The 72,089-nt window shown below is 36.3% G+C and overlaps 3 protein-coding genes and 1 long non-coding RNA gene across 32 annotated transcripts in view; all 4 read left to right on the top strand.

Annotated features, from left to right (window-relative positions):
* LOC112293811 (putative histidine kinase 1) overlaps nucleotides 1-6,190 on the top strand; it is a 6,459-nt gene extending 269 nt beyond the window's left edge. The window contains exons 1-11 of the mRNA XM_024543684.3: nucleotides 1-548; nucleotides 1,061-1,275; nucleotides 1,397-1,554; nucleotides 1,700-1,938; nucleotides 2,089-2,378; nucleotides 2,497-3,560; nucleotides 3,672-3,783; nucleotides 3,905-4,232; nucleotides 4,330-4,796; nucleotides 4,947-5,096; nucleotides 5,460-6,190. The exon at nucleotides 1-548 is cut by the window's left edge and continues 269 nt beyond it. Of these exons, the coding sequence (XP_024399452.1) occupies nucleotides 1,096-1,275; nucleotides 1,397-1,554; nucleotides 1,700-1,938; nucleotides 2,089-2,378; nucleotides 2,497-3,560; nucleotides 3,672-3,783; nucleotides 3,905-4,232; nucleotides 4,330-4,796; nucleotides 4,947-5,096; nucleotides 5,460-5,678 (3,207 nt within the window). The 5' untranslated portion in view covers nucleotides 1-548; nucleotides 1,061-1,095 and the 3' untranslated portion in view covers nucleotides 5,679-6,190. The remainder of the gene's footprint in view (nucleotides 549-1,060; nucleotides 1,276-1,396; nucleotides 1,555-1,699; nucleotides 1,939-2,088; nucleotides 2,379-2,496; nucleotides 3,561-3,671; nucleotides 3,784-3,904; nucleotides 4,233-4,329; nucleotides 4,797-4,946; nucleotides 5,097-5,459) is intronic.
* Nucleotides 6,191-19,677: 13,487 nt separating this feature from the next.
* LOC149987676 (uncharacterized) lies at nucleotides 19,678-20,878 on the top strand. Its single transcript, XR_016497808.1, has 2 exons — nucleotides 19,678-20,245; nucleotides 20,412-20,878. It is a non-coding gene; the product is annotated as an uncharacterized LOC149987676 (long non-coding RNA).
* Nucleotides 20,879-28,362: 7,484 nt separating this feature from the next.
* On the top strand, nucleotides 28,363-36,272 carry LOC112293825 (uncharacterized). 13 transcript variants are annotated; one of them, XM_073539921.2, is made up of 5 exons: nucleotides 28,363-30,018; nucleotides 31,024-31,166; nucleotides 31,366-31,550; nucleotides 31,737-31,790; nucleotides 31,999-36,272. In XM_073539921.2, the coding sequence occupies exons 1-2, from the start codon at nucleotides 28,414-28,416 to the stop codon at nucleotides 31,027-31,029; spliced, it is 1,611 nt and encodes a 536-aa protein (XP_073396022.1). In that variant the 5' UTR covers nucleotides 28,363-28,413; the 3' UTR covers nucleotides 31,030-31,166; nucleotides 31,366-31,550; nucleotides 31,737-31,790; nucleotides 31,999-36,272. The 13 variants fall into 13 exon arrangements, with proteins under 13 accessions (XP_073396022.1, XP_073396020.1, XP_073396021.1 ...); XM_073539919.2 differs by having other exon boundaries at nucleotides 31,970-36,272; XM_073539920.2 differs by having other exon boundaries at nucleotides 31,730-31,790.
* Nucleotides 36,273-49,545: 13,273 nt separating this feature from the next.
* Nucleotides 49,546-58,149, top strand: LOC141046349 (uncharacterized). 17 transcript variants are annotated; one of them, XM_090257180.1, is made up of 5 exons: nucleotides 49,546-52,755; nucleotides 52,901-53,043; nucleotides 53,243-53,427; nucleotides 53,614-53,667; nucleotides 53,876-58,149. In XM_090257180.1, exon 1 carries the CDS (start codon nucleotides 50,290-50,292, stop codon nucleotides 51,952-51,954), a length of 1,665 nt encoding a protein of 554 aa, XP_090113306.1. In that variant the 5' UTR covers nucleotides 49,546-50,289; the 3' UTR covers nucleotides 51,955-52,755; nucleotides 52,901-53,043; nucleotides 53,243-53,427; nucleotides 53,614-53,667; nucleotides 53,876-58,149. The 17 variants fall into 17 exon arrangements, with proteins under 17 accessions (XP_090113306.1, XP_090113302.1, XP_090113305.1 ...); XM_090257176.1 differs by having other exon boundaries at nucleotides 53,847-58,149; XM_090257179.1 differs by having other exon boundaries at nucleotides 53,607-53,667.
* Nucleotides 58,150-72,089: the final 13,940 nt, after the last annotated feature.

Below are 72,089 nucleotides of genomic sequence, written 5' to 3'. Positions count from 1 at the left end.
CAGGGAGGATTGTAGGTTACTAGGTGCTGAGAGATGGTGTACGTGCTCTTGGAAAAGAAAGCGGCGGGTAGATTGAGTGGAACCGAGCGCTGAGACAAGTGAGCTGTGGGTGCCGATGCGAAGGGTACTGGATTGTGCTTGTAAGACTTGGGGCGCAGTGAGGGGTGTCGATAGTGTGCAGACAGCTGTTCCATTGTTCGTCTGTATTCGGGATGAAAGTTCTTCTACACAGGGAGATTCCCGCGGGAATTGGGCGAGCTAGGCCGGACCACTGTAATCCTGGTTACCTCAGGTTTTGATTTTGAGACTGGTGGGTTGAGTCAGAATTCAGGAGCACAGGTACTTTATCATACGGTGTGGGTACGCATGTTTTCCTCGGGTTGGTGACCCTGCGATGGGAGTGCGAGGAGAACGGAAGCAGGCAGATGTTTTGATCACCTGAGACGGCAGGTTTTTAAAACTGCAGATGAGGATTATGGACTTCTTTGACTCTTTTCGGAACCTTGACGTGTGCCGAAGGGACAATACTGAAAAGCTGTTCCAGTGAGGTGCGTTCAACGATCCATGAAGCTTTAAATAAATCCTCTTATCTCGGTTACATGTCTCTCTTTTATTTATAAGATGGTCCATTCTATTTTCTGCGCAGACAGACACTTTGTAGTGGGGTTTCACAGCAGTTTGTTTTTGTACATGTTGGGTATCTAGCCTTACCTTACAATGCAGCATTATATAGAATCCTGTCAATCGGAAACTATATCTGAATCTGTTGGAATTAGAAGCTGCTCGCATACACGCATTGTGGTATAGGAGGAAATTGAGTGAGTTGAATCTTAAGCTGCATTGATCACGGCATCGGTTGTCGTATATGACTAAGGAACTTTGCACACCCATGCAGGATAAAGATTTTTTTTTTTTTTTTTTTTTTTTTTTGACTTCGCCAGGGTTTGCAACGAATTCTTCACTTTGTAGCGTTTGGATTCTTGCTATGCATTTTTCAATAGCTTACATGTCATCACTGCCAGATTGATTCTGATTGCTTCCATGTGTTTTATGTTCACAGGTGGGTTTGAATTGTAGAGAGTTAGGTATCTCAAGATGAATTGTAAAGACGGCCTTGTGCCCGGCGGGCTCGGGCAAAGGGCAGTGTTTGTGTGCAACCATGAGGCGAAGAACATCTACACCAATTCTGCCTATCAGATTATGACAGGGGTGGATTCCGCGGAGGAATTGCTTGGTCTGGGATGGATATCTTTTGTTCATCCCGATGATTTGCCCGTGGGTCTCTTGTCCTCACCTCCTCCTTTGATTCTGAACCCTTTGTACAGGCAATAGACGACAGTAGGGTTTAGGGCTTTGCAGTCTCTAATTTTTCAACCTGGTTGGCCAATGTGCGCAGGCTGTGTGGGCTCTTGCATTCGGGCACTTCTCCTCCCCCGCCGATGGCAATCGTCAAATTCAATGTGAGTACCGTCTGACGCACAAGTATAAGAAGAATTCTTTCATATGGGTGAACGTACAAACTGTGGATATGTCCGGCTGCCCTGGACTTGGCAGGTATGCACGTTCGCTCTACTTCCTGTTGTGATTTACTCAACTTGTTCCATAATTAAGAGCACGGAGAGAATTCTTATATTGACTTCATTTGGATGGATGTTTCAATGTATTGTAACGTATTGTATATTGGTTCACGTGTGTGTAGTTTCGTGGGGATATTGGAGGATATTTCTTGGAAGAAAGAGGCGGAAGAGTCTCTCCGGCGCAGCGAGGAGCGGTACGTGCTCGCGGTGCGGGGCTCCAATGACGGGCTATGGGACTGGGACATGGTAGCCAACCAGGTGTTTTATTCGCAGCGATACAAGCAAATGTTGGGGCTCGGAGCTACGGATGTGGATGTCTCCTTTGGGGTTTTCGAATGTCGATTGCACCCTAAACACCGCGGTCATTGCCTGAATCTCATTACTTTGTTGTCTTTTTCGGAGATCATATCTTCTACTCATGGTTTATTGGTACCATAGTTCTTTTTTAACAGGGGTGGGCATTTTTTCAGGAGTGATCTCAAGAAAGTGTTTTTTGTGGATTGTTCTCTAGATTCTGTATTGGCGACCATGAAGGATTACCTGGAAACTAGAAGTGCTGAATCGCCGCCCTTCGACGTGGAGACTCTCCTGCAGACAGGAGACGGTAGCTACAGCTGGTTTCGTGTCCGTGGTCAGGCTCTTTGGAACAAAGAAGGAGTACCTGTCAGAATGGCAGGGTCTATCACTGATATCACGGAGAGGAGAAATTGGGAAGAGGAGCAGGCTCGACTCATTGCGAATCTCGCTATTGCCCGTGACAAAGCAGAAAAAGCTGCTAAAGCAAGATCCGAGTTTCTCGCTGTGAGTGTCAAATTGATTCTTATCTGTTGACGACGACAGCGTTACGTTTTGATTTTTAAAGGAAAGTCCATATGTGTCCTTATTTTACTGATAAGTAGCGGTGTTTATTGTGCGTTAGGTTATGAGCCACGAGATTAGAACCCCGTTGAATGGAGTTATTGGCATGGCTTCAGTTCTCCTAGATACAGCTCCTACTCCGGAGCAGCAGGAATGCCTTGAAACGATAAGAACATCCGGAGAGTGTCTCTTGTCGATTATCAACGATATTTTGGACTTTTCCAAGATCGACGCCGGGAAATTGACCATTAGTCCAGTGCGATGCAACTTGCGCAATGTGGTGGAAGACGTGGGAAGTATGCTCGCCCTCCGGGTTGAACCTAAGGGAGTGGAGATGGTGGTTCGATATCGTCCTGCCTTGTCCGCTGTCTTTGTAGACGCTGTTCGGCTTCGACAGGTTCTCATAAATCTAGTAGGAAACGCATGCAAGTTTACCCACATGGGCTATATCGTTGTTGATGTATCCCTCGTATGCGAGAAGTGTCAGCAGGGGCTAAACACGGGAGACATCAATTGCTCTCACTGCGGCGCGGCTCCTTCCGACATGAATGGTGTGCATTACCCCGTTACGAACCCGGTGGGTGAAGCAGCTTGTGCGCTGGATGCGACGTTGCAGAACGGACGCTGGGATCCTAATGACCCCGAGTCGATTTTTATTCACAACCCAGACAACGAACAGCGAAGAAACCGCGCCGTGGAAAATATTCGAGCTCACATGACCCTCTGTGAATCGTACAAAGGCCTCAGCATTGACAGGGTCAGCAGGACGGACATTTTTGCGGATGGCATTGGTATGGAAGTTAAGTCGGATCCTATCTCAAAAGACTCCCAAGTGAAGCCACCCGCCTTTGCAAGTCACAACAAGAGGAAGAGACTTTACGGGCGCATAGATGATGGGAATGACCAGTGTAGCAGTGTTGAGGCAGCCGTGTTGTGCTCCCATAATCCTTGTTCTTGCAATAGTTTTTCGGACAGGAGATCTATTGAAGTGAGTTCTTGTTCAACGGGAGGAGCCACGAGCACTCTTTGTGACTCATATTCTGATGTCGAAGAGGACTCCGCAAACGCTAACAGGCCCCGAACTGTTCGCTGGTTTAGGTTCTCGGTGATTGATACAGGCATTGGGTAAGCTGTTTGCTGGTTTGTTCGTGCGTTTGCAAATGTTGGTTTCTTGGTCATGGTCTCCAAGGACACTCGTGAGTAATATCTTATGTGGCTATTAATGTGTCGATGCAGTATTGCGGCGACCAAACTGGATATGCTTTTTGAGAAGTTCACCCAATGCAGCACTTCAACGACGAGTACATATGGCGGCACGGGTCTTGGCTTGGCCGTTTCGAAAAGACTTGTAAGGATTGAGAACCAAATGCTTATGATCCAAATTAACTGGATAATAGCGCGATTTGTTTTGTTTGGAATCTAGTGCTATCACTTCTGATCTTGCTATGCACGGTGTGTAAATAAATCAGGTTGAGCTCATGGGGGGCACTATTGGTGTCGAAAGCGAGGAAGGGAAAGGTTCGAAGTTTACCTTTACCTTACCTTTAGAGCTGGACCCCTTATCAGAGCAAGGAGACAAACCTCCCTCTGTCTCCAACATCTTGGAGGATGCTGTCGAGGACAACGAGATAGCCAAGCAAAGGAAGCGTGTTCTGGTGGTCGATCGTCATGAAATGACCAAGGAAGCACTCTGCGATCAGATACGCGCTTGGGGGTTGGATGCTATGGCTTGCAATAATGTCGGCGAGGCCATTGCAGCTCTGAAAGAGACTTACTCTTTGCGTTCGCCTTTCCAGGGTAAGTCTCCTCATCAAGTACATCACGTTTATTCTTATTCTTTGTTATCGCCATGGTCTGACATGAACTTTCGATGCTTTTCTTGGAGTCTGTGCAGTTGCTATTGTAGAGCGGTCGGTTGTGGAGCCTTTTGGACACGAGATGAGAAAAGCTGCTTCATCAGACACACCCGAAATCAAATCACTGGCAGTCGTCATGCTGGGTCGGGTAGGGCAGAGTCTTCCGTCTCAAGGAGTCTTGGCCGAACTTGGGTGTTGTGCTTGCTTCAGTCGACCTCCTCGACAAGCCTACCTAAGAGATGCCTTGTCAGTGGCTTTATCTGGGGGCGCCAAATGTATCCGAATGAAGCCTGATTTCACTCTTGACATGATGCGATCTGCGCCTCTGGGCTTGAGACAACACTCATCAATTCAATCAAGCGGGTTTCTGCACGCAGCTAGTTCGAGGAGCAAGAAAAGCATGGAGCAGCAGTTAGACGCTATCGCAGTGGGTAGCCCTCCTTCAGTTTCTTCCTCCATGTTGGATGCTCAACCGATTGCTCGGAAAACTAGTATTCTCATTGTGGTAAACATTCTTCGGAACCACCACTGACTCTAATCCGTACTTGCCGATTCTATTGTCTCTTTGTTTATATTTTAGTTCAAGCAATGTGGTTTCATTTTTTTACGATTCTATTGCTTTCTCTGATAAATTTAAAAATGTGATTTCTTGCAGGAGGACAATAAAGTGAACCAAATGGTTGCTCAGCGACTGCTCAACAATTTGGGGTGCACAGTGGATGTAGCATGCAATGGTGTCGAGGCCATTAGTTTGCTGGAGCGCTCGGATGACTACGACATAATTTTCATGGACTGTCATATGCCTGTGTGTAACTTACTCTCTCCTTCCAGCTATGATAACTCTTTGTAGTCAGATCAGTTTTCTCCCTTAGTTTCGATCTGCTTTATTCTCAGCTAAATCTTTTTAAATTTTAATAAACGCAGGTTCATGCACTAATGTTCACAGAAAATTGCTCTCATATTGCAAGTAGTCCTTGCACGTGGAAGTGTCCCTCTTTAGACTCATCTCTGCTTTAACAGTTGGTTCAGGGAAACCAAGTGTGCCTACTGAGCTATTTAGAGAATCAGTCAGTTCATCTCATCCCTGGTAGAGTTTTAATTCCTTCGGCTCTCAAGGTTTTTTGTGGATGAGCTCCATTGAAACCAAGCGTAATGAATGGTGCTGCAGATTATGGATGGGTTTGAGACTGCGCGACTCGTGCGACAGAAGGATTGTATATCTAACGCCATCCCTATAGTGGCACTTACGGCGGCCACATCCGAAGGAGAGGTGGAGAAGTGCATAGCTGCTGGAATGGACGACTATATCAGCAAACCTGTGACCAAAGGAATCCTGCAAAGATCATTAGAGAAGTGGGTTGGAAAGGAGTCCAGATGGGTGCAATAGTCCGAGTTTTGTTCACTCTATAGCCATTAATTGGTTCATCAAGGACGGAGGAGTGAAGACAATACAAGATCATCGCCCATACACGGTGTCTCGCACTGGAAGTTTGTCTCGAGCAGCAGCTCATTCCGACTCGGCAACACAACTCTCAACTCTCTCTCGTTTCTCTTCTCGTGAGCTCCTCTCTCCGCGTTCCTGCTCAAGCTCTCTGTACATACAAGTCAATTCGGAGAGTTTTGTATATTTACGTAGGATTAGCGAGTTGGAGAGATAGATTCTTTTGCACATTGGATATGAATGTGCTCTTCCGCATGGAAGTTGAGGGAAATGGAGATTGTTTAATATGCTGGTGGGGCGGTGGTGTTCTGAATATGATTTCTTGCTACTCTACCTCCACTCCCTCTCTCTACAGATTGGCAGGATCAGTTTCAGGGTGAAGAGTTTGGGCTTCATTGATTTGGCTCAAACCACTCTCAGATTACAACTATCATTTTTAAGTTACTCGTTTGGAATAATCTTGAGTAACTCCGAAAGCCTGTTTGCCAAACCAGCGACTGATTCCATGCATTGTGAACAAAGAATACACTGCATCCTCAATGTGCCTGCTTGCGAGGTATTCTGACCTGGTTGGGGGGTCCACCGCTGGAACTGTTTCTAGACTGTATGTGTGTTCTTTGTGATTTTACAAAAAACTAAAAATATATGAAGAAATCAGAAAAAAAATGATTTAAAAAAAATAAAAGACACATTTAAAGTATTTTCAATTTTGATAATAAAAACTCATCACTCACAAATTAGTCACTACAAATTGATAATCGAAATGTTTGGAAAAGAGAACCTTTACCTGAAAAATAAATTGTAGTTAAAAGTAGTGGAAAATGATTTAATGTTTGAAATACAGAAAACTCTTGTGGTGAAATAACAGAGTATTTTAATCTTGAATAAGATTAATTTATGAAATGCAGTGATGTGATCTTTTTGAAAGCAATGTAAGTTTAAGAACCAAAGAATTTCCTAATGTGCTTTAACAAACTTAATCAAAGAATGTTAAGATAAGAAAATTCATAATTTTACAACTTAAAGGTGTAATTGTAACTAGTTTTCTATTCTTAATTATTTTTTAATTCTTTTAACAAGGCAAGAGTACATTGTGTAGAATAGTCCATTAGGCATGGTTGTAATTTCATAGTTGGAATTTAAACCATCAGCTTTTTAATATTATTTTTGCATAATTGCATGCGACTTGCCATTTTTTTAGTTATTTAGAGTCACTTTGGATCAATTGTAAAAGTTTTCAAAATATTAGATTTTAGTTGGTTAAAAGTTACATTTTCTTGCTTTTCTAGAAAATAAGAATGTTCAAAGAAGCCATCTAATAAGTTATATTGTTGACTTAAACCGTATGTAATTTTAAATTATAATAAAGGCATCTTGTAATGGACATGACAAAAACTAAAAACTTATCTTGATATAAACTTTTTATGATTTGTTTGACTCATATAAATTATGATTAGACTAAAAAAATAATAGATAATGATTTAACTTCAAAATTAAATTTTAGATTTCAAAGACTTATGAATTGTAACTTCCAATAATTTTTAGTTTATAAATTTAAAAGTAAAATAAGAAAAAACAATAATAAAAGTCAATCATCTTACTTATTTTATAATAATATTGTATATATGATAATTTCTTATACTTTTATTTTTATAAGTTCAAACTTTGAAGAATATAAATATTATATTATATGTATATATATATATATATATATATACTTGGAATAGATAAGAATATTATCCACATAAAAAATAACAAACCATCTATTTTTTTTGAAAACACATCACGTTTTAGATGTTAAAAAATAAGTATATTATTTGTAAATTTTTAAGTTACAATATAATAAAAATGGCTCAAGCTACACACATATCCCAAGTTGCTATATGCACATCTATTATGTCTATATGCACATTCAATGTCTCTAATTGATTGCTTTTCTAATCTCCTACAGATGGATTCAAAGATAACTTCCTTCCCCTCTTTCTTGACTTGATGCATGTCTTAGACTTTGTTCTCTTCTTTCTTATCTTGATATGGGTCCTGGACTCTCCCTCACCCCCTCCCCCCTCCTTCCTTTATAAATGCCAATCAAATAAGTAAACAACACAAATTAAAGGTTTCTATATTAGGTATGCATATAGCAATTTGAAGTATGTATATAATAATTTGAGGTATGCATGTAGCCTGAGCCATTTAAAATACTTATGCCTAATATAAAAAGTGGTTTTTAAAATTTATTTCTTTCTTTGATGTATATTAATTTTAATAGTCCCTATAGATCTATTTTATTATAGGTTTAGATTTTTTTAATTAGAAAATATATTTGTATATCAAAAGTATATAATTATGGTTCTTGATGGTTATTTTTTAATGTTCACAATAATATATTAATTTACATAATACCTCATTATTTTACTGCAAAAATTAATATACTAATGGCTTTCAGTCTCAAATCAAGTTTTTATATATATTTTTGTGAATATTTTCTATTAAATCATGAATCGTAGAATCAAATAAATTAATTATTAAACTATCTATTTAAAGATATAAACCTCTAAACATATTCTTTTAAACAAAATAAGTGTTGATTTGAGTTATAGAAAAAAAAATTGTTGACATTTTAGACTATAGATTATCAAATTATCTTTAGTCAATTTGTATGTGCTTTAATTTACTATATCTACTATGTTTATAAAAAAAATACTTTTTAATTTGTATTATTTTATGCAACTAGATATTTTAAAAGAAGCAACTATAATAAGAAAAAAATCTATTAATAAATCTATCCAAAATAAAATATAAAAAATTATGAAAAAAATATTAATATAATTAAGAAGTTGTTAAAGCCACTCCTTAATGTTTTTAAAGCCACACCCATTATTACCATCTCATGATCAATTCCATCTATCCCTATCTATGTTCCTTATTCCATGTCTTCCATCTCTTATTTCCAACCTCTATGCCTTATTTCCTATCTCCATCCTATCTACTATCCTTGTCCCTTATTCCGTGACTTTTGCTCCTTGTCTTTGTTCCTTATTCTCTATTCCCTAAAATTAATCATCACATGGATTGGAGGATGTGGCTTTCACAAAATTAAGGTGTAGCTTTAACAACTTCCTATAATTATAGATACAAATGCAAAAAGATTCAAATTTTTAATTGATATGAAGACAATGTGAGCAATTTCAAAGAAAGTTAGGTTGTCCATACATAGAATTAGTTAAATTAAAAATAAAAATAGTAATTAGTGGCTTTCAAATAATTAACAAATAAAAATTTATAATTACATTTATTATAGATGAATTTTTTTTGACAAAAAATATATGTATATATATATATATATATATATATATTTAGAGTTTATAGTTTGGTGATATATTTTGTCCATTTACCAATATTTTTAAAAGAATATTACTTATTGCTTGATATATCCATTCTCTTTGTTTGATTATTGTTGTCTTCTTTATCTAAGCAATACTATTCATCAAATATTGGTTAAAAATTGGATTTTTATATATAATATTTTAAATATTTATAATATGCTTGAGTAAAAAATTAATTTATATTTTAGAATAAAAACAATAAAATTCAAATATATATATATATATATATATGTATATGTGTGTGTGTCTAATATATTTAACTTTCTGAAATATATGATTAATACATTGTATAATAATTTTGAAACCACATAATTTGAAATATAATTGTAAATAGTTGGTTAGAATTTTATATCTCTATCATATAACACATGAAAAATATATTTATATTATAAAAGAATTTTAATATATATATTTTTTGGATTACACATTATTTATTTAAGCATTTTTTTTGTGAAGATCAAATTATCATGATACATATTTTATTATTGATTTGAAAAAAGAAGTTTTGGAAAAAGACATTATTTTATTTTTTATAAAAACTATTTTATATATTATTTTGGATTATGATTTTATTTTTAGAAGAAAAAAATTCAATCAATATCAAATCTATAATCATATATATATATATATATATATATATTTGTTCAAGTAAATATAAAATATTTATAAATAGTAAAAATATAATATCTTAATTTTTAAATTAATATTTATAAAATTTTAAATAAAAATTAGATGATAAAATATATGAATGTAATTATTAATAAGCACATTTAGTAATCTTTTTTCTTTTGAAGGAAAAAATATTAATTAAAAAAATAATATAATTTTTTTCTAAAGCTTATAAATTGATAAATTTATATTTTAATAAAAAGAATTATTAAATCAAAATAAAATCCTAAAAAAATAATTTATTAGCTCATGTCAAGGACATGAATTCCAAAACAATCAAAATTCCAATATACTCTAGTATGAATAGAAAAGAATAGATAATTATTTAAAAGTAGTTATAATATTAAAAATAAAATGATTATTGTTAAAGATAAGAAGACTACAGAATCTTTTATCAAGGCTAAAAATAAGAAAGATGTTGATAAGAGTAAAGAAGACCTCATTCTTGTCTCTGTATATACTTTGTAACTAGGGAGTTACATGACAATATTCTATACATTATCCAATGCATGTCCAACTTGTAGAACATATATTTAACTTGCAAGGCAAGTTTCTAATATATGCACCAAATAGCCAACTTGTAGAATAAATGACCAACATGTAGGATATATGGCCAATTTGTAAAGAAAGTAGTCAACACATGTAATACATGACCAATTTATTAGCCAAGTTTTCAACTTATTAGTTAACTATCAATACTTAAAAAATCAAATTCATATATATGAAGCTTCTAAAAAGCATTTCTACAAAATCTTATCAAAATTACTCACTTCTACTCATTTCTTCTTAATTATTTTAATATAAATAATTAATAATATATATATATATATATATATATATATATATGGCAATATAACATCTAAAAAAAATTATATTTTTTTAAATAAAAAATACCTTGAAAAATTCAATATAATACCAACTTGGTGCTATAGTGAAAGTTGTCTTCAAAGCTTAAAATGTTGCTTTAGCTTCTTTGTTCTACTCAATTTTGTTTGTATAAGTCAAACATCCAAGTAGAGTTGGAATCTAAAAAATATTTTTGATATAAATAAAATAGTAATTAAGAAGTTTTAAAAATACTAGATATTTCTTATTATTATTAGAATCTTTTAATCTATAATATTTTAAATTTTCTTATAATCCATCAAAAGGCTATTATTTTAAATAATATCTCCTAAAAAATTAACTTGAGTTGTATTAAATACTCACTTTTCCATATATTCTTATATCTTTAAGTTTTTGTAATACATCACTACTAGATTTGCTACTACACCGAAATTGCCAGTCGTCAACGCGTACATTCTCCGTTCCATGAGCGTAGTGATACATGAAGGCAGAGTTGCTCTTCTACTGCCGTTTGGGTACTGATACATACATCAGTGGCAAAGTTCGAGGTGAATGCGTGGCATCGAATGAGCGGAAGTAGCTGGTTGTTCGACGTGATTTTGGTGGTAGTCGACAACGATATTGCGGTGGATTTGTAGTGGTTGCCAACAATCTTCTTCGTATTTTTTTTCAGATTCAACATCACCGTGAATTTTTTTTGTGCAGCTGATCTTTTACAAAATTGAAGCTGTACTGAGGAGCATAGCCTAAGCGGACTAGTTGACGGGATCTATATGCTACTTGATAATGTGTGCCGCATTTGTTTAATTTCCTATCGCACTTCAGATTTGATCTTCTTAGATTTCACCCTTGCGGAATATTGGGTGAGTAGGGTGGTGGACAGCCTCGATCATGCCTCGGGGAGCTTGTTCTGGATCCAATTCTTGTTGTTGGCTTCCATGCCTTTCTAGTAGATTTTATCTTCGATCATCACTGGTTGTCGACAATTTCATCTGCAAATTTTAACCTCCAAGGTACACACTTCTCTTGTGAATTCTGCCCATCGACGAGTTTTGTTCACCTCCGAGCGCCTAACACCTAATTCAGGGCCTGTGAGGGTGGCCACGGTTTTCCAAGAGGTTTCAGAAGATGCAATGAACCAGCACGGCTCATGGCATTAAATTGTTGAAGGATCATAGGGCAATGAGTCTGATATGAGATCAGCAGTTCTGATAACAGTCCCAGACAAACACAACAGAAGAATTTTGAGAGGAACACTTCGTCGCCTGCCAGTACCAACCTCCTGGAGTCAAGACCTCCGACTTGGATTGGCATCTCCAAGAATCCCGTGAACAGGAATAACCTTGTATTTGGGGCTAATTTAGGGCTGAGTTAGGTTAAGATGCTATTTAGGGTTTTGGATGAATAATAGATGGATGAAGTTAAACCAAGAATGAATTAAGTGGATGAGAAGTTATTCAAGGATGACTATTTGTTTTTTAAGGATGAACTTTGATTAAGATATTAAGAATTATTGTTAAGTTAAAATCAAAATTTAATAACAATCTAATTAAAAAAATTCAAAAACTAAATTATCTAACTATAAATAAAAGAAAGAATTTTTTGGCATGAAGCTTTTGAGTAAATTATTATTATAAGTGTGAGTAGTGGAAGAGGATTTGATTAATAATTTGGATGTTTTATGACGAGTAAAGAGTGGTTTGAGTAGGATTTAAGAATATTAGCTACTTCTTAATTTACATAGTAATTCACTTGTTGTGAACTAGAATAAACTTCAAATTAGTAGAAGTTTATTTGGATATGAAGTTCTTGGCTAAGTTTTAATCAATGTAATTCCTAACTGAAATCAACTCATATTGTGATAAGCTATAAGTTGGTCAAAATGATAGTTGAGTTCATTCTTAAAGAAACAATTTTATAGATAACATTTCCAAAAGACCAAAAACAACCATCTATAATTTCTACATGTATAGACTTATTTTTTTTTAATTAAAATTAATCTATATATTTTTTTTTATTAAAATGGTCATCTAAAAGAATAAATTAAGATTCTTAAATCTAACAAGGCAAAGATTTTGTTATTCTTAAGTCTTAAACATACATCTACTATAAAACAAGCTAAGGGTTTAAAAAAAATAGAACCTTTACTAGTTGTTGAAGTAGATTCTAAATGCATAATTCTTATTATAGCTAAAAAAACGTGTATTCTAATACATTGTCTTCTTTGATATCTATTTTCTTCATTTTATGGTTGTGTTTCTTCTTTAGAAAATATTAAGAAATATACTTAAATTCTCTATGATATAAACATAATTTTTCTTGAGTACATCAAGTTGTTTCTTGTTCAATGAGAAATTTTAAATGTATTGTATTAATTTGCATAGGTTTTGATCATGATGAATATTTTTTTGAAGATATTAGAGGTTGTAGTGACAACTTGATTTGTTTCTCTTCAATCCATTCTTTATTTCTAAAAAGTCAATTGATTCATGTAATGGCTTAAGCAATAAATTATTCCAATGAATCTATTTTTGATATTATTAACAATAAATATTTGACGTTATCACAATTAATAGATAAGAATTTTATCATTCTAATTCATGTTGAAAGTAAGGCTTTGAAATTTGATAATATAGATGTTAGTTAATTTTGACCTCTATCTTTATCATATTACATGAAATCTTGCTTGAGAATACATTGGGCACTTGGTTGTAAAAGATAAAGTGAAAATTGTAATAATAAGGTTTTAACAATTCTATTAGAATCCTAAATAAATCTCAATTAAATCTTAACAATCATAATCAAAACCTTAATCAAATCCAAAAGAAGTCTTAAACAAATTATAAAAATACATAAAAAACATAAATGAATTTAAAAGAAATAAAATAATTCAAAAATACGAAATAAATATTTTAAAAATATTTAAAATAAAAATCCTAAAAAAATAAAAATAGAAGTTTTAGATAAATTTTAAATAAATCCTAAATAAAATCTAACCAAATATTAATGTAGCCTTAAAAAAATCTTAAAAAAATCCTAAGTAAATTCTAATCAAGCATTAATATAGCCTTAAAAAAATATTAAATAAATTCTAAATAAATCCTAATAAAATCCTAATAAAGGTCTAATTAAATCTTAATGAAATTCTAAAAAATCCTAAACAAATTTTAAATCCAAAAAAACTCTTAATCAATCCTAAAAAAATTAAAAAATTTATAATTAATAATTCAATTATATATTTTGATTCAAGAATTTACACATTTCTCAATTAATTAGTTGAAAACAAGCACAAATAATTTGAAGAAGATCAAAATTACAAAATAGAAGATAAATATTATAATCTATTTAAATATCAATTGGCCTCTTTCTCTAATCCTAATGCCAATATTCTAACACAAATATTTCTTCATTTCACTATCCAAAAGCTTTCAAATTTTATACAATAGTTAAAAATAAAGTATAATATCAGTACATAAAATATTAACTTAATCCAATTAGCAAATTTTTACAAATATTAAAAACCATCACTAGTCTAAACTCCAATTTTTAAGATTCAAATAGTTTTGAATATTAATAACCTTCAAATGAATTATTTGATTAAGTTTAAAATTATGACACACATTTAATATAACTATGATCACACAATCACAAAATTTCACCTATTGTCATGGACATACATATTTACCCTAATAATTATCTAAATAATAAGAATAGGTAGAGGTAAGTCAAAGTAGATAAATATGATAATATCTTGTAGAAAGCTTCTTAGAAGCTTCATAGACGTTACTTTGCCTTTATACATGTCTATAGGTGATTGGTAAGTTAAAAACTTGGCTAATAAGGAGGCCATGTGTTGACATGTTGACCACTTGTGGTACAAGTTGGACATATGGCACACACCTAGGAAACTTGCGTTACAAATTAGACATGTGTCTTGCAAGTTGGATATGTATTAGAGGTCATATAACATGTTGCCACATAGTTTTTAATTAAGTAGTATATATAGAGGCAAGAGTGAGGCATTTCTCACTCTTGTCAACTCTTTTCTTGCTTTTACTTTAGTTTCAAGAATCTTATGTTTTCTAGTCTTTGGCAATAGCCATTCCAATTCTTCCTTGAATATACATACTTCTATTTTGTCACTTCCCTTTTGACATAGATTCCATGAATTTATGTATCTTCTTCTAGTTTATATCCTTGATACATATAGATTATTTATAAATTTTTTAAAATTTTCCAAAGTATAAACTCTTTACATTTTTCAAAAATCCAAAGTCACACCAAAACATCCTTGACTTTCTAAAGTATTTACAAAGTTATTACAAATTCAAATCACTCCAAATTATCTTCCAAAGATCTTTGTTCTAGTCTTTTTTTGAAACTCTTTGTCTTTAATTTCTAAAAGAATTCCTAAATTGCTACAAAAGTGTGATTTTGTACTTTGGATTCTGATTTCAACTTTGATATACATCTTGTTTTCTTTAGGTATCAATTCTTGATTTTTTAAGATAATTTTTGCTACAAACTATCTTAATTCTTTCTTATAGATGCTAATATTGCTTATTTTTTTTAATCTACTTTGTTTTGCCTTACATATGGTTGTATAAAGTAAGTAAAAGTCTTTTTTATAAAAAGACAATATTAACGATCTTTTCATCTTTTATCTATCTTTTGCTATTGTATTTTTTAATTATACTCTTTCATAATAGAATCCATTATTTTTAATCTTTTATCATATAGTTGTATTACAACATGATATTATAAAAGTAAAAATTTTATTTTTGTTACACTTTCTACTCACTTTCTTTAATTGTAGTCATAAAAAATTCTAAGAATGATTTCAGATCACATATGAGTTGTGAATCTTTTTCCATCAAATAGTGTAAAAAAAAAGACAATATTCTCAAATTTCATAAATCCAACTTAAGTAAATTTGTTAGGATATTGAGGAAGATATAATCATAAATAAAGCTTAAATTATAGTAAAAAATCACAAATTTTTCATTCTTTTCTATCAAACTTCTCTAGCATACTAATCTTTGCCTCTTTTATATTTGTAATAGCAAGAGACTTGTACAATAAATAAGCAATATGTACAATACACAAATATTTTTTTGGAAATTTTTCAACTTATCAATTACCTAAAAATACTTTAAAAATAAAATTTACATTTATTTTGTATTATTATAAATATAAAAGAAATATTTATATAAAAAATTATTTTTATTTTTTATCTTTTATTTTTTTATTTATAGACTATTAAGACATATATTTTCATAGATATTAATATTGATATTGATCTTTAAAAAGATAAGAAGAAATATGAACATAATTTAATAATATCTTGGTGAAATACTTTTTAGAAGCTCTATAGATCCGGATTTGATTTTACAAGCGTATGTAGGTGATTAGTGGGTTAAAATCTTGGCCATTTGTTGCACATGTTATCTATTTGTTTTAGAAGTTGACCACTTGTTATAATTTTTTTTTTATGTGGCTCAAATATTAAAAACTAGTAAGTTAGATATTTTTTCTATAAATTAAATATGTATTGGATAACATATAAAATGATGACAAGTAGCTCCCTAATTAGATAGTATAAATAAAAAAAATAATGAATCTTTTATCACTCTAATCATTACTTTTTTTTTCTTCTAGTCTAATATCAAGTCTTCTTATCTTTGGCAATAGCCATTCTATTTCTTTCTTGAATAGAAATCTTTTTTATTTCTTCTTTTTCATCTCTATTTGATATACATCTTATTTATATTTTTCAAGTTTTTGTCTTTGGCATAAATTATAAGTGAATATTTATTATTATTATTTTTTTATTTTTTTTTATTTTTTTTTCTTGTTTCATTTCACATCATCAATTATAAGCAACTATTAATTAAAGCCACCTTATAATTTGCATCAAAGAATAAGTTTTAATCTTATAAATGCACAAGAAGTAAGTTGATTAGAACCTTGATAGATAATTGTAGATGATATTTTAGTATTAAATTTCATCTATAATAAAGAATAAAAGTTTTTTTTTTTCTAAAACAATAGTATGCTAAGAAATATAGTTCTCTTTATTATCTCTCTTAGATTTTTAATACAATTATTAGTTGATGCAATAAATATTATGATTCACTTGCAAATAATACATAAATATAAAAAATTATAACGATGTAATTTGTGTACTTATAATAATAGTAATTAACTAGAATGTGTGTTAAAATAAAGATATAAATATGTAAATTATAAAATATTCATTATAATGATTGAATATCAAATGTAGTAGCATTATTTTATGATATTTTTTTAAAGAATTGTACAATTAAGTAAAATACAATAAGTACTAAGATAATAACATCAATTATATTAAAAATGAACTTAAGTATAGTAGGTATTTTTAATATTCTTAAGATATATTTATATTATTTTTAATATATATATATATATATATATATATATATAGATAATATTAAATAAATCCAAAATTTTACTAAATTGACTTTTCTATTATAACCATTATGAAAAGAAAATGACATCTAGATTCATTTATCCACTACTAGATTCAAAAACAATAAAAACCAACTACATTCATCATGATTATCTTATTTTTTACTATAGCAAGATGATTTAGTAAAACTTGGATCTATTTAATATTCTCTTATATATAAATTTTATTTTTTATAAGTGTTAAAATTTAAAGTTCTTATTTTAAAAACTTGTTTATGTCATGTGGTACAAGCTAACAATATGGCGCATATATGAAAAACTTTTCTTGCAAGTTAAGAAATGTATCTCACAAATTAGACAAGTGTTGGAAGTCTTTTAGAATGTCACCACAAAGCTCTTAGGTAGAAAGTATAGATGTAGGCAAGAATGAAGTCTTCTTCACTCTTATCAATTCTTTTCTTGCTTCTAGTCTAGTTTCAAGGATCTTTAATTTTTTTGTCTTTTGGCAATAGCCATTTTAATTTCTTTTGCATATACATACTTTCTTATTTCTATTTTTTCATCATTCTTTGAAAAAAGTCTCACTTGTTTATTTGCCTTCATCAAATTCTTATTTTTGATAGATTATCTTTAAAGTTTATTTATGATATTAAAAAATAAACACAACATCAAATATTTAGAAAAAAAAATATGTACTTAAATTAATTAATAAAAATATTATAAGAATAAAATTTTGATTTAAGAAAAATTATATAATGTCAAAAAATAATAAGCATTAATAATTAAAAATAAAAAAAAGAAAAAAAGTATTTTTAATATTTTTAAATTAATAAGATATAGTTAAGTATCTAATTTGTAACCTATATACATACTTTGAAAAAATAATCATCTACTTCCTATATAGTATATTCATTCATCTTGATTAATTATATAGAAGTTATTAAAAATTATATCTATTAAATATTTGATTGTAAAAAATTTATATTATTAGTTTTAAAGTTAAACTAGATTTTGAGTTACTAAATTATAAATTTATATGTATAAGTATAGAAAATCTATAATTATATATAGATTTATAAGTACCTTTTAGAAACACCAAAATTACTTAAATTAAAATTAATACAAAAGATATAAACTTATAGATAATAGAGTAAGAATAAAAAAATTAAAGTTTATTTTAAATCATAAATTTTAATTCGTTACAATCATTTAAGTCAAAAAGATGTAAAAATAAGAATATATCTGAGTAGAATTAAGAGCTTATTTTTTTAAAAAAACGTGTATATTGAAACTTCTCCATTCCATATAAAACAATTTCATTTAGTTTCCTAATTGACATTAATAATGCTAATTACTTTCAAAAGTCGATTTTTTAAATTCAATTTTCACTTAAGTATAATATACAAAAACACTAAAATACTTTTCAAATCTTCTAAGACTCCCTATTTTTTTCTTAAATTTCTAGAATAACTTTCAAAACTTAATGAAGATTTACTTAAATCTTTTTTAGAACTAAGCTCTAAATAAGTTTACCTATTGAAGTTTTTCCTAATGAAAGTTTCAATTTCAGTTTCATCTAATAAGAATACAAATACTATCTCCCTTATTATATTCAAGACGTTGTACCTTTATTCAAAATTATGAACATTTTAAATTTGTTTACAATGTATACCACCTCATAGGACACTAATGCTTAACCACCCTAACACAGTCAAAGAATCCAACCTAAATTATTTTTTATTCAAACCTAAAAAAAATCTAATAATTGCTATGTAGACTTCGGGATCATTAACCTTTGTTTCAAATACATCATTCATGGTGGAGAGAACTTTATCGATGCAATGAGAATCATTGCAACAGGTTAGCCCATCATCAACAAAAATGAGAATGACGAGCTTTGTATCAGCATCGGAATAGTAGCGCAGACATCGGCACTGTTTTGTTTGAGCTGATGAGTAATTAAATTTTTTGTAATTCTCTCGTTCCACGCACGACTCGTTGCCTCAACCCATACAAGGCTTTGTTTAGACGATAAACCTTAGTGGGGTGCTGTGGATCCTCGAAGCCCTATACTTGTTTCATGTATGTTTCATAGTGCAATTGGTCGTGAAGAAAAGCTGTTTTAATGTCAAATTGGCGTATATGCATATCTTCTCTTTCAGCTGTGGCAAGGACCAGGCCGATAGAATCAAATTTAACAGTGGGTAAGTAAGTCTAATGGAAATCAGTGCCGAACTTCTTCGAACACCCTTTTGCCACTACTCCCGCCTTAAAGCGATCAACAGTGCCGTCTGGTTTTGCTTTCAAAGCAAATACCCACTTGCAATTGATGGCTTCACGGCCGAATGGAAGATCAAATATAATCCAGGTATTATTTTGAAGCTATGAATCGAATTTTTCTTGCATGGCACGTTGCCACTGTGATCAGTGCGGAGAGGTTAATGCTTCAGAGTATGATTGCGGTACTGCTGGAGTTGTTAAACAGTGGAGTATGCGAAAAGTGGTACAGTTGAGGCAGAAGACAATGTATGGGCGGAATTCACCAATGAATATCTCCAAACTGTTTGCGAGTAACCAAACCGATCAGGAGGTCGACGTTGACGCTGCGAAGAAGATGGTAAAAATTGATTTTCAGAATGCGACGAGGTGGATTTTCTAAAACTTGCTTATGAGAAGTCGATGAAGGCCAGGAATCAGAAGGAATATTATCAGAATGAACATGATCTAGCTGTTGAATCAAAGAAATCGAAGGAGTGATTTGGTCTTACTGTCGGATTGTAAAATTCGTAGGATTAATGTGATCTCGCTGATGGAGTGAAGAATTCATGTCACGTGTGTTGGAAACATCTTATATATTAATATGATCACTTCTTACACAATACATTATGTGTACAAGTGTGATACCAATAGTCACAACTCTTGGTGTAAGGTCACAATTAAGCAGATAGTATTCTATATTAGAAACTAATGTACTATATTGAATATTTCTCCCAATACTCCCATTAGAATAGTCTTCATTCGTGAATTAAATTTCATTCATTGTAGAAGTTCATCCATTTTAGAACAAATATTTATGAGAAATTTAGGGTTTCAATCTCTTTTTTGGAGTGACAATGTTGGGGAATTTTCTTGTAGTTCTTCCACTATTTCTTCAAGTTTGAAAAGGTATGTGATGTCTTCTCTTGATTTGGGTATGTTTGTTGTTTCGATCTTGTTTGTTTTCTTTGTTTGATAATGCAATTTTGTTTGTTTTCTTCATTTGATATATTGATTTTGTTTGTTTTCTTTGTTTGATGTATTGATTTTGTTTTGTTTTGTTTGTTTGATGTAGGATTGTGGAGGTGTAGCCCCGTTGTGGTCAGCTATCCATACATGCACTGATGCGGGCTAGAGCGGAGGCACAAAGGTGTTCGTCACTCCAGAGGTTGGCCATCAATACAAGCGCTACGGTTTTGCTGCAAGCTCTGCAGCAAGCATGGCTGCAAGCTCCGTCATAGGTGCTGTGGTGGGCTTCTCAGCTAGCCCAGTGGCAGAATACAATTTACTACAGCAAGCTTGACTACAATAGCCTAGACTACACCAAGCTTGGTTGTAGCAGGTTGGATAGATAGGATTTGTATTTTGAAATGTCATGGATTTGGAGTAAGTTTGCTTATTAGATTTTCTACTCCATGATGTATTAAAAAATGAAGGTTGTGGAATTTCTTGTTGTTTTGAATAGACCAACAAGGCTTGAATGGTAGTAGAATAGTTAGCTTGTTTTGGAATTAAAGAAATTGGATACATGCTGAGTTGAAATAGGCATTGGAAATGTTTCTCTTTGAAAAGAGATTTTGTGAATATATCTATTGTCATATGTATAGTTGGCACATATTGTAGTTTGTTTTCCTTAGCAAGGATCTTTTCTCTGATAAAATGGTATTGTGTGTCTACATGTTTACTTTTAGAGTGATATTTTGGATTTTTACTAAGAGCAATGGTACTTTGTTTATCTAAATATATGGTGGTTGGTGCATGTTGAGGAAATCCAAGTTCATGTAATAACTTTCTTAACCATATGGCTTTAGCTATGGCTTTTCTTAAAGCCTTGTATTATGATTTTGTAGATGATAAAGCTACAGATTGTTGTTTCTTGTTGCCTCAAGGGATAATTCCTTCAACTACTAAGAAACAAAATTTTAAAATAGAATAACATATGTCCTTGTCACCTATCCAATCAACATCAAAATAATAATGTAGAATATTTTTTTGAGATAAGTATTGATATTTGGTTCCAAAATTTAATGTATCTTTTATATATCTCATAGTTCTTTTTAAAGTTTGAATGTATATAGAACTTAGTTTAGAAAGATATTGGGCAAAACTGCTGATAGCATAAGCACAATCTAATCTAGAATAAATAATGGCATGCATTAAAGTGCAAATAATTTGTGAATAGGTATAATCTTGAGAAGTAATGTGGTCTTAATTACTCAAATAAATTCCTGGTTGAATTGGAATACTTAATGGATTGGAATTCAATATATTAAATTCATGAAGTTTGTTTATTAAATATTTGGCTTGATGAAAGATTATCCATCTTTTGTCTCACTTTCTTAGAATGACATTGCTTAGAGTGTAATGGATTTTTTCTTCATCTGACATATCAAATTCTTATTGTAAAATATCTTTTATTTGGTAAATTAAAAAAATATTATTGCTGATAATGATACAATCATCAACATAGATTGTAATTATGGTAAAATCTTTTTCATTATTTCTTTTGATGTAAATGTTTGCATTTGGTTCTAAATGTTGATATTTATAACAAAGTAAGTATTGATCTAATCTTTGATACTAAGCTCTAAAAAATTATTTAAGACCATAAAAGAATTTATTTACCTTCCATACCTTGTTAGTATATATAAAAGATAATCCTTCTAGAATAGTCATATAGATATCTTCTTCTACAAAATTATTTAAAAATACTATTTTAACATCTAGTTGGTGTATTTCTAGATTGTGTTGAGCGACTAAGGCAAGAACTTTAATGGAGTTAAGTTTGACTATAAGAGAGAATATTTCTATATAATCAATGCCTTGAACTTGAATGAAACCTCTTCCAACTAATATTACTTTATATTAGTAAATACTTCCATTAGCTTTAGTTTTGATTTTAAAAATCCATTTTGAACTAATTGATTTTCTATTAGGTGGTAAATTTGTCATTTGTCATGTATTATTTTTGTTTAAGGATGTAATTTCAGCATTACTTTTTTGTTACCATTTTTGAGCATCATCCCTCTTCATTACTTCTTGAATGGAGTTTGGAGCTTTTATGATAGTAGAAATAAGGTGGACTTGGTGATGTCTATGACAATAGCATTTATAATCTTTTCTTCTTTGTATAGACTCTAACAACCATGTGGTTGGTTTAATAATTCTTGTTGGTCAAGAATTAAAAGAAAAATTTGGATCTTACAATGTAGAATGGACTTTATCATGTTTAAGAGTTAATATCTTATCATCATTAAAAAATAATAATTAAAAGAAGTCATTGATGACATCAATATAAAAAGGAGGTTGTTCTCATACATTTTGAGAAGTATTATGTAGTAGATATTGATCAAATACATAGGTGTCTTAGAAGTATAGCATTGGTGGTAAAAATATTCCATGAACAAGAAGGATGTTTTGCTCATTGATCCTTATAGTTGTTGTAGGGTGCTTAAATAATTCTAGGCCTAATAAGAGCTCTTCATTGTCCTTTGGCAAGTATTTTTCTTTTGGATCATGTAAATTCTCATTAAAGAGAATATCTCTGGAAATAAAAATTTGTTGATTTTGTATATTTATAAGTCTACAGGTTTTAGATTCTTTACTATAGCCTAAAAAGATAGCTTCTTGTGAATGAAAGTCTAACTTCTATCTTGTTTCTTTAAGAATGAATATATCATCTTTGCAACCAAATATTCTAACGTAAGATAAATTTAGTTGGCATTTGTACCATAATTCAAATCGTATTTTGGTACCCTGTACAAATTTGGTAGGGCTTCTATTTTGGAGATAATTGGTTGTTTAGAATGCTTCATCCAAAAACAATTTAGATAAGTTTGAATAAGATAGCATTGCAAGAATTGCTCCTATTAATGTTATATTTTTTTTTTTTTCAAAAATACCATTTTATTTTGATGTATAAGCTATAGTATATTTTTCTTTGATTTTTTCTTTGTTATATAAATCTTTAAATTTATTTGATTTATATTATCTTCCACAATTAAATCTTAAGGTTTTGATTTTAAAACTTGTTTGTTTTTCTACAAATTTTTTGTATAAGATGAATTTTTCAAATACTTCAGATTTGTATTTCATCAAATATACTTGGCAATATCTTGTTAGATTATCAATAAATGTAATAAAGTAAGCACATTGTGAATATGTACCTTCTTACATATGACCGCAAATGCCAGAATGTATAAGTTCTAATAATTGGATAGCTCTTTGTACACCTTGTATAGGAAACTTTTCCTTATGTTGTTTACTTTCTATGCAAGGTTGACATAAGGTAATTTTCTTTTCATGAAAGAAGCCAATTCTTATTGCCATTATTTGTATTTGTTTAAGTCTTTGTTGATTTATGTGTCCTAATCTTAGGTGCCACAAATTAACTTTATTGAATTGTATTGTTACTAGAATTGTAATTTGAATCTTGTTTAAAAGTATTTTTGTATCTAATTCATATAAATCTAAGTTCAATTTGTAGATTGCAATGGTATTACCAAATTTACTGATTAGTATAGTTGTTCTAGCTCTTATGCAAATTTCTTCTCCTACTATATCCAATTGTTTGGTAGAAAATAAATTCTTAGCAAGTACTAGTATATGTAATACATTAAGTATGATCTTCTCATCACCATTTATGAGTTTGGTATTTACATCACTATATCCTTCTATAATGTGTGTTGCAGTATTGTATGCTAAATAGACAACAAGATTGTCTTCATTTTTGATGTATTTAACAAATCCTTCCAACTCATGACACATATATTGAATTGTTCTTGAGTCTACATACCATATTGAATTTGAATTTTCTTTAACTATAAGAGCGGCTACATGTAATTTATTTGATTTTATAACAACATTTTTTTCTTTTCTATTATTAAAATTTTTAGTTGCTATTTTTGTTCTGCAATCTTTGATCAAGTAACCAAGTTTCTTACAAAAAAGCACTTCTTGTCAATAGCAAAATTGTTCTTTTCATGTGGCTTAGAGGTACTACTCTCTTCTTATGGACTCTTTTTGAAATTCTTATTAAAACAAGATTTCTTATTGTTATTCTGAAATTTCTTGTTATAGGGCTAAATTATTATCAAATATTAAACTCATATTTTTCATGAGTGTTTCTTCTTGGATCAAATTTGTTATCAAAGATGCTAATGTGATCTCATGCTGTCTTTTCAAAGAGCTAATAAATGATCTATAACTTAAAAGCAAACTTCTCATTAAGGTGAAAATTGCTTCATCATCTGGAACTATTGAACTTGCTACCAACAATTCTTTCATATAAACTCTAAAGATATGTATGTGTTTAATAACACTATTACCTTCTCTCATTTTTAAGGTATATAATTTATCTTTTAAATACATCTTAGTTACTTTATCATATGATTCAAATAATTTTACTAGTTCTTGTCATGCTAAATTTGCTGATGTGCAAGATTACATATGTAAAACAATGTTGTTTTCTATACAATTGTTGATTATACTTAAAGACAAGGTATCCTTGTCTACCCATGAGCTTATACTCCCTACTCCTATGGTAGATAAAACTAAGGTTCCGGCAGCAACTTCAGCTACCGGTAGTTCCATTGATAAGCATTCTTCACTACTTACTACAGACCATAGCTTTTCAGCCTTAAAAACTAGTATTAATCTATATTTCTATATATTAAAATATGAACCATCAAATTTTGGAACATGATTGATGTCCACTTTTTGTATCATCTTCAATACTCTTAATTTGAAGTTGAATTAAAATTATTCATTAATTTATTCTTGATCAATTCAATTTTACCTTTCTTATGTTTAAATTTAGAATTGCTTCTCATGGTTTAAAGAACTTCAAGTTCTTCATCAACCTTTCCTATTACAATAGATTGTATTACTGTTGTCATTTACAATCTAGTTTGTATTTTCAGCAATTCTTTTCTAAGTAAAGGATTTTTTAAAACTTTCTAAGGATCAAAAATCACTATCGCTCTAATACCATGTTGGAAAAATCTTATATATATATATATATATGATCAATTTTCACACAATATATTATGTGTACAAGTGTGACACCAAGAGTTGGTGTAAGGTCACAATTAAGTAGATAGTATTATAAACTGGAAACTAGTGCACTATACTGATTATTTCTCCAAATAAAGTGGTTCTGTATGTAGTACTGAATACTTGTGTAAATTGTCTAAAGATGATAGACGTCCAGTGCAGTGTGTCGGCATTGGATCAAGATTAATATCAACTCCAGAAGTAGTCGAAGGAGAGGATGACGTTGGATGAGAAAAATCAGAGGAATCAGAATGTGTACTTTGTAAAACATTATTTTTTTGTGCAGAAGATGATTGCTTTGGAGAGGTAAAAGGAACTTCCGTCGAAATAGTTCTGGATAAATCAGGAGCAGTACTGGTTGTTGAAATATATTTATTTTCAGCAAAGAGAATATCACGACAAATTATAACTTGTTTTCTTTTTGGATCCCCAAAACAATAACCTTTGTATGCATCAAAATAACCAAGGAATAAACCAATTTGACTTTTGGCATCAAGCTTTTTGTGTAATTGATGTGGAATATGAATAAAAACTTTAAAACCAAAAGGTTGCATGTGGGCAAGAGAAGGTTTTTTACCCGTATAAGCTTGGAAAGGTGTAATGGTAGGAAGAAGTTGAGAATAAGTTCTGTTTAATGAGTAAACAATATTAACAATTGCTTCAACCTAGAAAGTAGGATCTATATGTGAGTGATAAATAGAATTTTGAACTGCTTCCATAATAGGATATTATCTCTCTCTAATACTGCATTTTGTTCTGGCATATACAGAATTGTAAGTTCATGTTTGATGTCTTTTTGTGTAAATATCCAATAAAAAATTTACTACAATATTTGCCTCCATTATCAGTTCGTAATGTAAGAACTTTGTGACCTGTGTCACACAATATTGTTTTGCATGCCCTTAGAAAATAAATAAGAGCATTTGATTTTTGAAGAAAAAAAAATACAAAACGATAACGGGTACAATCGTCCTGAAATAGAATGTAATACAATGAACCACCATAAGATGGCACACTCATGGGGCTACAAATATCACTATAAAGAAATATTCCAAGAAATATTCCAAATAAGGAAGCTCGAGTTCTTGTAATATTTTGTAGAAATAGATTTCTGTGAGATTTACCAAATGCACATCCAGAACAAATACTTGGAGGATCAATATTTTTTAATTTAATACCTATAACAGAACCATTTGAAGCCATTCGTTTGATCATATCATAATGTAAATGGCTAAGTCGTAAATGCCATGAATATAAATCTTGTAATTCTTCTGATGATGGAGTATTGCCGTATGAGGCTGCATATGAAACAATGGCTGGAGAAAATATAATAGTAAAATCAAGTATGAAAGATCCCTGACACATATGCCTGATCATAATAAGCTGACTGTCTTGAATTGATTCAAATGTATGGTCTTTACAAAGAGTAAAATTTTTATGTAGGCATGCTACCTTTGTAAGACTGAATAAGTCTCTCCCAAAATTAGGAATGTATAGAATTTGTTGTAGAAGATGAACTTCATTCCCAGTGGATAATTGTACTAAATTTTTTATATTACCTGTACCTGTTACATAACATGTGTGTCCTACTGGAGTCTCAACTGGCCATATAGAATGAACTGGCAATGGTTTATAATTTATGAACCATTGTAGTTGATCTGTAATATGTTCTGTTGTCCCACTGTCTGCAATCCAGTCATAAATAGCACCAGAAGTTGATGCAGAAGCAGTAAACGCTCAAGTTATATCATTTGAAAAATCATAATATCGAATTTCTGGATTATAAAGATTATACTGATCGGAATGAGTATGTGAAAAATCTGGAAGAAAATTCTGATAACATTCCTCCTCTCCGAAATATTGAGTTTCATTGCGTTGATATACTGCTGTTGAATAAATAATCTCAGCAGAAAGAAGCCTGAGAAGTAGAGCCCGATTGCATTTTTGGTGGCCAAAACGATGTTGAGTAATGGGGACACTCCTGCCACCAATGGCCTAATAATCCGCAGGTATTGCATCTTGTTCGCCGCGTAATTTCAGAAATATCACAAGCCCGCTAATTTTTGGGACGAATAGGATGATGAAATTGCCTTCTTCCTTGCGATATATATGGGCGAGATGAAGACACAGTTACGTGGAGGAGTAAACCTCGGAGCAGACATACCAAAATTAGATTGGTGAGAAGTTGACGTGCCTGGATTGAAAGCCCAGGACAGAAACACTCTCAGTATACGCTAATTCTCTATTATATGGATTTGATGTGGAACGTCCACGTGCAGCATACAAAGCTCTTGTCTCCAGAGTGGTCTCTTGATGAATGCGTTTGAATAGTTTTGTCTCCTCCTTTCGTAATTAGATTCTCTAAATTTCCATCCTTGAGAGAAGTTCCCTGCCATGCTGAAGTGAACCCGTCAAAGTCGGAAGGTAAATTTGCAGTCAACTTCGAGATCATAAAATTGTCAGTGAATGAATTTTCTCCTAGCTCACGTAACTCGCTGAAAATAAATTCCAGGTGCGATGAAGTCGGATATCGTTTGTCAACTTCCAAATTTATGCATAAAAAAACAGTGGCTGCAGTTCGAAAATGTCGTTGCTACTTTCATGCTCCTGCTTCTCAAGAAAACGATCCAGAATTTCGTATCCCGTCATGGAAAAGTCAATGGCGCTAAAAAACTTCGTTCGATCGAGGAGATAAGTAATGTATACGCGTTATACTCGTGTTCATCTACTTTCTCCATCATCATAATCGTATTCTGCACCAATTCTGACAATATGCGAGATATGCCCAACACTCCCGGTGCACACTCTACCTGAAACATGGCCACTGCGTTCTCGCGCCCCACAGCGCGAATGGCATGGAAAACCACAGCTCCACCGAATCAACGAGTGCCACAAAACATAACAACATCCACTGCAGCGCCACACATCCCACGCACATGTGTTCGACGCTGCGCCCCCGACCGCTAAAACACGACCAGCTTTGACATGTGTTGACGATCTCCAGAAACGCAACAGAGAACGCAATGGACAAAGCTTGGCCACCACGAGCCCACTTGTGTTGTCAATCATTCAGTATCTCTTCATGTTATTGTAGGGAATCCCAGTTGCCACAAGCTCCTGAGTTCAATTTACACATCTACATCGGTCAGCCCAATGGTACAGAGCCCGGACCGCGGCGCTCCAGCGGCCACTCTCTACGCTCGTCATCAGCGGCTGTGTCTGTGCATCGAGATGATGCACTGCGGCCTCTTATTCTTCCAACTCGACTACCGACTACCGACTACCAACACTGTGACCTCTGGAACACGCTGCCCGCGCCGTCGTCGGTCCGGCCACGGCAGGGAGAAAGCAGCATTGTCCAGCGCACCGCATCGGCGCACAAGTGGAACGAAGCGGGATCCACTGCTCCCGACCTCGGTCCGTCGTCAGTACCTGCGGACGCAGCACTTCTTGTGGGCGTCGAACTTCATCCCCTTCTTGCACTGGTCGCGACACTTGCCGTTCTTGCAGGTGGCCTCCCCGCCAAAGTACTTGGGCTGGGGGCACTTGTTGCCGCAGCCGCCGCAGTTGTTCACGTCGCTGCCCACGTCCTTCTCGCACCCGTCCTTCCAGTCGCCGTTGCAGTTGGCCCAGCCCCACTTGCACGTGTACTGGCACTTGCCGCCGCTGCACTTGGCGCTGGCGTACGGGCCGCACTCGCACTTCTTGCCGCACGCGCCGCAGTTGTACAGGTCCTTGCTCACGTCCTTCTCGCACCCGTCCTTCCAGTCGCCGTTGCAGTTGGCCCATCCCGCCTTGCAGCTGTATTGGCACCTGCCGCCGTTGCACTTGGCGATGGCATTGGGGCCGCACTCGCACTTCTTGCCGCAGCCGCCGCAGTTGAACACGTCCTTGCCGACGTCCTTCTCACACCCATCCTTCCAGTCGTTGTTGCAGTTAGCCCAGCCGGCCTTGCACGAGAACTCACACCTGCCTTTGTTGCACTTGGGGACGGCGTACGGGCCGCACGCACACTTGTTGCCGCAGTCGCCGCAGTTCTTCACATCGTACAGGACGTTGGTCTCGCACCCGTTCTTGTGGTTGTAGTCGCAGTCCTTGGTGCCTTCTTTGCACCACGCGTCGGCAGAGCCTGCATGGACATGGCGGAACAAATCCAACACGTTATCGCTTCAGCGTGCCATGAACGAGTCCAAACGACACAAGCATGTGGAATGGTTTTTGGATCGGATCGGTACAGCACTTGCAATGCCGGGATGCATCCACTGAGACGCACCCTGAGATCGCTGGGTCCGAACGGATGGGCCCTGGTGCCAACACAGAAGAATCATGCAGTGAGCTCGTGCAGTGCGGGTCAGTGTTGGGCTAGGGGAGTGGGTGCGTCACCTATGAAGATCATTGCCAGAGTGGCGGCCACCAAGAGGCCGGCATGTCTCGATTGCCGGGAGATCGCCATCTTCGTGACAAGCTGGATCGTCTGCAGCTCCGCACCGATGCTTGCTTCGACTCACTGGCTCAGAACGCAATGGCGGCAGGATCGTACCGGAGGAGGAGGAGGAGCACGTTTCGATGACTGCAGTGCCCGCTGCCGCTGGTTATGTAGTGAACCGGGCTTGGGGCATCTGCGCATGGTTGGTAATTCTGGCGTTGACAGTGAAGTGCGTGAACTGGAAGTTCTGGCTCGCGGATAGGATTATGTTGACTTTCACGTTCACCGGTGACCTGGAAGACGGACCTGAAGGGGTGGTATCGGGTAGGGGGGGGGGACGAAACAGTCCTTTCGGGCTGACTGTGTGCCCGCACGACCGAGAGGACACGACTATTCGGGCTGCTGCGAATGCTAGTATGTGGAAGCACTCTGCAGAAGCTTGGCATGGGCACGCTTTGACTTTTGCGAGGGAACGTTCCAGTCCCCGGAAACGTCGTAATGTTCACAGAAGCGTGCTTCTCGGGGAGCGAGACTTGGTAAGTTTTGGGATCGTGCGTCGATGAGCCATCGGCAGCAATCCTGGACGCCCGTGGTCAGGGGGTGGAATTTCTCTTTCCATGCAACACACAGAGCAGGCCGGGCCGTCTAGATTGGGGATTGAACCGGTGACTGGTATTTTAGCGTTGTGTACGGGTTGTGCTGTAGGCGGGCTGCGCTTTTAGTCAGTCCGTGAGCGATGGAACTGCATGATTTGGACGATGAAACCTGGTCCGAGGTTTAAACCGCAACTATGGATATTGCATTGTGATGTCGTACTTGTAAACGGGTAGACTGTGTAATACAATGAAAAGTTTTACGAACAACCCTTTAATCGCAAGCAATATTCTGGGGAGTTTGCAAAAGCCTGGGTTAGATGGAACGATTTAAGAAAATATGAAACTAGAAATAAGGTTCTTGTATGGAATAAGATTCTACACACAAAGCTTCGTCTTATCTTTTCCGAGAGGCTCGATCAATGTTCTGGACTACGTAAAAGCATATTAAACAATCGAAAGCAAAGAGGTCTTCCATCCTGTGTTTCAGATAAAAATATGCAAATAGAATCCTGTTTTTTCCGCCGTCTGAGAAAAACAAAAGCAATAATACTACAACAGTGAAGAGCCATTTATTCGTATGGATTGACTTGCTTTCCACTTTTTGCGCTCAGGCGTAGCTGAGTAGACGCCGGGACAAGACATTGTGGTGGACGAGGTGGCAGACAATTCGCAATCCAACTTTTGGGTGCGTCGAGACTCCTAGAGCTGCATCCTCAAATTTCGTGCAGAACCGACGTTGACCATGTGAAATTCAGTACGTATGCAATAACATAGAGTTATTTTATTCGCATGTTGATCACGATTTATACATTTCAGGATTTGACAAGTTTGAGGATCTTCTACATACATTCTATTTCAACATTGTGTTCGAACTAAACTTATCCTCGAGCATATCGAGTAATACCCTGACCATGGTGTTCTGCATGGATAATGGGTTCATCCATGCACATAAGGTTCTCAGGTAGATATATTAGGCGAGTAAGAGGAAGAAACTCCAGGCGCTCCTTTTTTTTCCTGCCAATACCCCCTCTCGCTTAGGGTTTCGTCTCTATAATTCCTTTTCATGTGGCAAAGCTCTGTTGCAATGTCACTCTTTCTTGTGCGCCTGCTGAGCGAACAAGTCAACCGCCTCTCTTTGGTAAGTTTTCTTCCCTTCTTGTTTTGTTGTTGATGTTTTTCTTATTGTGTTTGTATAACATGTGCTATCATTAACTCAGCCTGAGGTGCTTTTGCTAGGTGTGTGGTTTCTAGTCACTCTTGTAAGAAGATGTTGTGATTGTATAATCATATATACATACATATGGCTTGTTGTGCAAGTCCTTAGATCGACTCAAAAATCCATGTTTTGAAGTTAAGCAAAGCTCATCTTTTGATATAGGTTTTGGCCCTAACTTTTATAATAAAACTTATATACATCCTATTACTACCAATGTATAGCTTCCATCATTAAGAGTTGATATAAGTTTTATAAAGAGAGAGACATTAAGTATATTATTAAGAATCAATAATTTTTTTATTTTTTATTTTTTTTCTACTAAAATTGTAGAGTTTAAGTAGGGATTAGAAGAAAGTGATAGAATCTACAGATCATTGGAGCACCTTGATGTTTATAAAGGTGGACACACTTGGCTATTAACAATGTGTTTTGGCTAAAGGTATATGACTTGACCTTGGCATTTATTACATAGATTTAAGAATGAATATAGTTTATTTATGATAGTTTATAGAAAAAATATAAAAGAACTTATTAATTATAGTTTTTTTTATCTATAGATATAGGTTGCAATTCCAGCATGTCATTGGTGTAGATTTTAGAATGAAAGATGAGATTGTTCTATCGCTTTTGTTAGTTTAGCATATTGATTGCTTTACTCAATATATCTACTAATTGATTTTTTGTTTGAAAAAATAGAAGTACGTAAAAATAGATTAATTTCATAATATCTTTTGAAGAAACTTCTTAGAAGCTTTATAGATGTCTCTATGACTTTACACGTATTTTTAGTTAATTATTAGACTTGAAACTTGATCAACAAGTTAGCTACGTGATACACGTCTTCATAGTTTTTGGAATAAGATAATTATGTGGCACATACATAGATAACTTGTGTTACAAGTTAAGTCATGTGTCTTGCAATATCAATATATGTTAGAAGTCCTATAAAATATTATTATATAGTTCTTAGTTAGAGAGTATATATTGAGGCAAGAGTGAAGTCTTCTTCACTCTTGTCAACAACTTTATTACATCTTAGTCTTATTTCAAGATTTTTTAGTCTTCTTATCTTTGGCAATAGCCATTTTAGTTCAATATATTATCATCTTTGAGTGATTTTTTAGTCATTTTAAATGACACAAAAGTGTATTGAGGATTGATTTTTTTAAGATTCATGTCCTTGATAGTCCAAGGTCTTATAAAATATAACTATGTAGCTCTTAGTTAGATGGTACATAAGGAGATAAAAGTATAACCTTCTTCACTCTTATCAATTCTTTGTTTGCTTCTAATCTAGTTTCAAGGATCTTTAGGATTGTTGTTTTTTGGAAATAGTAATTTTAATTTCTTCTTAAAAATACATATTTTTTATATTTATTTTGTAATCTTTTTTGATACATATCTCACATGTTTATATTTTTTCTTTAAGTACTTGTCTTTGACATTTGTTCAAGTTCTTCTTCATTTTGTGACAATGTAATATGTTTATTTATATTATTATATAATATAGAAAATATATCATTAAGATCTCACATGTTTTTAATATTTTGTTATCTAATCTTTGATTCATAAAAAATAACATCCTCACAAATGATTGTCTTTTCTTTTCTTTTTTGTAGAATTGTACATTTAATAAGCTTTATTATTAGAGTCATATCTAACAAAAATTCACTTTTTTATTTTACTTTAAAGATTTGAGTATTGTTTTTAGCTATATAGAGATAAGTAATATAATCAAAAGTTTGTAGATGAATTATATTGAATATATTTGTTATTAATAATATTTTATAAATTTCTTTTTATTATTAGTATTTTTAAAAACATAAGTTTAGAAGATAGTTTAAAATATGAAAATTATACAAACTATTAAGAATGCTAAATCCATCACAACAACATATAGAAATGAAGAACCTCAACAACAATGTATTCTTCCTTTAATACATGGCAAGATACAACATGTTTACTATCACAATCTAAGAAAAAACTCTCAAAGCTTGGAGCTACTATCGGAGACAAAAACCTCTCTTGATTCTGTGTCAAATTTGCCTCTTTAGAATCTTTTTATATTTCATTTCCTTGATACCTCTCTTGCTACCTTGATTACACTAGCTATAACTTATTGTTATTCCTACTAGTAAGATATGTTATTTATTCAAATTCAAGTTGATCATGGTTATAAAAATTTATTTAAATATTATGAAAACCTTTTGGAGTTTAAAAATCTTATTCAAATTCTTCATAATGGCCTCTCCAAGTAATATAATTGTTTTTACCAAAATCTTTCAAATATATTCTAAAATTCCTAAAACACTAAATCAAAGCTTTAAATAATTTCTAAAACGTTTTTTTTTATGATTTAAGATGCTAACATCAGATTGAACCTACTTTATCCTATCTTCTTGATTATTTTATATCAATTAAATCAATCAATTTATATCGACACTAAATTACTAAAAAAACCATAAGGTTCTTTTTTCAACTTTTTTTACCTACTAATCAAAATCAATGAGATTCTAATAAACAATACATGTGGGTAGAAGATTGATTAGATATTGGATTCAATAGCTAGATACTAATTATCACAATAAATAAAAATATATTAATTAACTAGTTAATTATCTCTAAAGTTGATGATGATTCTATTTTTATGATTTTCTCTCCAACACTACTCTTGCAATTTACAAAACCTTCCAAATTCAAACAAATACTTTACTAATCAAAGTGACTTCCTAATTTGAATAATTTGTATGAAAACAACATATAAAATAAATTTTTGATATATCCACTGATTGAAATGCATGCATAAAACTCACAATATTCCCTCAAATGGTCAAATTTGACAATACTTTTTTCTCCTTACATATACTCTATAATCCTTCAAGTTCAACATTGACTAGAGATGATAATGTAGCCAATTGAAACAATCTATTTTTCCGATAACAGATTTGTGGTTTAAACCCTGACATAATCATGCACAATGTATGTTTATATGTTATTTCCCTCATCTCCTCCACCCTCCCTTCAAATTGTGTGCGTGGACAGATCAAAACAAAACCAGACTGGCCCTAGAATTCTAGACGGATGATTTTTTTTTTAAAACGATACAAATAAAATACTAATCATCTCTCATGTTCCCATGTGGGGGGAGAATAGCCTCACCTGGTGAGCTCCCATGTGCATCGAGGGCACATTAGTCAACAACCGATTTTGTACATCACCATATCGGAACGATCGCCAGGAAGTCAACCAGGGCGCCTTTGCAGGCCAGCCATTGCCCCGCTTCCTCTGCACATGGGGCTCCACACGTGGCTGGATCAGATGCAGCAGCCACGAATCTCGACGTAAGTGCGACCAGTCGGCGCAAGCAGTTCACCATTCGCGTGCCTTCGAAATGCAATGACAAAAGCACGCAGCTTACAGATTTTCACACATTCGCTTATTGCTGCACCATCATGCTTCGAATTCCTGGTCTCTGTGACTTGTTCAAGTCATGATTGCAACTGGAAACCACCTGAAATGCTTCGAGGGTTATCAGATCAGGCCCACCATCCGAGCCTTGGCCTTCCAAATCCTCACGCTGCAACAGGTAGATGCCTGAAAAGGCTCAACTGGGTGTCAACTTGCACGCGCGACACTGCTCATGCTCTCAATTTAGAAAGTTCAGGTCCGGGCTGTGGCACTGCTTTCATTGATCTCTCAATCCAAGGCAAACGATGTCGAACTGTAATACGCCGCGGAAAACGAGGTTACCGTGCACTAGCGAAGAGCTCGATTTCGTCCGACGAGTGGGATTAAGCCACGCAGAGCGGGCTGAGGTTGGAGTTCATTGTCGAAGTGCTCAGATAATCCGGGACCGACCGGCTCAGGATTGTGGTAAAGAATCACGCTCACTTGAAGATTGAACTCAGCGATTGAACCAGTGCAGGCACTGAACTGGGCGATTTATCCAGTGCCGAGGCTAAACCCAGCGGTTTGCAAGAATCGGACAAGCTCCAGTTACTACCTACCGTCAAATTTGGGCTTTCCAATGCGATCGTTGCTCATTACGTCCAAGCTGAAATGAGAGTATGATCCACAACAGCCATGTGAGAAAACCCGAGTGCTGGCCGGAGGGTGCTCTCACCCACAACGAGACGACGCTGGAAGTGTCGCCGACCCTGCCACTACAATGAGCATGAGCGCAGGTGAACCCGCGCATGTGGAAGAGGTTGGACTAATTCAAGTTACGCTGGAGGAAAAACAACGCATTGACACGAACGTCCCCGACGATGCGAGTAATTGTAGATGGCTAGTAGCATTGTAAGATTGTAAAGAAGAGGCAACGGTGGAAATCCGAAGTTCAATACAGTGGACTGATCATTTAAGCGCAGCCCGACGGCTAATAATCTAGCTGGTGATCGATTTTATGTGGGTCGGGTTGTTGGATGAATACATCCAAACATAGTCTACTCCTCATTCATTCGTAGCACCAAATGGATTTCAGTCTGTGAGTTAGGTAATTGTGTTCGATAGTTTTAGTTCGAGAGAGAGAGATACAGGTGCAGAGTGTTATCGAACGAGAGAAAGAATACTTTCAGTATTAGATTCTTGGGACACTAAAGAATTGTGTATGATTGAATAAAGAGATATTTGTGTTATAAACGAGTGTACATTTGCAGAGAGAGTATAGAATTTTAACAGGTTATGGGCCCACACCCGCGTGTACGCTGCGCTGAATACACATATATAGTTTTTCGCTGCTCTGAATCTCATGAAACGTCCACTACAATAGGGATTCGATAAAAGTTTCTCCACTACCTTGTTTCTTGATTATTGATTCTTGATTATTTTTCTTTACACAAGATTATCGTGATATTTACTATTATACATGGAGTATCATATTATTTCAAGACCAGATTCTATTATTCTTATTACAGTACTCAATATCAACAGCGTTATATCACACTAGGTTCTACATTCTAATTTCACACTCCTAATTGCTTCTTGTTTATTTTCTTCATTGTGTTTTTCAATCCTTTTTCTGATTCTGTTTTACTTGATTCCACTCTATTTCTATTCATTGTTTATATCTCAATGTATCATGGACAAGCATGATAAAATACCGATTAAGATGTTCTACAAAACCAATTTCTCTATATGGAAATACCACATGGAACTAATCTCCAAAGCAAAGAAGATTTTACATGTTGTCAATGGACTTGAGAAGTGTGAGCTAAAATAAGCCTCCACTAGTTGGAAGTTTATTCTAGTTCAGAATAAGTGAATTAACTATTTATTTCTTAGAAATGTTAGCTCTTATTAAAATCTTAATATTTTCACTCTTAACCTCTTTAAATCACCAAGTGTGATATAAACAATTCTCCACTATTTGCAAGGTTGTCTTAGTTCACAACAAGTGAATTAACTATTTTTTTTTTTTAATAAGTTGTAGTTCTTATCTAATTTTTAATTAAATCACTCCTTAATCTTAATTAAAGAAAACTAAGTCATTAAGCAAAACCTCTCCCTTGAATTGGCATACAATAGCAAATTATCCACAAAATGCATGCCAAAGGATTTCCTTCATTTAACTCTTCATTTAATTGTTTGATTGTTATTTTTATTTTTTTATTTTTTTCTTATATTAATTTTTATTTATTAACAAACAATCATCTTAATATAATTTATCATCCATAAATAATTTATCATCTACTTTTAAGATTCATCCATACTTTAAAAATTCATCCAAATTGTTTGCTTTAGAACCTAATCTAACTTCATTCTAATATAATCTAAATCACCTAGTGTGAATTCGTTTGCCTCAAATCTCACTAAGTAGGAAGACTTGATATTATCTATTGCGATTGAACTTAGATTTGATTTTGTTATTGAAGTGACTGGACTTTGCTTCCTTGTTGCCGATGAATTCAATACAATTTAAAATCATTTTTTTTTTACATATGAATATGGAACTTCTAGCAACAAGAAGTGTGCTTCAAAGGGAGACTTTGATCCTTTTCAATCAACAATGTTGAACAAAGAGGCCATCTTTTGGTCTTAGCTTCACTCTTATGTTGGTCAATGCAGCCAACCTTTTTGTTGTGAGCTATCTTCACCACTACATTCCATTTGGATTTCAAAGTCCAAATTTGTACTCAACTCCGTTGATGGAAGATGTAGATTGTTGTTGCAGGCCACCTTTGACTCTAGCTCTTCTTCACATTGCTTGTTGTCAAGAATTATGAGTAAGGAAAATCAAGGTTGTTGTCCAATTAATCCTACCACTACTACTTTGTCCATGCCTATTTTATATACATTAAGTGCCTAATGAAGTCTTCTCATTATGATGTTATATGAACTTCATGAGGGTGGTTTAAATTATTAATGAAGGATTGTATTGCATTTATTGATATAATTGCTACTTCTACTATCTAACTATATTACATGTTATTACACCAATATTTAGAAGCAACTAACATGATCTTATGTAGATTGTATATCAGAGATGAATGGTTTGCTATCTTAATCAATGTCACAACCTCATCTATGCTAGTTAACAATGTAAAGACTTTAGACCACTCCAATGGATGTTAGATGAATAATCCAAAGAGCTTTCCATGCGACTATAATATCAACCACCTAAGTAACATTTCATGCTTTGACCGTAACACTTCCATAATAAATCCACTGCATTAAATAATAATTACAGCTTCAACATAAGCTCTGCAATTGGCTGCATCCATTAAACTTAGATCTTTGAAAAAGGTAATATTACCATCAACTCTATTCCAAAACAATGAGTCGCCATTAATATAACTACTTACATACTCTCTCTTCTATTGTAGAATATATGAAGATCAAGTGACAATAGGATAAAAGGAAGAAAATTCAACATTGCTTCAACTCCCTTGGTTGCCACTAATGAATAATAATTGTTGCTTTGTATGCAAATTATTTTAATGCAAAGACTTTGCCATCCAATACAAGTTGCTTGAGCCTTGGTATTTAATAACAAAACACAGTCATTGCTGTTGTTATGTCGCTATTGAATGTGGAGATAAGCTGAACAGCCACTTGGCTGCCTTAAAGTCACAAATAGTGCTTGAAGAAGAAAGAAACAAAAGGGCAAACAAAATTGTAGCACTGTTGCATTTTAATAGATAGAAATACCACAACATGGAGTAGGCTTTGGAACTCATAGAATTCATAAGCGTAAGAAAAAAATAATCAAGAAAAAAAAAAGGCACAAAATTAATGAGAATGTAACAACAACATTGATAATGCCTTCGATGAAGGGACACACACACCATAAACAAACATGTCAAAAGTGCCATAAAAAATCTGCTCTAAATCTTAGAAGTTTTTTTCCAAAATTTTGAAATCTCACCTTTATTTAAAGAATTTCAAGCAAGTGAGGTATTCTTTCATTGTATCTTTTCTTCTTTTCTTTTTTCTTCTCCTTCTTCTTCATTTTTTTTTTTTTTTTTTTTTTTTTTTCAAGTGACTTAGATCTAAGATCCTTTTTAGCTTCTAATACAACTAAATAATTCATAATAATAAAATTATTATTGAATATCATAATTTATATTAACTAGGTTAAGAAAGAAATGTTTGTTTTATAATTTCTTCTCAAAAATTCTACTAGAGCCCCTTTTTATAAATGTCATTCCATTATTTTTTTATTTATCTCAAAATTCCTATATTTACTCACTAAAATAGTGATTTTAAGTACCATAAGTATATTTTTTATACTAAACATAAAAGTGAATCAATTATATAATTTATTAAAAATAACCTATCATTAAAACTCTTCACATTACTTTTAACGATCAAGTTTTGTTTGATACATGAGATAAAATAATACAAATGCTAGAATATTCGTAAGTAAATCAATATTGCAAAAGATTTTAGGCAAGTTGATTGGATGTCTCATTGCGGCAATAATATAGACAAACTTATGTTCACTCTATTTGAAGAAAATACCAAATAGTATTTTCATTCTTTAGAGATAGTTTTTTTGAGTACCACATATAAAAATAATATATATATATATATATTTTAATACATATCCAAAATAGTATAAAAATAACTACTATTTATGTGGACGTAGGTCACACAAATCTATAAAAAATGATCATATCTAAGATTTTATATAGCTTACCACCAAGCTATAACAACATCATAGTTGCTTGATATAATGTACCTTAAGCCTCATAGACTATCGCTAGCTTAGGGAAATGCCTTCTTTGACACAAAAGAATAACAATTGATAGACATCAATTATCCTTGTGACTTCAAAATAAGAACAAAATGCTACAACTGCCATGACCTAGGGCATTGGTTGGTAGATTGTTTCAAATTGCATAGAAAAAGTCAACAAAAAAAATGACCTCGAAAGATTGGATGGTGGTTTTACTAAAGCTAATTTAACAAAAAGTTTATAATTAATAAGTACATCCAATGAAGAATCAACTTTAGGAATCGACAAAGATTTTATATTTTATTGTAGTATTAAAAAATTTCAACCAAGCTTTAGTAGCTAATTCTTTTGAGGATATGAGGTTTGCAAAAACGGCACTAGCAAGCATACAATTGATAGATAGAAATGGTACAAAATAATTCATCACATACTTGAAGGTGTTTATACTATTCAGATTACAAATGATACTTAAATATGGATTTGAAAACAAATAAATATTATTATAAATTTTTTTATTAATAAAAAATATTCAAAGGATATAATAATAAAAATAGTAATAATATGAAACATATTATATATACTATGATTAAAACGTTATTTGTTATCTATTCAAATATTTTCTAAAAATATATTTTTTTATAACTTTTCCTAAGCAATGTGGATTTTGTATATCTATTAGAAAGAAAGTACTTAAAGAAATGAGACAACATAAGCTATATCAACTTTCTATTAATGTTATTCTATCAAAAATTCATCTTCATATCAAACACTCTGCTCTCTCTTTTTTGCATCTTTAAGTATGTATATATCCAAATTTAGACCTTTAAAACTTAACTCTCATAATATCCCAACTGAGTACATTGATCAAAAGTAAGTGAAGGCATTAATGCCACCAAAATAATTGCCTAGGCAATAACAACTTTTTATTGAAGAAATTCAAAAACCTTTCAAAGAATCAAATCTAACATTCATTTCAAAATAAACATCCTTTGATTTAGTCTAACAACTCAAATTTCTTTGAAACAACATAATTTGGAATTGTGGAATCAATATATGGAATATATTAATAAAATCATAATTCAAAAGATGAAAAAACAGAAAAGCTTGCTAGATTTTGAATTAACTAGTAATGAAACTTTCTTACATCTTGTATATTGGGCAAGCAAAATAAAGCCATATATTCACATAACTTACACATGCAACAATCAAAGCTCCCAATGCAACTTATACATAATAATGTATAAGACAAAGAAGATAAAAATGCATCTTAAAATGGCTCTTTATATTACATTCTTTACAAGAATAATGTGACAATCTATGAATTTGCACAATTTAGAAAATAAAAATTTAAAGCACTTTCCTTCTTTAAACAAGTATTTAATATTGTCAAATGTAACATAAGATATTACATTATTGCATTGTAAATAGATCAAAGCCATGATTTTTTAAATAAATAATATGACCAATATTTAAATAAAAATTAAATCATTCAACAAACAAGTACAATTTATACTCTACAACAAAATAGCTATATCGAACCTAAGAATTGTATTGTTTTTGAAATAGCTCATTATATAATTCATGCTAAATCTTTACCACCAAAGCAAAGAAAAAAAGCCATAAATATATAAATTTATTGATTAAATCATATAATTAATCATTAACTTTAGAATAATGATCGACGTTCTATATCACCTAGCAGTGAGTTGTTTCATGAATACAATGCTTAAAATTCAACCAAACATTGATTATATTACAAGCAAAGTATTTTTTTTTCTAAGAACGTACATAATAGAGTCACAAGATGATAGTGAAGAGAGTCATGTAAAATATGAAACACACTAAGGATCAAGAATTATATTATAATGTACAACAACTACTACTTAGATTCATTGGCTATGTGGATGTTGATTTCAGAGGCGACTCAGATGACCAAAAAGATTGCATAAGATTTGTTTATATTCTTGGATCAATAGCTAATACTTGGAAGAGTCATCAAAAAGATTATTTAATTACATCCATGATTGTTGTTGAACTATTTACTTTTGCTAAGTCATTGAAGAAATAACATGGTTATGCAAATTTTTACAATCCCTTAATGCCACATAAGAGCTACCAACTATGGTTTATTGTATATGAGTGTAAATTTCACTCCTCAATTCCAAATATAAGATGGCCTCAATTAAGAGTTGCTTGTAATTGGTGGTGTGAAGTAAAGTAAGCAATTGGCGAATACCAAGAAGAAAAACCACAATACAAAAGAAAGAAATTAAATCAAGTAATCACAACATCCAAAACTAAATCACAGTCTGTTCATTAGATTTTTATCTAGAAAAAAGTAGAAATAATAAATAAATATTATATTTTTAGATGCATATTTATATATATATATATATATATATTTATCTTTCCAATGATATAAAAATCATGTAATTTCAAGTTTCTATGAATAAGTTATGATAGATTAAAGATAAAATGTAAATAATAGAAAAGTTAAGTAAATAATGTTTATTTGAAGGATAACTTGCTTAAAAAGTCAGGAGCTCGAGCCTCAACTAGGCTCACAAGTAGTATATATTCGTTGTCTAAAGAGGCCTTGAGGCCTTTGTCTCTTCTTCCTACCTATACCTAAGGTGTTACAACCCATATGGAAATTATACACTTCTCTTCCTACAAGGATTACAGTAGCTACTAGTCCTCCTATTTTCTACTAGTAAAACTACTTTATTTTGCATTTTTTACTTCACCATGGTGTTCAAAAATACCTAATTAGCCTAGAAACCTTGTATAATCTTCTAATCTTGCTTATTTTCTTCATAGTGGCTCTCAAGGTGGTAAAACTCAATTTTACCAAGGTCTTGAAATTTTCTCTAAAAATTCATAAAAAATCCTATAATATTTCTATAATACTAGTATCCATATAAAGCTATATTTTTCTATCTTGGTGATTTTTTTATATTAATAAAATCAATTTAAATCCACTAAAAATCCTATTTTCTATATACATAACTTAAAAGACATGAAGTTCTTTTTCATGCTTCTTTTAACTATTAACTAATCATTGATAGGACTTTTCTTAGTAGTGCAAGTAGATATGAGGCCAATATAAAAATTGGTCTCAATTATCAATCATTAATATTCAATAATGGATAAAAATACTAAATCAAATAAGATAATTACCTTTAAGACTTACTAAGACTCTATTTTTGTAACTTTTCTTCTAATAAGACTTTTACACTTATAAATACTTCTAAATTCTAATAAATATATAAATAATAAGAAAGATCCTCTAATCTTAGTATTTAACTCACTAAATATCTTAATACTATATTTTTAACCAATCCACCAATTAAGATCCATTGGGAGGACTCACATTGTCACAATCAAGCTGCATTGGTTTTCATTAAAAATCTTGAGTATCACAAAAGAACAAAGCACATCAACATAAAGTACTTTGCCATTGGTGAAGAATATGAAAACAAACTCATGGATTTCAAATACATCGACATAGATCAACAAATAGTAGATATCTTTACAAAAGCCTTACTATACAATGTTCTTCAAAACTTTTGTGGTCTACTTGGCATCAGATAATTCCAAAATAATGAGCGGGAGGAAAGTAGAATAAACCATTCTTAGTGGAACACGTCTGGATGAGTGGAAGTGTTGGATGAATGCATCCAAACATATTCTACTCCTCATTTATTCGTAGTACCAAATGGATTTCAGTAAATGTTCGATAGTTTTAGTTCGAGAGAGAGATACAGGTGCAGAGTGTTATCGAACGAGAGAAAGAATACTTTCAGTATTAGATTCTTGTGACACTAAAGAATTGTGTATGATTGAATGAAGAGATGTTTTGTGTTATAAACGAGTGTACATTTGCAGAGAGAGTATAAAATTTTAACACGGGTGTCTCTGGCGTGAGGGTTTGCAAGAGTTCATACGCATTGTGCTTTTCTTTTTCTTCCTACGCTATGCGACGGACATGCCCTGATTGTGCCGAAACAAAGGCAGGAGTTTGGACCATCTGGCAAGCCTCGTTGCTGCCCGTAGAGGGGGTTGCCCGTCCATCGAAGCCCGGAATTGTGGATGACGAAGTTGACTTCAGATGTTCGATGCACGCCGCGAAGTGCTTATTTGAGCCCTGGAGTCAACTCCATCCAGGTGGACCTTCTGTCCGCTTGCACATCCTCGAACCGCGCGACCTGTGGTTGTCGAAATCCTTTATTTCGAATCGACGAATGGAACACGCTGACACTCCGATCACTGTGCTTCGATCCGCGAGTTCGCCAGTGGGCCAGAATATCTACAAGTCAAACCCAGCTGATCCTGACTCGAGTCTCCTCTTTTGTCAACCCACATGCCGGAGCGGGTGGAGCACGTCTCCACGGCGTTTCGTAGCGTGGGTTTCAGCGGTGCTCAACGCATATCCATCTCGGCAAAACCCCCGAAGGTCGTTCACAGAATTTAGTTCCCCGATGCATGAACGTCGGCCATCCATGCCGGCCTGGATCTCATTGGGGTGCATATTGACAATGGGTGAATTACTGCGGCGTTAACGGACCCCCCCCCCCCCCCCCCCCCGTTGAGTGTCAACGACGAGCTGCGTGGTCGACACATCTACATGTTGCATAGCAACTGACCATTCTCAAATCTGCCTCCAAGTTCAGGTTATCACAAGGAAGTTGAAATAGTCTTCGCTGAAGTCCAGTCTCAGAATCGTTGCAGCATTCCACCTCTCAGGGTGTGCGAGAGAGCGCTTTGGTGTCATCTTAAACGGTCGTTGAACTTGGAAAGAGTTTCTTCCCGAGTGGGCATGCAACGCATTCGCTCGCTGTGAATTACCAGCTTGACAGTAAATATGACCATGCCCTTGTTAAAAAGCATTTGAATCGGTCGACCGCTCCTCACCCACAATCCTCACACGAGTCTCTCAACCACAACGGGCGATGGAGATGCAACCGACATTTTCAAAACTTCTCTCCAATTGCACCAGGGTTGCTCGGTCGACGTCAAATCTGAACGAAACCTGAGGGTGATGCAGGAGTTGGAGCCTCCGAGTTGCGGACTGTAGCTGTGGAAGTCTTGTTGAGCATGCAGATCATGCTGTGCTAATGCTTGCCAACTAGACAAGCAGCTGACTCCCCGCCACCTCATCCATTGCTTTGTCGATACACCCGAAAGCAGGACAGCGGATTGTCTGTCGCCTCGAACTCCACAGGATCTTCTCGCGGGGTCCACCTCAGCCACGTCTGAGTGCCGAAAAATGGTATACGATCCATGCGAATAATGACTCTTCCCTACTATATTACTATTGTATTTATTGTCCTGAGACGGCGGAAAAAATGATACTATTCGCACTATGCGCTTGAACCATCCGGTTGCCAGGACGGAAGCGGAGCACTGTTCAACCTCAGCGCAGGGATAAACTGCCATCGCCCTCACAAGTTTGTTCTTCATTTTGTTCGAAACAAGAGAGGGTAAACCTCTTTGCTATCGATCATACTGTAAGCTTATAAACTATTTAAAGACTTCACCAGGACCCTGGCAGCCGGTACGTAACACACACCTTTAGTATTCCACCCAATAGTATCATTTCTGGCTCAAAGCTCTTCGTTTGGACTCTCTAACCCAAATTTTTGCAAAAGTCTCATAATATTGCTCGCCTTTCAGATATCGTTTGTAAATATGATTTCAATTGCGTTCTACCAACTGGCTGTTCACAACTTGTATAACACGGTGCCACATCGAAGGTTTTATTTTCACATCAAACTACAAATCCTCTTGGAAAATCATGCGATTCCATTTCTCCGACATCTCCTAAAGCATGCTCCAAAAATCGAGGGCCAGAAAGAATTCGAAACACCCACGCTACCAATGCCTTCATCAATTACCACATCCAGAGCGGTAGGCGCAGCTCGCTCAAAGCATAACCGGTATACAAGACTACATTCGCCATCACCAGTTCAATCCCAAATCCAGACAGCCCGGCCTGCTCTGTGTTGCATGGAAAGAGAAATTTCACCCCCTGACCACGGGCGTCCAGGATTGCTGCCGATGGCTCATCGACGCACGATCCCAAAACTTACCAAGTCTCGCTCCCCGAGAAGCACGCTTCTGTGAACATTACGACGTTTCCGGGGACTGGAACGTTCCCTCGCAAAAGTCAAAGCGTGCCCATGCCAAGCTTCTGCAGAGTGCTTCCACATACTAGCATTCGCAGCAGCCCGAATAGTCGTGTCCTCTCGGTCGTGCGGGCACACAGTCAGCCCGAAAGGACTGTTTCGTCCCCCCCCCCCCCCTACGCGAGACCACCCCTTCAGGTCCGTCTTCCAGGTCACCGGTGAACGTGAAAGTCAACATAATCCTATCCGCGAGCCAGAACTTCCAGTTCACGCACTTCACTGTCAACGCCAGAATTACCAACCATGCGCAGATGCCCCAAGCCCGGTTCACTACATAACCAGCGGCAGCGGGCACTGCAGTCATCGAAACGTGCTCCTCCTCCTCCTCCGGTACGATCCTGCCGCCATTGCGTTCTGAGCCAGTGAGTCGAAGCAAGCATCGGTGCGGAGCTGCAGACGATCCAGCTTGTCACGAAGATGGCGATCTCCCGGCAATCGAGACATGCCGGCCTCTTGGTGGCCGCCACTCTGGCAATGATCTTCATAGGTGACGCACCCACTCCCCTAGCCCAACACTGACCCGCACTGCACGAGCTCACTGCATGATTCTTCTGTGTTGGCACCAGGGCCCATCCGTTCGGACCCAGCGATTTCAGGGTGCGTCTCAGTGGATGCATCCCGGCATTGCAAGTGCTGTACCGATCCGATCCAAAAGCCATTCCACATGCTTGTGTCGTTTGGACTCGTTCATGGCACGCTGAAGCGATAACGTGTTGGATTTGTTCCGCCATGTCCATGCAGGCTCTGCCGACGCGTGGTGCAAAGAAGGCACCAAGGACTGCGACTACAACCACAAGAACGGGTGCGAGACCAACGTCCTGTACGATGTGAAGAACTGCGGCGACTGCGGCAACAAGTGTGCGTGCGGCCCGTACGCCGTCCCCAAGTGCAACAAAGGCAGGTGTGAGTTCTCGTGCAAGGCCGGCTGGGCTAACTGCAACAACGACTGGAAGGATGGGTGTGAGAAGGACGTCGGCAAGGACGTGTTCAACTGCGGCGGCTGCGGCAAGAAGTGCGAGTGCGGCCCCAATGCCATCGCCAAGTGCAACGGCGGCAGGTGCCAATACAGCTGCAAGGCGGGATGGGCCAACTGCAACGGCGACTGGAAGGACGGGTGCGAGAAGGACGTGAGCAAGGACCTGTACAACTGCGGCGCGTGCGGCAAGAAGTGCGAGTGCGGCCCGTACGCCAGCGCCAAGTGCAGCGGCGGCAAGTGCCAGTACACGTGCAAGTGGGGCTGGGCCAACTGCAACGGCGACTGGAAGGACGGGTGCGAGAAGGACGTGGGCAGCGACGTGAACAACTGCGGCGGCTGCGGCAACAAGTGCCCCCAGCCCAAGTACTTTGGCGGGGAGGCCACCTGCAAGAACGGCAAGTGTCGCGACCAGTGCAAGAAGGGGATGAAGTTCGACGCCCACAAGAAGTGCTGCGTCCGCAGGTACTGACGACGGACCGAGGTCGGGAGCAGTGGATCCCGCTTCGTTCCACTTGTGCGCCGATGCGGTGCGCTGGACAATGCTGCTTTCTCCCTGCCGTGGCCGGACCGACGACGGCGCGGGCAGCGTGTTCCAGAGGTCACAGTGTTGGTAGTCGGTAGTCGGTAGTCGAGTTGGAAGAATAAGAGGCCGCAGTGCATCATCTCGATGCACAGACACAGCCGCTGATGACGAGCGTAGAGAGTGGCCGCTGGAGCGCCGCGGTCCGGGCTCTGTACCATTGGGCTGACCGATGTAGATGTGTAAATTGAACTCAGGAGCTTGTGGCAACTGGGATTCCCTACAATAACATGAAGAGATACTGAATGATTGACAACACAAGTGGGCTCGTGGTGGCCAAGCTTTGTCCATTGCGTTCTCTGTTGCGTTTCTGGAGATCGTCAACACATGTCAAAGCTGGTCGTGTTTTAGCGGTCGGGGGCGCAGCGTCGAACACATGTGCGTGGGATGTGTGGCGCTGCAGTGGATGTTGTTATGTTTTGTGGCACTCGTTGATTCGGTGGAGCTGTGGTTTTCCATGCCATTCGCGCTGTGGGGCGCGAGAACGCAGTGGCCATGTTTCAGGTGGAGTGTGCCCCGGGAGGATCGGGGAGGCTCGTTTAGCTGCTTGAGGCGGAGAGGACATTTGGGTACGGCTTCCCGAATTGCGCATGTGCTGGACTGTTCTTGTCACAGAGCCCACTTTCGGATAGTGTGTGTGGAGCTCCGTCGCCAGCGCGGATTACTGCCGGGGAGGCCTTACTGCTGCGCTTTTGAATGTGGTGTGCATGGGCAGTTCCGTTTTCCTGTAGACAGTCTGGGACGAAGTTCAGAGGGAAATCTCTGAGCTCAGTCGTGTGGTCGGAGCGAGGGCTTAAGACGTTCTTTCCCTTGCTCGAGGTCAAGTGTGTTTCTGGGGCCGAAAGTTTCTTGGGAGCAAAGCCAACGCGGGAGATCAGGGTGGCAGTTGATAAATCATGGACCTTGGCTCGGAGGCATGAGAGGATGTTGATCTTTTTAATGCAACATCTGGATAAATCCCACTTAGTCAACTTTTATGAAGTGTTGGAGTTCTATCATTACAAAGCTCAAATTTTATTCTGAAATTAGATGAGAAAATTGTAAATCAAGATGAAGAATATCTTGACAATAGGAAACAGTAGTTGGATTTATGGGTTAGTCTTCCATTCAACTTTCTCCATTTGAGGAGTAGTGTAGATCAAATCACCAAATACCTATATCTAGATCCAAATAGTACTACGAACAGATGAGCCTTTTACCTATTTTTTATTATAAGCATAGAGTCGTATGGTATAACTCATAGCATCTTAAATATAGATCGAGTGAGGTGGTGAAAGTATTTGTGCACAAATTTATACTTGTTGTATATATGATGTTTCGCATATATATATATATATATATATATGATGAGTTAATAATTTTAATATGTTACAAGCCTCTATCTTGTTTCAATGTGGCATATATTGATTTTTCTTTTCTAACTTTGTTTTTGCTTATTCACTGAATATTTCGTTTTTCAATTTTAATTGAAATTTGTACTCTATTATGTGTTCTATTGTTTACACATATAATAGAGAAGCATGAGGAATTTGGAACTAAAGTTTTTGAAAGGAATGTTTTTAAAATATAGAATTATCATGTAGAAATTGTTTTTCAGCCAGAGGCTTTTAATGTGGTCATTGAAAGTGAGAAAATCTAATGTCCATGCCTAAAATAAGTGATAACATCAAATTACAACTTATAGATGTGGTGGAGCATAAAAATGGCAATGTATAGATGCTTGTCAGTTTAAATATTACTTTGAAAGTTACATCAAAACTTATAAGTTGTATCAACATAATCTTTGTAGTATGAACCAATGTCAAGGAAAAGAATCAAACTCTCTTTGTTCTTGAGGAGCATTTTCTACAACAAAAGACATCATCACAAAAATAAAACAAGTTAGAAGAATCGAATGATCTTGTATTCTTTATCCAAGCACAAGCACAAAAAAATAATTTGAAAGTAACTAATATAATCCATATGCTTTGAATGAGGAAATTGTGTAAAAACCGCAAAATATCACTGCAATGATATGATAATAGAATGTAAAAAGAACTGGTACAATGCTTTACTTACACAAACGTACTTGCGAGGTGAAGTACCAAAGGGCCAGAACTGTTATTGAGATGAATGAAACTCTAAAGAAGAATGTGTATGGATGTTCATCCAACAACCTATTTAAAGAATTCACCAGCACCCTGGCAGCCGGTAAGTAACACACACCTTTAGTATTCCACCCATTAGTATCATTTGTGGGTCCAAGCTCTTCGATAAAACCCTCTAACCCAAATTTTCGCAAAAGCTTCATAATATTGAACGCCTTTCAAATATCGTTTGTAAATATAATTTCAAATGCGTAGATTCGACTTGAACGATGTTCCTACATTCAAATGTAATTGGTTGTTTGCGGAGCACGCTCCAAACTTCTTGAAAAGACATGTGCATTTATCATGTACAACCAGTGTGTTTCTGCCGCACCCCAACGTCCTCTCCGCCTCAAGCAGCTAAACGAGCCTCCCCGATCCTCCCGGGGCACACTCCACCTGAAACATGGCCACTGCGTTCTCGCGCCCCACAGCGCGAATGGCATGGAAAACCACAGCTCCACCGAATCAACGAGTGCCACAAAACATAACAACATCCACTGCAGCGCCACACATCCCACGCACATGTGTTCGACGCTGCGCCCCCGACCGCTAAAACACGACCAGCTTTGACATGTGTTGACGATCTCCAGAAACGCAACAGAGAACGCAATGGACAAAGCTTGGCCACCACGAGCCCACTTGTGTTGTCAATCATTCAGTATCTCTTCATGTTATTGTAGGGAATCCCAGTTGCCACAAGCTCCTGAGTTCAATTTACACATCTACATCGGTCAGCCCAATGGTACAGAGCCCGGACCGCGGCGCTCCAGCGGCCACTCTCTACGCTCGTCATCAGCGGCTGTGTCTGTGCATCGAGATGATGCACTGCGGCCTCTTATTCTTCCAACTCGACTACCGACTACCGACTACCAACACTGTGACCTCTGGAACACGCTGCCCGCGCCGTCGTCGGTCCGGCCACGGCAGGGAGAAAGCAGCATTGTCCAGCGCACCGCATCGGCGCACAAGTGGAACGAAGCGGGATCCACTGCTCCCGACCTCGGTCCGTCGTCAGTACCTGCGGACGCAGCACTTCTTGTGGGCGTCGAACTTCATCCCCTTCTTGCACTGGTCGCGACACTTGCCGTTCTTGCAGGTGGCCTCCCCGCCAAAGTACTTGGGCTGGGGGCACTTGTTGCCGCAGCCGCCGCAGTTGTTCACGTCGCTGCCCACGTCCTTCTCGCACCCGTCCTTCCAGTCGCCGTTGCAGTTGGCCCAGCCCCACTTGCACGTGTACTGGCACTTGCCGCCGCTGCACTTGGCGCTGGCGTACGGGCCGCACTCGCACTTCTTGCCGCACGCGCCGCAGTTGTACAGGTCCTTGCTCACGTCCTTCTCGCACCCGTCCTTCCAGTCGCCGTTGCAGTTGGCCCATCCCGCCTTGCAGCTGTATTGGCACCTGCCGCCGTTGCACTTGGCGATGGCATTGGGGCCGCACTCGCACTTCTTGCCGCAGCCGCCGCAGTTGAACACGTCCTTGCCGACGTCCTTCTCACACCCATCCTTCCAGTCGTTGTTGCAGTTAGCCCAGCCGGCCTTGCACGAGAACTCACACCTGCCTTTGTTGCACTTGGGGACGGCGTACGGGCCGCACGCACACTTGTTGCCGCAGTCGCCGCAGTTCTTCACATCGTACAGGACGTTGGTCTCGCACCCGTTCTTGTGGTTGTAGTCGCAGTCCTTGGTGCCTTCTTTGCACCACGCGTCGGCAGAGCCTGCATGGACATGGCGGAACAAATCCAACACGTTATCGCTTCAGCGTGCCATGAACGAGTCCAAACGACACAAGCATGTGGAATGGTTTTTGGATCGGATCGGTACAGCACTTGCAATGCCGGGATGCATCCACTGAGACGCACCCTGAAATCGCTGGGTCCGAACGGATGGGCCCTGGTGCCAACACAGAAGAATCATGCAGTGAGCTCGTGCAGTGCGGGTCAGTGTTGGGCTAGGGGAGTGGGTGCGTCACCTATGAAGATCATTGCCAGAGTGGCGGCCACCAAGAGGCCGGCATGTCTCGATTGCCGGGAGATCGCCATCTTCGTGACAAGCTGGATCGTCTGCAGCTCCGCACCGATGCTTGCTTCGACTCACTGGCTCAGAACGCAATGGCGGCAGGATCGTACCGGAGGAGGAGGAGGAGCACGTTTCGATGACTGCAGTGCCCGCTGCCGCTGGTTATGTAGTGAACCGGGCTTGGGGCATCTGCGCATGGTTGGTAATTCTGGCGTTGACAGTGAAGTGCGTGAACTGGAAGTTCTGGCTCGCGGATAGGATTATGTTGACTTTCACGTTCACCGGTGACCTGGAAGACGGACCTGAAGGGGTGGTATCGGGTAGGGGGGGGGGGACGAAACAGTCCTTTCGGGCTGACTGTGTGCCCGCACGACCGAGAGGACACGACTATTCGGGCTGCTGCGAATGCTAGTATGTGGAAGCACTCTGCAGAAGCTTGGCATGGGCACGCTTTGACTTTTGCGAGGGAACGTTCCAGTCCCCGGAAACGTCGTAATGTTCACAGAAGCGTGCTTCTCGGGGAGCGAGACTTGGTAAGTTTTGGGATCGTGCGTCGATGAGCCATCGGCAGCAATCCTGGACGCCCGTGGTCAGGGGGTGAAATTTCTCTTTCCATGCAACACACAGAGCAGGCCGGGCCGTCTGGATTTGGGATTGAACCGGTGACTGGTATTTTAGCGTTGTGTACGGGTTGTGCTGTAGGCGGGCTGCGCTTTTAGTCAGTCCGTGAGCGATGGAACTGCATGATTTGGACGATGAAACCTGGTCCGAGGTTTAAACCGCAACTATGGATATTGCATTGTGATGTCGTACTTGTAAACGGGTAGACTGTGTAATACAATGAAAAGTTTTACGAACAACCCTTTAATCGCAAGCAATATTCTGGGGAGTTTGCAAAAGCCTGGGTTAGATGGAACGATTTAAGAAAATATGAAACTAGAAATAAGGTTCTTGTATGGAATAAGATTCTACACACAAAGCTTCGTCTTATCTTTTCCGAGAGGCTCGATCAATGTTCTGGACTACGTAAAAGCATATTAAACAATCGAAAGCAAAGAGGTCTTCCATCCTGTGTTTCAGATAAAAATATGCAAATAGAATCCTGTTTTTTCCGCCGTCTGAGAAAAACAAAAGCAATAATACTACAACAGTGAAGAGCCATTTATTCGTATGGATTGACTTGCTTTCCACTTTTTGCGCTCAGGCGTAGCTGAGTAGACGCCGGGACAAGACATTGTGGTGGACGAGGTGGCAGACAATTCGCAATCCAACTTTTGGGTGCGTCGAGACTCCTAGAGCTGCATCCTCAAATTTCGTGCAGAACCGACGTTGACCATGTGAAATTCAGTACGTATGCAATAACATAGAGTTATTTTATTCGCATGTTGATCACGATTTATACATTTCAGGATTTGACAAGTTTGAGGATCTTCTACATACATTCTATTTCAACATTGTGTTCGAACTAAACTTATCCTCGAGCATATCGAGTAATACCCTGACCATGGTGTTCTGCATGGATAATGGGTTCATCCATGCACATAAGGTTCTCAGGTAGATATATTAGGCGAGTAAGAGGAAGAAACTCCAGGCGCTCCTTTTTTTTCCTGCCAATACCCCCTCTCGCTTAGGGTTTCGTCTCTATAATTCCTTTTCATGTGGCAAAGCTCTGTTGCAATGTCACTCTTTCTTGTGCGCCTGCTGAGCGAACAAGTCAACCGCCTCTCTTTGGTAAGTTTTCTTCCCTTCTTGTTTTGTTGTTGATGTTTTTCTTATTGTGTTTGTATAACATGTGCTATCATTAACTCAGCCTGAGGTGCTTTTGCTAGGTGTGTGGTTTCTAGTCACTCTTGTAAGAAGATGTTGTGATTGTATAATCATATATACATACATATGGCTTGTTGTGCAAGTCCTTAGATCGACTCAAAAATCCATGTTTTGAAGTTAAGCAAAGCTCATCTTTTGATATAGGTTTTGGCCCTAACTTTTATAATAAAACTTATATACATCCTATTACTACCAATGTATAGCTTCCATCATTAAGAGTTGATATAAGTTTTATAAAGAGAGAGACATTAAGTATATTATTAAGAATCAATAATTTTTTTATTTTTTATTTTTTTTCTACTAAAATTGTAGAGTTTAAGTAGGGATTAGAAGAAAGTGATAGAATCTACAGATCATTGGAGCACCTTGATGTTTATAAAGGTGGACACACTTGGCTATTAACAATGTGTTTTGGCTAAAGGTATATGACTTGACCTTGGCATTTATTACATAGATTTAAGAATGAATATAGTTTATTTATGATAGTTTATAGAAAAAATATAAAAGAACTTATTAATTATAGTTTTTTTTATCTATAGATATAGGTTGCAATTCCAGCATGTCATTGGTGTAGATTTTAGAATGAAAGATGAGATTGTTCTATCGCTTTTGTTAGTTTAGCATATTGATTGCTTTACTCAATATATCTACTAATTGATTTTTTGTTTGAAAAAATAGAAGTACGTAAAAATAGATTAATTTCATAATATCTTTTGAAGAAACTTCTTAGAAGCTTTATAGATGTCTCTATGACTTTACACGTATTTTTAGTTAATTATTAGACTTGAAACTTGATCAACAAGTTAGCTACGTGATACACGTCTTCATAGTTTTTGGAATAAGATAATTATGTGGCACATACATAGATAACTTGTGTTATAAGTTAAGTCATGTGTCTTGCAATATCAATATATGTTAGAAGTCCTATAAAATATTATTATATAGTTCTTAGTTAGAGAGTATATATTGAGGCAAGAGTGAAGTCTTCTTCACTCTTGTCAACAACTTTATTACATCTTAGTCTTATTTCAAGATTTTTTAGTCTTCTTATCTTTGGCAATAGCCATTTTAGTTCAATATATTATCATCTTTGAGTGATTTTTTAGTCATTTTAAATGACACAAAAGTGTATTGAGGATTGATTTTTTTAAGATTCATGTCCTTGATAGTCCAAGGTCTTATAAAATATAACTATGTAGCTCTTAGTTAGATGGTACATAAGGAGATAAAAGTATAACCTTCTTCACTCTTATCAATTCTTTGTTTGCTTCTAATCTAGTTTCAAGGATCTTTAGGATTGTTGTTTTTTGGAAATAGTAATTTTAATTTCTTCTTAAAAATACATATTTTTTATATTTATTTTGTAATCTTTTTTGATACATATCTCACATGTTTATATTTTTTCTTTAAGTACTTGTCTTTGACATTTGTTCAAGTTCTTCTTCATTTTGTGACAATGTAATATGTTTATTTATATTATTATATAATATAGAAAATATATCATTAAGATCTCACATGTTTTTAATATTTTGTTATCTAATCTTTGATTCATAAAAAATAACATCCTCACAAATGATTGTCTTTTCTTTTCTTTTTTGTAGAATTGTACATTTAATAAGCTTTATTATTAGAGTCATATCTAACAAAAATTCACTTTTTTATTTTACTTTAAAGATTTGAGTATTGTTTTTAGCTATATAGAGATAAGTAATATAATCAAAAGTTTGTAGATGAATTATATTGAATATATTTGTTATTAATAATATTTTATAAATTTCTTTTTATTATTAGTATTTTTAAAAACATAAGTTTAGAAGATAGTTTAAAATATGAAAATTATACAAACTATTAAGAATGCTAAATCCATCACAACAACATATAGAAATGAAGAACCTCAACAACAATGTATTCTTCCTTTAATACATGGCAAGATACAACATGTTTACTATCACAATCTAAGAAAAAACTCTCAAAGCTTGGAGCTACTATCGGAGACAAAAACCTCTCTTGATTCTGTGTCAAATTTGCCTCTTTAGAATCTTTTTATATTTCATTTCCTTGATACCTCTCTTGCTACCTTGATTACACTAGCTATAACTTATTGTTATTCCTACTAGTAAGATATGTTATTTATTCAAATTCAAGTTGATCATGGTTATAAAAATTTATTTAAATATTATGAAAACCTTTTGGAGTTTAAAAATCTTATTCAAATTCTTCATAATGGCCTCTCCAAGTAATATAATTGTTTTTACCAAAATCTTTCAAATATATTCTAAAATTCCTAAAACACTAAATCAAAGCTTTAAATAATTTCTAAAACGTTTTTTTTTATGATTTAAGATGCTAACATCAGATTGAACCTACTTTATCCTATCTTCTTGATTATTTTATATCAATTAAATCAATCAATTTATATCGACACTAAATTACTAAAAAAACCATAAGGTTCTTTTTTCAACTTTTTTTACCTACTAATCAAAATCAATGAGATTCTAATAAACAATACATGTGGGTAGAAGATTGATTAGATATTGGATTCAATAGCTAGATACTAATTATCACAATAAATAAAAATATATTAATTAACTAGTTAATTATCTCTAAAGTTGATGATGATTCTATTTTTATGATTTTCTCTCCAACACTACTCTTGCAATTTACAAAACCTTCCAAATTCAAACAAATACTTTACTAATCAAAGTGACTTCCTAATTTGAATAATTTGTATGAAAACAACATATAAAATAAATTTTTGATATATCCACTGATTGAAATGCATGCATAAAACTCACAATATTCCCTCAAATGGTCAAATTTGACAATACTTTTTTCTCCTTACATATACTCTATAATCCTTCAAGTTCAACATTGACTAGAGATGATAATGTAGCCAATTGAAACAATCTATTTTTCCGATAACAGATTTGTGGTTTAAACCCTGACATAATCATGCACAATGTATGTTTATATGTTATTTCCCTCATCTCCTCCACCCTCCCTTCAAATTGTGTGCGTGGACAGATCAAAACAAAACCAGACTGGCCCTAGAATTCTAGACGGATGATTTTTTTTTTAAAACGATACAAATAAAATACTAATCATCTCTCATGTTCCCATGTGGGGGGAGAATAGCCTCACCTGGTGAGCTCCCATGTGCATCGAGGGCACATTAGTCAACAACCGATTTTGTACATCACCATATCGGAACGATCGCCAGGAAGTCAACCAGGGCGCCTTTGCAGGCCAGCCATTGCCCCGCTTCCTCTGCACATGGGGCTCCACACGTGGCTGGATCAGATGCAGCAGCCACGAATCTCGACGTAAGTGCGACCAGTCGGCGCAAGCAGTTCACCATTCGCGTGCCTTCGAAATGCAATGACAAAAGCACGCAGCTTACAGATTTTCACACATTCGCTTATTGCTGCACCATCATGCTTCGAATTCCTGGTCTCTGTGACTTGTTCAAGTCATGATTGCAACTGGAAACCACCTGAAATGCTTCGAGGGTTATCAGATCAGGCCCACCATCCGAGCCTTGGCCTTCCAAATCCTCACGCTGCAACAGGTAGATGCCTGAAAAGGCTCAACTGGGTGTCAACTTGCACGCGCGACACTGCTCATGCTCTCAATTTAGAAAGTTCAGGTCCGGGCTGTGGCACTGCTTTCATTGATCTCTCAATCCAAGGCAAACGATGTCGAACTGTAATACGCCGCGGAAAACGAGGTTACCGTGCACTAGCGAAGAGCTCGATTTCGTCCGACGAGTGGGATTAAGCCACGCAGAGCGGGCTGAGGTTGGAGTTCATTGTCGAAGTGCTCAGATAATCCGGGACCGACCGGCTCAGGATTGTGGTAAAGAATCACGCTCACTTGAAGATTGAACTCAGCGATTGAACCAGTGCAGGCACTGAACTGGGCGATTTATCCAGTGCCGAGGCTAAACCCAGCGGTTTGCAAGAATCGGACAAGCTCCAGTTACTACCTACCGTCAAATTTGGGCTTTCCAATGCGATCGTTGCTCATTACGTCCAAGCTGAAATGAGAGTATGATCCACAACAGCCATGTGAGAAAACCCGAGTGCTGGCCGGAGGGTGCTCTCACCCACAACGAGACGACGCTGGAAGTGTCGCCGACCCTGCCACTACAATGAGCATGAGCGCAGGTGAACCCGCGCATGTGGAAGAGGTTGGACTAATTCAAGTTACGCTGGAGGAAAAACAACGCATTGACACGAACGTCCCCGACGATGCGAGTAATTGTAGATGGCTAGTAGCATTGTAAGATTGTAAAGAAGAGGCAACGGTGGAAATCCGAAGTTCAATACAGTGGACTGATCATTTAAGCGCAGCCCGACGGCTAATAATCTAGCTGGTGATCGATTTTATGTGGGTCGGGTTGTTGGATGAATACATCCAAACATAGTCTACTCCTCATTCATTCGTAGCACCAAATGGATTTCAGTCTGTGAGTTAGGTAATTGTGTTCGATAGTTTTAGTTCGAGAGAGAGAGATACAGGTGCAGAGTGTTATCGAACGAGAGAAAGAATACTTTCAGTATTAGATTCTTGGGACACTAAAGAATTGTGTATGATTGAATAAAGAGATATTTGTGTTATAAACGAGTGTACATTTGCAGAGAGAGTATAGAATTTTAACAGGTTATGGGCCCACACCCGCGTGTACGCTGCGCTGAATACACATATATAGTTTTTCGCTGCTCTGAATCTCATGAAACGTCCACTACAATAGGGATTCGATAAAAGTTTCTCCACTACCTTGTTTCTTGATTATTGATTCTTGATTATTTTTCTTTACACAAGATTATCGTGATATTTACTATTATACATGGAGTATCATATTATTTCAAGACCAGATTCTATTATTCTTATTACAGTACTCAATATCAACAGCGTTATATCACACTAGGTTCTACATTCTAATTTCACACTCCTAATTGCTTCTTGTTTATTTTCTTCATTGTGTTTTTCAATCCTTTTTCTGATTCTGTTTTACTTGATTCCACTCTATTTCTATTCATTGTTTATATCTCAATGTATCATGGACAAGCATGATAAAATACCGATTAAGATGTTCTACAAAACCAATTTCTCTATATGGAAATACCACATGGAACTAATCTCCAAAGCAAAGAAGATTTTACATGTTGTCAATGGACTTGAGAAGTGTGAGCTAAAATAAGCCTCCACTAGTTGGAAGTTTATTCTAGTTCAGAATAAGTGAATTAACTATTTATTTCTTAGAAATGTTAGCTCTTATTAAAATCTTAATATTTTCACTCTTAACCTCTTTAAATCACCAAGTGTGATATAAACAATTCTCCACTATTTGCAAGGTTGTCTTAGTTCACAACAAGTGAATTAACTATTTTTTTTTTTAATAAGTTGTAGTTCTTATCTAATTTTTAATTAAATCACTCCTTAATCTTAATTAAAGAAAACTAAGTCATTAAGCAAAACCTCTCCCTTGAATTGGCATACAATAGCAAATTATCCACAAAATGCATGCCAAAGGATTTCCTTCATTTAACTCTTCATTTAATTGTTTGATTGTTATTTTTATTTTTTTATTTTTTCTTATATTAATTTTTATTTATTAACAAACAATCATCTTAATATAATTTATCATCCATAAATAATTTATCATCTACTTTTAAGATTCATCTATACTTTAAAAATTCATCCAAATTGTTTGCTTTAGAACCTAATCTAACTTCATTCTAATATAATCTAAATCACCTAGTGTGAATTCGTTTGCCTCAAATCTCACTAAGTAGGAAGACTTGATATTGTCTATTGCGATTGAACTTAGATTTGATTTTGTTATTGAAGTGACTGGACTTTGCTTCCTTGTTGCCGATGAATTCAATACAATTTAAAATCATTTTTTTTTACATATGAATATGGAACTTCTAGCAACAAGAAGTGTGCTTCAAAGGGAGACTTTGATCCTTTTCAATCAACAATGTTGAACAAAGAGGCCATCTTTTGGTCTTAGCTTCACTCTTATGTTGGTCAATGCAGCCAACCTTTTTGTTGTGAGCTATCTTCACCACTACATTCCATTTGGATTTCAAAGTCCAAATTTGTACTCAACTCCGTTGATGGAAGATGTAGATTGTTGCTGCAGGCCACCTTTGACTCTAGCTCTTCTTCACATTGCTTGTTGTCAAGAATTATGAGTAAGGAAAATCAAGGTTGTTGTCCAATTAATCCTACCACTACTACTTTGTCCATGCCTATTTTATATACATTAAGTGCCTAATGAAGTCTTCTCATTATGATGTTATATGAACTTCATGAGGGTGGTTTAAATTATTAATGAAGGATTGTATTGCATTTATTGATATAATTGCTACTTCTACTATCTAACTATATTACATGTTATTACACCAATATTTAGAAGCAACTAACATGATCTTATGTAGATTGTATATCAGAGATGAATGGTTTGCTATCTTAATCAATGTCACAACCTCATCTATGCTAGTTAACAATGTAAAGGCTTTAGACCACTCCAATGGATGTTAGATGAATAATCCAAAGAGCTTTCCATGCGACTATAATATCAACCACCTAAGTAACATTTCATGCTTTGACCGTAACACTTCCATAATAAATCCACTGCATTAAATAATAATTACAGCTTCAACATAAGCTCTGCAATTGGCTGCATCCATTAAACTTAGATCTTTGAAAAAGGTAATATTACCATCAACTCTATTCCAAAACAATGAGTCGCCATTAATATAACTACTTACATACTCTCTCTTCTATTGTAGAATATATGAAGATCAAGTGACAATAGGATAAAAGGAAGAAAATTCAACATTGCTTCAACTCCCTTGGTTGCCACTAATGAATAATAATTGTTGCTTTGTATGCAAATTATTTTAATGCAAAGACTTTGCCATCCAATACAAGTTGCTTGAGCCTTGGTATTTAATAACAAAACACAGTCATTGCTGTTGTTATGTCGCTATTGAATGTGGAGATAAGCTGAACAGCCACTTGGCTGCCTTAAAGTCACAAATAGTGCTTGAAGAAGAAAGAAACAAAAGGGCAAACAAAATTGTAGCACTGTTGCATTCTAATAGATAGAAATACCACAACATGGAGTAGGCTTTGGAACTCATAGAATTCATAAGCGCAAGAAAAAAATAATCAAGAAAAAAAAAAGGCACAAAATTAATGAGAATGTAACAACAACATTGACAATGCCTTCGATGAAGGGACACACACACCATAAACAAACATGTCAAAAGTGCCATAAAAAATCTGCTCTAAATCTTAGAAGTTTTTTTCCAAAATTTTGAAATCTCACCTTTATTTAAAGAATTTCAAGCAAGTGAGGTATTCTTTCATTTTATCTTTTCTTCTTTTCTTTTTTCTTCTCCTTCTTCTTTATTTATTTTTTTTATTTTTTTATTTTATTTTTTTCAAGTGACTTAGATCTAAGATCCTTTTTAGCTTCTAATACAACTAAATAATTCATAATAATAAAATTATTATTGAATATCATAATTTATATTAACTAGGTTAAGAAAGAAATGTTTGTTTTACAATTTCTTCTCAAAAATTCTATTAGAGCCCCTTTTTATAAATGTCATTCTATTACTTTTTTATTTATCACAAAATTCCTATATTTACTCACTAAAATAGTGATTTTAAGTACCATAAGTATATTTTTTATACTAAACACAAAAGTGAATTAATTATATAATTTATAAAAAATAACCTATCATTAAAACTCTTCACATTACTTTTAACGATCAAGTTTTGTTTGATACATGAGATAAAATAATACAAATTCTAGAATATTCGTAAGGAAATCAATATTGCAAAAGATTTTAGGCAAGTTGATTGGATGTCTCATTGCGGCAATAATATAGACAAACTTATGTTCACTCTATTTGAAGAAAATACCAAATAGTATTTTCATTCTTTAGAGATAGTTTTTTTGAGTACCACATATAAAAATAATATATATATATTTTAATACATATCCAAAATAGTATAAAAATAACTACTATTTATGTGGACGTAGGTCACACAAATCTATAAAAAATGATCATATCTAAGATTTTATATAGCTTACCACCAAGCTATAACAACATCATAGCTGCTTGATATAATGTACCTCAAGCCTCATAGACTATCATTAGCTTAGGAAAATGCCTTCTTTGACACAAAAGAGTAACAATTGATAGACATCAATTATCTTTGTGACTTCAAAATAAGAACAAAATGCTACAACTGCCATGACCTAGGACATTGGTTGGTAGATTGTTTCAAATTGCATAGAAAAAGTCAACAAAAAAAATGACCTCGAAAGATTGGATGGTGGTTTTACTAAAGCTAATTTAACAAAAAGTTTATAATTAATAAGTACATCCAATGAAGAATCAACTTTAGGAATCGACAAAGATTTTATATTTTATTGTAGTATTAAAAAATTTCAACCAAGCTTTAGTAGCTAATTCTTTTGAGGATATGAGGTTTGCAAAAACGGCACTAGCAAGCATACAATTGATAGATAGAAATGGTACAAAATAATTCATCACATACTTGAAGGTGTTTATACTATTCAGATTACAAATGATACTTAAATATGGATTTGAAAACAAATAAATATTATTATAAATTTTTTTATTAATAAAAAATATTCAAAGGATATAATAATAAAAATAGTAATAATATGAAACATATTATATATACTATGATTAAAACGTTATTTGTTATCTATTCAAATATTTTCTAAAAATATATTTTTTTATAACTTTTCCTAAGCAATGTGGATTTTGTATATCTATTAGAAAGAAAGTACTTAAAGAAATGAGACAACATAAGCTATATCAAATTTCTATTAATGTTATTCTATCAAAAATTCATCTTCATATCAAACACTCTGCTCTCTCTTTTTTGCATCTTTAAGTATGTATATATCCAAATTTAGACCTTTAAAACTTAACTCTCATAATATCCCAACTGAGTACATTGATCAAAAGTAAGTGAAGGCATTAATGCCACCAAAATAATTGCCTAGGCAATAACAACTTTTTATTGAAGAAATTCAAAAACCTTTCAAAGAATCAAATCTAACATTCATTTCAAAATAAACATCCTTTGATTTAGTCTAACAACTCAAATTTCTTTGAAACAACATAATTTGGAATTGTGGCATCAATATATGGAATATATTAATAAAATTACAATTCAAAAGATGAAAAAACAGAAAAGCTTGCTAGATTTTGAATTAACTAGTAATGAAACTTTATTACAACATGTATGTTGGGCAAGCAAAAAAAAGCCATATATTCACATAACTTACACATGCAACAATCAAAGCTCCCAATGCAACTTATACATAATAATGTATAAGACAAAGAAGATAAAAATGCATCTTAAAATGGCTCTTTATATTACATTCTTTACAAGAATAATGTGACAATCTATGAATTTGCACAATTTAGAAAATAAAAATTTAAAGCACTTTCCTTCTTTAAACAAGTATTTAATATTGTCAAATGTAACATAAGATATTACATTATTGCATTGTAAATAGATCAAAGCCATGATTTTTTAAATAAATAATATGACCAATATTTAAATAAAAATTAAATCATTCAACAAACAAGTACAATTTATACTCTACAACAAAATAGCTATATCGAACCTAAGAATTGTATTGTTTTTGAAATAGCTCATTATATAATTCATGCTAAATCTTTACCACCAAAGCAAAGAAAAAAAGCCATAAATATATAAATTTATTGATTAAATCATATAATTAATCATTAACTTTAGAATAATGATCGACGTTCTATATCACCTAGCAGTGAGTTGTTTCATGAATACAATGCTTAAAATTCAACCAAACATTGATTATATTACAAGCAAAGTATTTTTTTTTCTAAGAACGTACATAATAGAGTCACAAGATGATAGTGAAGAGAGTCATGTAAAATATGAAACACACTAAGGATCAAGAATTATATTATAATGTACAACAACTACTACTTAGATTCATTGGCTATGTGGATGTTGATTTCAGAGGCGACTCAGATGACCAAAAAGATTGCATAAGATTTGTTTATATTCTTGGATCAATAGCTAATACTTGGAAGAGTCATCAAAAAGATTATTTAATTACATCCATGATGGTTGTTGAACTATTTACTTTTGCTAAGTCCATTGAAGAAATAACATGGTTATGCAAATTTTTACAATCCTTTAATGCCACATAAGAGCTACCAACTATGGTTTATTGTATATGAGTGTAAATTTCACTCCTCAATTCCAAATATAAGATGGCCTCAATTAAGAGTTGCTTATAATTGGTGGTGTGAAGTAAAGTAAGCAATTGGCGAATACCAAGAAGAAAAACCACAATACAAAAGAAAGAAATTAAATCAAGTAATCACAACATCCAAAACTAAATCACAGTCTGTTCATTAGATTTTTATCTAGAAAAAAGTAGAAATAATAAATAAATATTATATTTTTAGATGCATATTTATATATATATATATATATATATATTTATCTTTCCAATGATATAAAAATCATGTAATTTCAAGTTTCTATGAATAAGTTATGATAGATTAAAGATAAAATGTAAATAATAGAAAAGTTAAGTAAATAATGTTTATTTGAAGGATAACTTGCTTAAAAAGTCAGGAGCTCGAGCCTCAACTAGGCTCACAAGTAGTATATATTCGTTGTCTAAAGAGGCCTTGAGGCCTTTGTCTCTTCTTCCTACCTATACCTAAGGTGTTACAACCCATATGGAAATTATACACTTCTCTTCCTACAAGGATTACAGTAGCTACTAGTCCTCCTATTTTCTACTAGTAAAACTACTTTATTTTGCATTTTTTACTTCACCATGGTGTTCAAAAATACCTAATTAGCCTAGAAACCTTGTATAATCTTCTAATCTTGCTTATTTTCTTCATAGTGGCTCTCAAGGTGGTAAAACTCAATTTTACCAAGGTCTTGAAATTTTCTCTAAAAATTCATAAAAAATCCTATAATATTTCTATAATACTAGTATCCATATAAAGCTATATTTTTCTATCTTGGTGATTTTTTTATATTAATAAAATCAATTTAAATCCACTAAAAATCCTATTTTCTATATACATAACTTAAAAGACATGAAGTTCTTTTTCATGCTTCTTTTAACTATTAACTAATCATTGATAGGACTTTTCTTAGTAGTGCAAGTAGATATGAGGCCAATATAAAAATTGGTCTCAATTATCAATCATTAATATTCAATAATGGATAAAAATACTAAATCAAATAAGATAATTACCTTTAAGACTTACTAAGACTCTATTTTTGTAACTTTTCTTCTAATAAGACTTTTACACTTATAAATACTTCTAAATTCTAATAAATATATAAATAATAAGAAAGATCCTCTAATCTTAGTATTTAACTCACTAAATATCTTAATACTATATTTTTAACCAATCCACCAATTAAGATCCATTGGGAGGACTCACATTGTCACAATCAAGCTGCATTGGTTTTCATTAAAAATCTTGAGTATCACAAAAGAACAAAGCACATCAACATAAAGTACTTTGCCATTGGTGAAGAATATGAAAACAAACTCATGGATTTCAAATACATCGACATAGATCAACAAATAGTAGATATCTTTACAAAAGCCTTACTATACAATGTTCTTCAAAACTTTTGTGGTCTACTTGGCATCAGATAATTCCAAAATAATGAGCGGGAGGAAAGTAGAATAAACCATTCTTAGTGGAACACGTCTGGATGAGTGGAAGTGTTGGATGAATGCATCCAAACATATTCTACTCCTCATTTATTCGTAGTACCAAATGGATTTCAGTAAATGTTCGATAGTTTTAGTTCGAGAGAGAGATACAGGTGCAGAGTGTTATCGAACGAGAGAAAGAATACTTTCAGTATTAGATTCTTGTGACACTAAAGAATTGTGTATGATTGAATGAAGAGATGTTTTGTGTTATAAACGAGTGTACATTTGCAGAGAGAGTATAAAATTTTAACACGGGTGTCTCTGGCGTGAGGGTTTGCAAGAGTTCATACGCATTGTGCTTTTCTTTTTCTTCCTACGCTATGCGACGGACATGCCCTGATTGTGCCGAAACAAAGGCAGGAGTTTGGACCATCTGGCAAGCCTCGTTGCTGCCCGTAGAGGGGGTTGCCCGTCCATCGAAGCCCGGAATTGTGGATGACGAAGTTGACTTCAGATGTTCGATGCACGCCGCGAAGTGCTTATTTGAGCCCTGGAGTCAACTCCATCCAGGTGGACCTTCTGTCCGCTTGCACATCCTCGAACCGCGCGACCTGTGGTTGTCGAAATCCTTTATTTCGAATCGACGAATGGAACACGCTGACACTCCGATCACTGTGCTTCGATCCGCGAGTTCGCCAGTGGGCCAGAATATCTACAAGTCAAACCCAGCTGATCCTGACTCGAGTCTCCTCTTTTGTCAACCCACATGCCGGAGCGGGTGGAGCACGTCTCCACGGCGTTTCGTAGCGTGGGTTTCAGCGGTGCTCAACGCATATCCATCTCGGCAAAACCCCCGAAGGTCGTTCACAGAATTTAGTTCCCCGATGCATGAACGTCGGCCATCCATGCCGGCCTGGATCTCATTGGGGTGCATATTGACAATGGGTGAATTACTGCGGCGTTAACGGACCCCCCCCCCCCCCCCCCCCCGTTGAGTGTCAACGACGAGCTGCGTGGTCGACACATCTACATGTTGCATAGCAACTGACCATTCTCAAATCTGCCTCCAAGTTCAGGTTATCACAAGGAAGTTGAAATAGTCTTCGCTGAAGTCCAGTCTCAGAATCGTTGCAGCATTCCACCTCTCAGGGTGTGCGAGAGAGCGCTTTGGTGTCATCTTAAACGGTCGTTGAACTTGGAAAGAGTTTCTTCCCGAGTGGGCATGCAACGCATTCGCTCGCTGTGAATTACCAGCTTGACAGTAAATATGACCATGCCCTTGTTAAAAAGCATTTGAATCGGTCGACCGCTCCTCACCCACAATCCTCACACGAGTCTCTCAACCACAACGGGCGATGGAGATGCAACCGACATTTTCAAAACTTCTCTCCAATTGCACCAGGGTTGCTCGGTCGACGTCAAATCTGAACGAAACCTGAGGGTGATGCAGGAGTTGGAGCCTCCGAGTTGCGGACTGTAGCTGTGGAAGTCTTGTTGAGCATGCAGATCATGCTGTGCTAATGCTTGCCAACTAGACAAGCAGCTGACTCCCCGCCACCTCATCCATTGCTTTGTCGATACACCCGAAAGCAGGACAGCGGATTGTCTGTCGCCTCGAACTCCACAGGATCTTCTCGCGGGGTCCACCTCAGCCACGTCTGAGTGCCGAAAAATGGTATACGATCCATGCGAATAATGACTCTTCCCTACTATATTACTATTGTATTTATTGTCCTGAGACGGCGGAAAAAATGATACTATTCGCACTATGCGCTTGAACCATCCGGTTGCCAGGACGGAAGCGGAGCACTGTTCAACCTCAGCGCAGGGATAAACTGCCATCGCCCTCACAAGTTTGTTCTTCATTTTGTTCGAAACAAGAGAGGGTAAACCTCTTTGCTATCGATCATACTGTAAGCTTATAAACTATTTAAAGACTTCACCAGGACCCTGGCAGCCGGTACGTAACACACACCTTTAGTATTCCACCCAATAGTATCATTTCTGGCTCAAAGCTCTTCGTTTGGACTCTCTAACCCAAATTTTTGCAAAAGTCTCATAATATTGCTCGCCTTTCAGATATCGTTTGTAAATATGATTTCAATTGCGTTCTACCAACTGGCTGTTCACAACTTGTATAACACGGTGCCACATCGAAGGTTTTATTTTCACATCAAACTACAAATCCTCTTGGAAAATCATGCGATTCCATTTCTCCGACATCTCCTAAAGCATGCTCCAAAAATCGAGGGCCAGAAAGAATTCGAAACACCCACGCTACCAATGCCTTCATCAATTACCACATCCAGAGCGGTAGGCGCAGCTCGCTCAAAGCATAACCGGTATACAAGACTACATTCGCCATCACCAGTTCAATCCCAAATCCAGACAGCCCGGCCTGCTCTGTGTTGCATGGAAAGAGAAATTTCACCCCCTGACCACGGGCGTCCAGGATTGCTGCCGATGGCTCATCGACGCACGATCCCAAAACTTACCAAGTCTCGCTCCCCGAGAAGCACGCTTCTGTGAACATTACGACGTTTCCGGGGACTGGAACGTTCCCTCGCAAAAGTCAAAGCGTGCCCATGCCAAGCTTCTGCAGAGTGCTTCCACATACTAGCATTCGCAGCAGCCCGAATAGTCGTGTCCTCTCGGTCGTGCGGGCACACAGTCAGCCCGAAAGGACTGTTTCGTCCCCCCCCCCCCCCTACGCGAGACCACCCCTTCAGGTCCGTCTTCCAGGTCACCGGTGAACGTGAAAGTCAACATAATCCTATCCGCGAGCCAGAACTTCCAGTTCACGCACTTCACTGTCAACGCCAGAATTACCAACCATGCGCAGATGCCCCAAGCCCGGTTCACTACATAACCAGCGGCAGCGGGCACTGCAGTCATCGAAACGTGCTCCTCCTCCTCCTCCGGTACGATCCTGCCGCCATTGCGTTCTGAGCCAGTGAGTCGAAGCAAGCATCGGTGCGGAGCTGCAGACGATCCAGCTTGTCACGAAGATGGCGATCTCCCGGCAATCGAGACATGCCGGCCTCTTGGTGGCCGCCACTCTGGCAATGATCTTCATAGGTGACGCACCCACTCCCCTAGCCCAACACTGACCCGCACTGCACGAGCTCACTGCATGATTCTTCTGTGTTGGCACCAGGGCCCATCCGTTCGGACCCAGCGATTTCAGGGTGCGTCTCAGTGGATGCATCCCGGCATTGCAAGTGCTGTACCGATCCGATCCAAAAGCCATTCCACATGCTTGTGTCGTTTGGACTCGTTCATGGCACGCTGAAGCGATAACGTGTTGGATTTGTTCCGCCATGTCCATGCAGGCTCTGCCGACGCGTGGTGCAAAGAAGGCACCAAGGACTGCGACTACAACCACAAGAACGGGTGCGAGACCAACGTCCTGTACGATGTGAAGAACTGCGGCGACTGCGGCAACAAGTGTGCGTGCGGCCCGTACGCCGTCCCCAAGTGCAACAAAGGCAGGTGTGAGTTCTCGTGCAAGGCCGGCTGGGCTAACTGCAACAACGACTGGAAGGATGGGTGTGAGAAGGACGTCGGCAAGGACGTGTTCAACTGCGGCGGCTGCGGCAAGAAGTGCGAGTGCGGCCCCAATGCCATCGCCAAGTGCAACGGCGGCAGGTGCCAATACAGCTGCAAGGCGGGATGGGCCAACTGCAACGGCGACTGGAAGGACGGGTGCGAGAAGGACGTGAGCAAGGACCTGTACAACTGCGGCGCGTGCGGCAAGAAGTGCGAGTGCGGCCCGTACGCCAGCGCCAAGTGCAGCGGCGGCAAGTGCCAGTACACGTGCAAGTGGGGCTGGGCCAACTGCAACGGCGACTGGAAGGACGGGTGCGAGAAGGACGTGGGCAGCGACGTGAACAACTGCGGCGGCTGCGGCAACAAGTGCCCCCAGCCCAAGTACTTTGGCGGGGAGGCCACCTGCAAGAACGGCAAGTGTCGCGACCAGTGCAAGAAGGGGATGAAGTTCGACGCCCACAAGAAGTGCTGCGTCCGCAGGTACTGACGACGGACCGAGGTCGGGAGCAGTGGATCCCGCTTCGTTCCACTTGTGCGCCGATGCGGTGCGCTGGACAATGCTGCTTTCTCCCTGCCGTGGCCGGACCGACGACGGCGCGGGCAGCGTGTTCCAGAGGTCACAGTGTTGGTAGTCGGTAGTCGGTAGTCGAGTTGGAAGAATAAGAGGCCGCAGTGCATCATCTCGATGCACAGACACAGCCGCTGATGACGAGCGTAGAGAGTGGCCGCTGGAGCGCCGCGGTCCGGGCTCTGTACCATTGGGCTGACCGATGTAGATGTGTAAATTGAACTCAGGAGCTTGTGGCAACTGGGATTCCCTACAATAACATGAAGAGATACTGAATGATTGACAACACAAGTGGGCTCGTGGTGGCCAAGCTTTGTCCATTGCGTTCTCTGTTGCGTTTCTGGAGATCGTCAACACATGTCAAAGCTGGTCGTGTTTTAGCGGTCGGGGGCGCAGCGTCGAACACATGTGCGTGGGATGTGTGGCGCTGCAGTGGATGTTGTTATGTTTTGTGGCACTCGTTGATTCGGTGGAGCTGTGGTTTTCCATGCCATTCGCGCTGTGGGGCGCGAGAACGCAGTGGCCATGTTTCAGGTGGAGTGTGCCCCGGGAGGATCGGGGAGGCTCGTTTAGCTGCTTGAGGCGGAGAGGACGTTGGGGTGCGGCAGAAACACACTGGTTGTACATGATAAATGCACATGTCTTTTCAAGAAGTTTGGAGCGTGCTCCGCAAACAACCAATTACATTTGAATGTAGGAACATCGTTCAAGTCGAATCTACGCATTTGAAATTATATTTACAAACGATATTTGAAAGGCGTTCAATATTATGAAGCTTTTGCGAAAATTTGGGTTAGAGGGTTTTATCGAAGAGCTTGGACCCACAAATGATACTAATGGGTGGAATACTAAAGGTGTGTGTTACTTACCGGCTGCCAGGGTGCTGGTGAATTCTTTAAATAGGTTGTTGGATGAACATCCATACACATTCTTCTTTAGAGTTTCATTCATCTCAATAACAGTTCTGGCCCTTTGGTACTTCACCTCGCAAGTACGTTTGTGTAAGTAAAGCATTGTACCAGTTCTTTTTACATTCTATTATCATATCATTGCAGTGATATTTTGCGGTTTTTACACAATTTCCTCATTCAAAGCATATGGATTATATTAGTTACTTTCAAATTATTTTTTTGTGCTTGTGCTTGGATAAAGAATACAAGATCATTCGATTCTTCTAACTTGTTTTATTTTTGTGATGATGTCTTTTGTTGTAGAAAATGCTCCTCAAGAACAAAGAGAGTTTGATTCTTTTCCTTGACATTGGTTCATACTACAAAGATTATGTTGATACAACTTATAAGTTTTGATGTAACTTTCAAAGTAATATTTAAACTGACAAGCATCTATACATTGCCATTTTTATGCTCCACCACATCTATAAGTTGTAATTTGATGTTATCACTTATTTTAGGCATGGACATTAGATTTTCTCACTTTCAATGACCACATTAAAAGCCTCTGGCTGAAAAACAATTTCTACATGATAATTCTATATTTTAAAAACATTCCTTTCAAAAACTTTAGTTCCAAATTCCTCATGCTTCTCTATTATATGTGTAAACAATAGAACACATAATAGAGTACAAATTTCAATTAAAATTGAAAAACGAAATATTCAGTGAATAAGCAAAAACAAAGTTAGAAAAGAAAAATCAATATATGCCACATTGAAACAAGATAGAGGCTTGTAACATATTAAAATTATTAACTCATCATATATATATATATATATATATGCGAAACATCATATATACAACAAGTATAAATTTGTGCACAAATACTTTGACCACCTCACTCGATCTATATTTAAGATGCTATGAGTTATACCATACGACTCTATGCTTATAATAAAAAATAGGTAAAAGGCTCATCTGTTCGTAGTACTATTTGGATCTAGATATAGGTATTTGGTGATTTGATCTACACTACTCCTCAAATGGAGAAAGTTGAATGGAAGACTAACCCATAAATCCAACTACTGTTTCCTATTGTCAAGATATTCTTCATCTTGATTTACAATTTTCTCATCTAATTTCAGAATAAAATTTGAGCTTTGTAATGATAGAACTCCAACACTTCATAAAAGTTGACTAAGTGGGATTTATCCAGATGTTGCATTAAAAAGATCAACATCCTCTCATGCCTCCGAGCCAAGGTCCATGATTTATCAACTGCCACCCTGATCTCCCGCGTTGGCTTTGCTCCCAAGAAACTTTCGGCCCCAGAAACACACTTGACCTCGAGCAAGGGAAAGAACGTCTTAAGCCCTCGCTCCGACCACACGACTGAGCTCAGAGATTTCCCTCTGAACTTCGTCCCAGACTGTCTACAGGAAAACGGAACTGCCCATGCACACCACATTCAAAAGCGCAGCAGTAAGGCCTCCCCGGCAGTAATCCGCGCTGGCGACGGAGCTCCACACACACTATCCGAAAGTGGGCTCTGTGACAAGAACAGTCCAGCACATGCGCAATTCGGGAAGCCGTACCCAAATGTCCTCTCCGCCTCAAGCAGCTAAACGAGCCTCCCCGATCCTCCCGGGGCACACTCCACCTGAAACATGGCCACTGCGTTCTCGCGCCCCACAGCGCGAATGGCATGGAAAACCACAGCTCCACCGAATCAACGAGTGCCACAAAACATAACAACATCCACTGCAGCGCCACACATCCCACGCACATGTGTTCGACG

This window comes from Physcomitrium patens, chromosome 16 (assembly GCF_059467195.1).
Source record: "Physcomitrium patens ecotype Gransden chromosome 16, ASM5946719v1, whole genome shotgun sequence".
In the NCBI taxonomy this organism is placed as follows: domain Eukaryota; kingdom Viridiplantae; phylum Streptophyta; class Bryopsida; order Funariales; family Funariaceae; genus Physcomitrium; species Physcomitrium patens.
Note: the sequence above shows the minus strand (reverse complement) of the source record. Positions and strands in the feature narration are given on the sequence as shown.

Bases quoted from the DNA above. Each gene is read 5' to 3' on its own strand.
- LOC141046349 (XM_090257170.1), top strand. From the start codon at position 50,290: ATGGACAAAGCTTGGCCACCACGAGCCCACTTGTGTTGTCAATCATTC.
- LOC112293825 (XM_073539912.2), top strand. From the start codon at position 28,414: ATGGACAAAGCTTGGCCACCACGAGCCCACTTGTGTTGTCAATCATTC.